The sequence below is a fragment of the Bubalus bubalis genome, chromosome 3 (assembly GCF_019923935.1).
Source record: "Bubalus bubalis isolate 160015118507 breed Murrah chromosome 3, NDDB_SH_1, whole genome shotgun sequence".
In the NCBI taxonomy this organism is placed as follows: domain Eukaryota; kingdom Metazoa; phylum Chordata; class Mammalia; order Artiodactyla; family Bovidae; genus Bubalus; species Bubalus bubalis.
The window spans coordinates 84,800,601-84,872,689 of NC_059159.1; the positions used below are offsets into that span (position 1 = coordinate 84,800,601).

Consider the following 72,089-nt stretch of genomic DNA (forward strand, 5'->3'; position numbering starts at 1 on the left):
ATGAATGACAGGATTCCTGCAGAGTTTACATTTTAGAGAAGGCAGTAGGGGGAGGGTATCAGCAAACAACAAAAACAAATAAGCAAACACAAATACTAGCATATGTTGGGAACATTGAGAGCTATGGAGAAAAAAGAAAAGTTGAGCCAGGAATGCTGGGGGTGTGTAGGGGAGTGAGGATCTTTGCTTTCTGTTAAGATATGATGGTTGAGGTTGACCTATCGAGGTTTATTTTGAGCAGAGAATTGAAGGAGCTGCAAGCCTGAGCCACATGTTTATCCAGGGTAACTTTTCAGGAAGAGGGACACAAAGCAAATACTTAAGGAGGAGAAGGCCTGGTGTGTTATAGGAAAAGTAAGATTGGTGGTATGGAGCAGAGTGAGTTTTGAGGATAGTTAGGAAGGAATTCAGAGAGATAAGGGAAAGGTACAGGTCTCATGGAGAAGAGTAGAAGCTGGAAGACCAGTTAGAAGATTATTTCAGTAGTCAGATAAAAATTAGAGTAGCTCAGATCAGGGTAGAAACAGTAGATGCTGTGAGGAATAGTTTCCAGATGTGTTTTGATGGCAGAGTGAATAAAGTTTTCCTGGTGTGAATATGGCTTTTGAAGTGGCACGGATGACTCCATGTTTTTGGTCTGAGTAACTGGAAGGAAGGAACTGCCAGCTCTGCAGGGAGGGCAGATTTGGGATGCAGATGAGAAATGGTCCCCAAAGTATGAGTGAAGATAGAAAAATCCGAAGATTGAGCCCTGAGGCAGGTAATGTTGAAAGATTAGGGAGGAGGAACAGCGGAGACTGAGTAGCAGCTATCGACATAGAAGAAAAATCAAGTGTGATGTCCCTGAAAGCCACGTGAAGAAAGTTTATCAAATAGCAGGAATGGATAAATGTATCAAATGCTGCTGATAGGAAAAGGATGAAGTTGGAGAGTTGACCTAGATTTACTAGAGATGACTTTGAGAATAATTTTCGTGGTATTGGAAGTGGGTTGCTGGCAAAATTTGATTCGGAGTGAGCTGAACAAAGAATGAAGACAAGTTGGAGACAGTGAAAATATATAACTCTTCAAGAGGTCATATTTCAATGAAAGTCAAAGCATTAAGACAATCAGTAAACAGAATTGTGGTCAAGAAGTATTTTTTTTTTTTTAATGGGAGAAAGAATAGCATATTTGTGCACTGAGGTGCAATGATCCAGTAATGAGAGATGGTTTGATTTTTAAAGAGGGTCAAGTGTCAGAGTGACATCTTTGACTAGGTAAGAGTTACAAGATCCAGTAAGTATGATAGCAGTTTTCAAACTGTGGCTTCAGTGTCACCTGGAACTTATATTAGAAATGTAAATTATCAGGCCCTATCTTAGACGTCTTGAATCAGAAACTCTGAACCCTATCTTATATCTATACTACTCACAAAAATTAAATTGAAATGAATTGAAGACCTAAATGTAAGACCTGAAACCATAAAACTCCTAGAAGAAAACTTGGGAAAAATACTTATTGACATGGGTCTTGGCAGTGATTTTTTGAATATGACACTGAAATCACAAGCAACAATACAACGGTAAACAGATGGAACTATGCCCAATTTAAAAGCTTCTGAATGCCAAAAAGAAACAGTCAACAAAATGTAAGAGCAGTTTACAGAATGGCAGAAGATATTTGCAAATCATGTATCTGACAAGAGGTTAACATTCAAAATATATAAAAAACCCCATACAACTGAATAGCAAAATAATCATCATCTAATTGAAAAATTGGCAATGGACCTGAATAGACATTTTTCTAAGATATTCAGATGACCAAAAGGTCATGAAAAGGTGCTCAACATTAGGGTAGTGCAATCAAGACCACAGTGAGATTACGTGTCAGCCATTCCATCAGAATGTCTATCCTCCAAAAAAAAAAAAAAAAAAAAACAGATAACAGATGCTTGTCAGGATGTAGAGAAAAGAGAACCTTTGTGCAAGGCTGGTGGGAATGTAGATTGGTACAGTCATTATGGGAAACACTGGATGTTTGCAAGAATAAACAAAATCACTATGTTGAAGAGATCTCTGCACCCCCATGTCCTTTTTTTTGCAGCATTATTCACAACAGCTGAGATATGGAAACAAACTGTGTACTCACTGAGAGATGAACAAAGAAAATGTGGTATATATAGAAACAATGGAATATGCTACAGCCGTAAAGCGAAGGAAATTCTGCCATTTGTAACAACACTGATGGACCTTGAGGGAATTATGCTAAGTGAAATAAGTCAGAGAAAGACATATACTGTTTGGTCTCATTTATATGTGGGATCTAAAATAGAACACTAAACTCATAGAAACAGATCAGATTTGAGGTTGCCAGAAGTAGGGTGTAGAGGATAGGGGAATTATGTGGATGTGGTTAAATGTATAAACTCCCAGTTATAAAATAAATAAGTACTGGAGATGTAATGTATAACATGATAACTATAGTTAATAGTGCTTTATGATGTATTTGAAAGATGCTATGGGTGCCAAAATCACTGCAGATGGTGACTGCAGCCATGAAATTAAAAGACGTTTAATCCTTGGAAGAAAAGTTACGACCAACCTAGATAGCATATTCAAAAGCAGAGACATTACTTTGCCAACAGAGGTCTGTCTAGTCAAGGTTATGGTTTTTCCAGTGGTCATGTATGGATGTAAGAGTTGGACTGTGAAGAAAGCTGAGCGCCGAAGATTTGATGCTTTTGAACTGTGGTGTTGGAGAAGACTCTTGAGAGTCCCTTGGACTGCAGGGAGATCCAACCAGTCCATTCTGAAGGAGATCGGCCCTGGGATTTCTTTGGAGGGAATGATGCCGAAGCTGAAACTCTAGTACTTTGGCCACCTCGTGCGAAGAGTTGACTCATTGGTAAAGACTCTGATGCTGGGAGGGATTGGGGGCAGGAGGAGAAGGGGATGCCAGAGGATGAGATGGCTGGATGGCATCACTAACTCGATGGACGTGAGTCTGAGTGAACTCCGGGAGTTGGTGATGGACATGGAGGCCTGGCATGCTGCGATTCATGGGGTCACAAAGAGTCGGACACGACTGAGCGACTGAACTGAACTGAACTGAGCTGAAGCGAGCAAGTCCTAAAAGTTCTCCTCACAAGGAAAAAAATTTTTTTCTGTAACTATGGTGATTTTCTGTAACTAAGGTGATTGATGCTGAAGCTAAAGCTCCAATACTTTGGCCACCTGATGCAAAGAACTGACTCATTGGGAAAGACCCTTATGCTGGGAAAGATTGAAGGCAGGAGAAGGGGATGACAGAGGATGAGATGGCTGGATGGCATCACCAACTCGATGGACATGAGTTTGAGCAAGCTCTGGTAGATGGTGAAGGACAGGGAATCTTGGCATGCTGCAGTCCATGGGGTCATAAAGAGTCGGACACAACTGACCGACTGAATGCAACTGAATTGATGAGGTGATGGATGCTAACTAAACTTAACTGCAGTACTGTTTGCAATATATACATATGCCATCGTGCTGTAGATTTAAACTTACAGTATCAAATGTAATTTTATTTCAGGAACACTGGAAAAGAAACTGAACTAAGGATGTTCAGGCAAAAGATCTCTTGGGAGGACAGATAGACTGCCATCAAATATTAGAACTGTGCTGTGTGGAAGAGATTAGATGATGCCTGAACAGTTCCAGAGAAGGATAAATGAAAGTTACAGGTAGATTAATTTCAAAATTTAAGAGAAAGAATTTTTTCTAAGTATCCTTTGTCCACCAGTGGAATGGGTTATGTTGGGAGCACCAGTCAACAAGCTCAGTAGAGGCTGGAAGACACAAAGATAGAAAGGGGGACTGAGACACCAGGACTGAAATGTGTGTATAATTTCAAGATGGCTGCAAACCCCAGATTACGATGTCCCAGACTGAGACTTTTAAAAAAGAAACTCTAGGGTGGCGCCATGTAGTCTGTTTTAAGAAGCCCTCCAGGTCCTGCTGATATGTATATTGTCAGAAATAACAAGAGAGGAGAAAAGAGTTTGGGGAATGGTAAAGGGGGGTATGCCTGGAAGTTCTCTGCTGAGGCTTCAGTTTTGTCAGTGAATAAGGAACTGAAGTTACCTGCTGAAAGTTGACATGGAGGGGAAGGTTCATGAAGAGCTGATGAAGGTTTTATGTAGAAAAAATAAGATCAGATTTTCACTTACACAAATATAGATTGATCTTGTGATAGTAAGTTCAAGGAACAAAGGATCTCATAAATAAAAAGATGTTTCATGATTTTATGGAGGCTTACTCAATAGTGAGATAGATTAGTCTATAACTGAATGACAGCCTTTTAAATATTTGAAATGCTCACATAAGATTTTCTCTTAAATGGTTAGACATACTCAGTTGCTTCCACCATTACATATGTGGGCATTGTTTTCCCAGTTCCTATACTCTTCTGTTGGTCCTTTTTGGTCAGAGTTCCCCTGAAAGTACTGTGCCCAGAACTGGACACACTGACCTGGACATGACCTAACAGAAATCAATGTCAGGCTAAACAGATTATTTTATATAAACTGCTACAAAGCAAGGTCTCTATTCTCCATTCCTCAAAACATATAAGCATCGACTAAGTAGATGCTTATGGTAAAAAGTCCAAACAGTACAGAAAGGTATGAGGTAGACAGTAGGTCTCTTGATTCATACCTCAGAGGTGGTCACTCAGCTTCTTTCCAGAAACTTTGTGGCCATAAAACATAAATATGCTATTCACAAACACAAACTGCTTCATTTCACATAATTTTCTGATTTCTACTTTTGTCATAGACATTGTTCTATACTGGTGTATAAAGACACTGACTTGAATTAATGCACCTTATTTAAACTTCCCCACACCACTGAGAATTTTAGCCGTTCTTAAGTTTTGACCTGTTATGAACAAATCCAGGATGCACTGAAGCTAATCTGCAAAGTATTTTCAGTTCTCAAATGTAACCCTACTATTCCAGCCTTCTCCACTCTTTGGTTAACACTCTGCCTATGAACTATTCTAGTTATCTACTCGTCAAAATCATGAAAAACAATGCAAAATAAAAATAAGCAGCTCACAATGCCAGTAAAATATTTTTATGTAGATGCGGATGTACTAATTAGTAATTCAGCACTCTTCTAAAGGGCTGAGTTGCTAAGCTAGAACTTTTCTAATATTCCTATCATTCTCTGGAGAAACTCTGACATACTCAGAGCTCATCACAGTGTTTACTTATTGTTGTAGCTAAGAAAAGGAGTGAAGAACCATGGAATTGAGAAGTATTCCAGGGAGAAATGGTCAGCAAAGTCCTCAAGGATGAGCTATGAGGAAAATTATATTGTTGGCTTTGCTTAAGGAGTGAATGATGGCAACAAAGTAAGTGAACTGTATACTTCATTTGAGAAGTTAAAAATGTTGAAATAAAACACCACTGAATCAAGAAAATAACTTCTATAATTTGGAAAGCAAAAGTAGGAAGTCAAGAAATACCTGGAGTAACAGGCAAATTTGGCCTTGGAGTACAGAATGAAGTATGGCAAAGGCTAAGAGAGTTTTGCCAAGGGAATGCATTGGTCATAGCAAACACCTTCTTCCAACAACACAAGAGACGACTCTATATATGGACATCACCAGATGGTCAATACTGAAATCGGATTGATTATATTCTTTGCAGCTGAAAATGGAGAAGCTATATACAGTCAGCAAAAACAAGACCGGGAGCTGACTGTGGCTCAGATCATGAACTCCTTATTGCCAAATTCAGACTTAAATTGAAGAAAGTAGAGAAAACCACTAGACCATTCAGGTATAACCTAAATCAAATCCCTTACGATTATACAGTGCAAGTGACAAATAGATTCAAGGGATTAGGTCTGATAAAGTGCCTGAAGAACTATGGACGGAGGTTCGTAACATTGTGCAGGAGGCGATGATCAAGACCATCCCCAAGAAAAAGAAATGCAAAAAGGCAAAATGGTTGTCTGACAAGGCCTTACAAATAGCTGAGAAAAAAAGTGAAAGGCAAAGAAGAAAAGGAAAGAAAGACTTACCCATATGAATGCAGAGTTCCAAAGAATAGCAAGGAGAGATAAGAAAGCCTTCTTCAGTGATCAATGTAAAGACATAGAGGAAAACAACAGAATGGGAAAGACTAGAGATCTCTTCAAGAAAATTAGAGATACCAAGGGAACATTTCATGCAAAGATGGGCTCGATAAACGACAGAAATGGTATGGACCTAACAGAAGCAGAAGACATTAAGAAGAGGTGGCAAGAATATACAGAAGAACTGTACAAAAAAGATCTTCATGACCCAGATAACCATTATGGTGTGATCACTCACCTAGACCCAGACATCCTGGAATGTGAAGTCAAGTGGGCCTTGGGAAGCATCACTACGAACAAAGCTAGTGGAGGTGATGGAATTCCAGTTGAGCTCTTTTTTTTTCAGCAATACATGAACTGTGAACCAGAGATCAATCACCAACATCCACTGGATCATCAAAAAAGCTAGAGAGTTCCAGAAATACATCTACTTCTGCTTTATTGACTATGCCAAAGCCTTTGACTATGTGGATCACAATAAACTCTGTAAAATTCTTAAATAGATGGGAATACCAGACCACCTGACCTGCTTCCTGAGAAATCTGTATGCAGGTCAAGAAGCAAGTTAGAACTGGACATGGAACAACAGACTGGTTCCAAATTGGGAAAGGAGTACGTCAAGGTTGTATATTGTCACCCTGTTTATTTAACTTATATGCAGAGTACATCATGAGAAATGCTGGGCTGGATGAAGCACAGGCTGGAATCAAGGTTGCTGGAAGAAATATCAACAACCTCAAATATGTAGATGACACCACCCTAATGGCAGAAAGCAAAGAACTAAAGATAGCCTCTTGATGAAAGTGAAAGAGGAGAGTGAAAAAGTTGGCTTAAAACTCAACATTTAGAAAACTGAGATCATGGCATCTGCTCCCATCACTTCATGGGAAATAGATGGGGAAGCAGTGGAAACAGTGTCAGACTTTATTTTGTTGGGCTCCAAAATCACTGCAGATGGTGACTGCAGCCATGAAATTAAAAGACGCTTGCTCCTTGGAAGGAAAGTTATGACCAACCTAGACAGCATATTCAAAAGCAGAGACATTACTTTACCAACAAAGGTTCATCTAGTCAAGGCTATGGTTTTTCCAGTAGTCATGTATGGATGTAACAGTTGGACTATAAAAAAAGCTGACTGTGGAAGAATTCATGTTTTGAACTGTAGTGTTGGAGAAGATTCTTGAGAGTCCCTTGGACTGCAAGAAGATCCAACCAGTCCATTCTAAAGGAAATCAGTCCTGAATATTCATTTGAAGGACTGGTGCTGAAGCTGGAACTCCAATCCTTTGTCCATGTGATGTAAAGAACTAACTCATTTGAAAAGACCCTGATGCTGGGAAAGATTTAAAGTGGGAGGAGAAGGGGATGACAGAGGATAAGATGGTTGGATGGCATCACTGACTCAATGGACATGAGTTTGAGTAAACTCTGGGAGTTGGTGATGGACAGGGAGACCCGGCGTGCTGCAGTCCATGGGGTCACAAAGAGTCGGACACAACTGAATGATTGAACTGAACTGAACTGAATTTGGAAACCACCGTACTTTTGAAGGAACAAGAAAAATGCCTACATTTCGGCCTTGACATCCTCAGATGTCTACCAAGAAAGAAGGATAGTAAGGCATAGCATATATTACAGGGTAGTGAAAACAATCATGGTGTACAGAGCCAGAGAACCCTGGGTTCAGATTCATCACATCCTCTGTGGCTGTCTCATGCACAGAGCTGAAATGCTGCATCAGAGTCCAAGAGCCATACTTACATGTAACCCAAACAGCTCTGTATTAATGCTGAAGGGTAACTGGTTTATTATTTACAGTTAGCAGCTCATTATCTTGAAGACAATTCCTTAGACATAAACACATTCTACCTTCTCTTTAAACAGGCAAGAGATATACATTACTAAAGGACTGACTAACAGACTACAGTGAGGAGTAATTCTGAGGGAAAAATGATCTCTCTCTGATAAGAAAACAAACCACATTCCTTTAAAATTAAGAATAAAAAACAGTAAGAAGCTTCCATTTTTTTATTTAAAAAAACTCAACTCATGTAAAATAATTCATCAAATCATGAAAAGGTGTAGAAACAAAAAGTCAAATATCAGTTTTAAAAATATCTCACACACTATAATGTATGTATATGGTCTCTTAAAGAATTTAAGATTAGCTCCATATTAAACACTCAGCTTTTCTCACATTGTTGCAAACCCAAATACTGTTCTAACCATACAGTCATTAATGGTCTTTTTAACAATATAAAGATGGAACTTAAACAGAACTCCTCTTAGCAGTGCCATTTTAACTTCTGCTGCATTACCAAAAACAGTGGGTTTTCAAGAACTGGATCTTTTTAAGCCCATTTTTATTTCTAAAACTTCACTATTCGATTATATTCATTGTAGAAAAATGTGAAGAAATGGAAAAAATAAAATAAAAAATTATCCAGTATCCCTCTTCGCAAATACAGTAACAGAAGAGTGCATATATTTCTTTCTATTCTTTGTACATAACTATGTAGAATTTTAAAACAAAATCAGTATTGTAAAATGCTTACATATCCTCATTCTATATTATACAGCAACAATGTCTTTTGTACATTATGTGAAGCTATGATGTTCAGTTGGCTGCTTCACAATCTAATTAAGAGCTTGACCATGATTTACCTCCATTTGTTAGATATTCAGATTGTTTTGAATATTTGCTATGATAACTATGTTATACATCCTTCTTTATTCATAATTATTTATATGTATCTCTGATAATTCCTTAAAGATAAATTCCTAGGAGTTTAACCAGCACAAAGAGTATTTTTTAAGCCTTTGATACATTTTACCAAACTGCCCTCAAAAAAGACTATACCAACTTACAGTCACACCAGTAAATAGTCTAAGAGCTTTTCTTCTTCAAATTCCTTGGCAGCATAGGAATATTACTGACTACCTTTATTGTTACAAATTTAATAGGGGAATGGTGAAAGGCGTCTTCTTTTTTTTTTTTCTTTTCTGGAAGTGTAATTTGCTTTCCTTCAATTATTTGAAGCAGTCCAAGTCTTTGAGAAGGCATCTCTGATGAGTGCAATGTCTTATCACTTCTTTCTTGGGCAGCAAGGGCATGAAAGCTGTATATCTTTTCTATGTTTTCTCAAGCAGGAATTCCCAAAAGGACTGGAATTTCAAAGTCTCCTGGGCAGCCATGCTGTTTTAATGTCTTGGTAACATAACAGAAAACTGGGCCATTTTCTGAAAGGAAGTAGGCACAGATTATGATTAATCAAACAATTAGTACAGGCAGGGATTCTCATGCTTGGGGGCATGATAATCACCTGGAGTGCTTATTTTCACTTTGATTTTTATAAAGTGAGGACTCATGGGATATATATACTTGATAAACTCTCCAGAAAAGTCTCATGTTCACTGAAAGTATAATAATCACTAACCACATATGGAGTTTTGAGCATAACTCTTTTTTAACTGTTCGTTCCTCATTCTCCTTTCATGTAAAGTGAGGTTTAGAATGTTTATCTCAGAGGACTGTTCTGATTCTCACTTATCTCCACCCCTGCCCCTTTACATCCACTGGGACATATTTTATACACCAACCCCTAGCCTTTGTCTTATTCTGCTGAAAAATGTCATTGAAATTTTAATATGCGAGTATCTCCAAATAGACTAGGAGCTTCTCCATAACAGCGTCTTACATATCTGTGTAAACCATAGCTTGACATATAGTTGGTGCTCACTAAGTGATTCTGAAATGAATTAGTGAATTAATGATACACACTTCAGTATTCAGAGAACCGAAAATACTGCCTTGGAATAAGGGATTATTAGTGTGGTATTCCTTATATGTTACAGAATGGAGGCCATGATTCTTAATTTTGTCTAGAGTAGCAATTCTTCATTTTCTCTCTTCTACACATATTAACCTGCTTAAAAAATGCCGTTTTACACACATTTTCAGAAGCTTCACAGAAGGAATAGAGAACACCAATCTGCTATCCAAATATTTTTACTTAAAAATGAAGCTGAAATAATAAATTTATTCTTTGACAAATTATCTTTGAAAGTTCAAGGGGCTATGGTCAAATTGGCTTAGTCAAATTCTGACCAAGGATCAGAAACCTTAAAAAAACAAAAAACCAAAAAAAACCCAAACCCCAAACCTCACCATCCCATCCAGCAGGTAACAGCCTCAGCAGTACCAAAAGAATGAATCACATTTCCTGCCAGTCAACACTGTGTTTGTTTTGATAAGCCAAAGTCATACTGTTCAGTCACATTACACTCATTACGTTTCACCAGATGTAACTGTTTCTAGTTTAAAGTGACATTCTCCAATTCCTAGAACTGATTTTCTGTTCCCCTTTTCTTCATCCATATAAAAAGAGTTGCCTATATTTCAATTACGATGAAATAATTCATGAGGGAAAGGACCTATCATTAAAGAACATTTATCTCCTGAGTAGATAGGCTGAAACCAACAGATGTGTTTCCTGTTCCTTATGGATTTAAAATCTAGTAGGGAAGACAGTACTCTTGCCTGGAAAATCCCATGGACGGAGGAGCCTGGTGGGCTGCAGTCCATGGGGTCGGACAAAGAGTCGGACACGACTGAGCGACTTCACTTTCACTTTTCACTTTCATGCATTGGAGAAGGAAATGGCAACCCACTCCAGTGTTCTTGCCTGGAGAATCCCAGGGACGGGGGAGCCTGGTGGGCTGCCGTCTATGGGGTCGCACAGAGTCGGACACAACTGAAGCGACTTAGCAGCAGCAGCAGGGAAGACAGAGTACAAAATGCCAGTATTCCTGGCTTTGCCAGTCCTCAAGGCTGAGAGACATTTTATTACACTGGTTTTCTGGAGCCTGCTTGTACCAGCTTTGTAAAAACTCATTATGTATATCACTTCCCAGCTTACCAGTGGCTTCATGTTGATAGCTTGAACTGGGCTGTGCAAGAGCATTTATACCATGGCAGTCAGCAAACTACAAATCATGGCTCCTCCACGCCCAGCAGTCGGCAGTCACTTACTACCACAGTACTGTCACCACACTAAAACAGTGGCTGTCATTCCAGGGTTCCTCGGTGGCTATTCAGGTTGAGAGGGGCTTTTATCAACTTTTCAAACCCTCTCTCAACTCTAAGACCTAAGAGTAGAGATGTATTCTAGGAAACCTTTGGATATGCTGGCTACCCTCTTTGGATACTAGGTGAATGTAACATCTGATCAATTTCAGCCAACCCATTATCTAAGGTGGTTAATCAAGAGACACAAGAGGTCCAGATAAAAACCACACATCTGAGCTCAGCAATCAGTTCAAATCATATTCTGGGAATTAATACTAGAGTTGAAAAGCTGCCAATCTGCAACCCTCCACATGTTTATTACTATCTTAATTTGTCTGATGCAACATTAACTATAAGTAGACAGTCCCTGGCACCATTTTGGTATTGTATGCCAGTGTTTTGGCTTTAAAGGCTGCCAGTGCTTAGCACAGATCTGCCCATGGATGGAGCAGCCTGGTGGGCTGCAGTCCATGGGGTCGCTAAGAGTCGAACACGACTGAGCGACTTCACTTTCACGTCTCACTTTCATGCACTGGAGAAGGAAATGGCGACCCACTCCAGTGTTCTTGCCTGGAGAATCCCAGGGACGGGGGAGCCTGGTGGGCTACCGTCTATGGGGTCGCACAGAGTCGGACACGACTGAAGTGACTTAGCAGCAGCAGCCAAAGAGAAAACAGCCTTGTCTGCAGTGTAATACGTGTACAGAGCAAACACTACCAATCTTCTGAAGTAAAATTTTTGGATACACTGCAAAGCAGGACAGTGTCAAGAACCTGATAGACTAGATAATAAAACTCCTTCACCTCAACTTTTAGTGCTCTTGCATTACCAGCCAGAATATATCTCTCTTCCATTTATGGTTAGTATGCTAGTAAATGACATGAAAACATGTAGAAAACATCTAGTCTAGTATAAAATGCATGAACAGATGGACCAAGGGTCCAATGCAAATTAGAGAAAAGGGCAGCTGAGAGTCTATGGAAGTGTCTGCTTGCAGATGGAGAGGATACTTACCTTCATGTTCTGGAGGGTTTCTGACCATTCCATGGATCCTATTTGAGGTATGGTAGTGAGAAGTAAGCTTTTGGCTTTATTGGCATTTTCTTTCAGGGTCTTTAAGACCCGGTCCACTGAAACCTAGAAAAACAACAGCACAGGACATTATCAGCAATTTAAAATTCCACTGCTTTTCACAGAACATTTTTTTCTGAGTTCCTACTTGATCTGTTGAAGTCAGTTTACTCCCAAGAACTTGAACCCAAGTTCTGCATTTATTAGGGGAGAGGTCATAGAGAAATCCAATGACATCTCTGAAAAGCACAACTAGTTTTCAACATGGTGTCTGAGAAACCTTTTCAGTTGTATAATGTGTTGGCATGGCTTAGAAAGCTTGTGGCTCTTCTCATGTCCACAGAATGGATTCCAGTTTTAAAACTGTTGCTATACTGGATAAATCAGAAGATAAGAACATTTCCCTTTAGAGAAGTCTTTAATAAAAATAATGGAATCAAAGTATCACCATTTTTATAGTCCCAGTGAATTAATGGATGGGCTGTTAACATCACAAAACCAGAAACCCAAACCAAACGAACAGTCCACTTTCATGAGCTTCCTTGTGGATTATGATGTCAGAATTAGATCAAAACTTTGGATCCTGCTGCCAATTTACAGAAAGTATAGAACACTGTGAAACTGGATAAACCATCCTAAGGAGATGATTTCAGTAATTCAGACTGTGGGAAACTCTATAGGACAAATGACCTGGTTTCTTTTAAGAACACCTGGAAGCAAAAAATCACTTATGCTACTTGAGATAACTAGAAAATTGAACTTTGCCTGGATATATTAAGGAATTATTGTTGGACTGTGATAACAGCAATGTGGTTATGTTAGATGTCTCCTAAAATGTTCACAGATAAGATCATGGATCAGCATGTAGATGAAACATGGTTGGCTTAAAATTGTTATGTTTATGACTGAAGTTGGATTCACGGAAGCTTACCCCATTGCTTCTGTGTATGACTGAAATTGCTTCCTAAGGAAGCTGAAGGAAGTTGAGTATAAGACAGATGATCAGAAAGAGTACTTGTCATGCTTAACTATGCTTAGAAGAAACCCAAGATTCAGGGGCACCATGATTATACCTTCATATTCCTTCCTAGACCCCTCCCACAATATGGAGATGTGTTTACAACAAAATGATAAGCACCGTAACAGAGAGGAGTGCCATCACTGTGGGAGGGATCACAGCAGAAGGAGGCGGCCAGCTGGGTGCCTGCCAGGTAGGAAACGTCAACTGCAGCATCGTGAAACAACCAAGAGATTTACCTTATATTTTACTCTTTTCCTCATACTTTGTGACTGCTATTTCTATATAGATTCTAACCTCCTTTTCCTCTGTGTTTTTGCTGCTGCGCTCCACCCAGAAAATCCTTTCTGCTTTCTCACAATAAATTCTCACTTGGTCAACATCCAGCTTAAATCTCAAAAGTTTTCTTCGGAAACTACATCCCTCCACCATTCCATCACACCTGTCATCTGACTACAACCCTCTTAGGGGCCAGTACTATACTGTGTGTGCTAAGTCACTTCAGTCGTGTCCAACTCTGTGCAACCCTACGGACTGTGGTCCACCAGGCTCCACTGTCCTTGGGATTCTCCAGGCAAGAATATTGGAGTGGGTTGCCATACCCTCCTCCAGGCGATATTCCTGACCGAGGAATCGAACCTGTGTCTCATATCTCGTGCATTGGCAGGCGGGTTCTTTACCATTAGTGCCACCTGGGAAGCCCTAGTACTATACTATTGGCTCCGTATTTATCATGTTTAATTCTTCCAGTAATCCTACAAGGTCAGAAATGTAATTAACACCCCCCACTCATGTGGAAGGGTTAAATAAGTCACCCAATATTACAAGTAAAAAGAACAATGGGAATTTGAAGAAGGGGTTAGGCAACTCTAGAACCTTTTTCCGTGCCAGGCTGCACATCTGGTTTAAAGCACAATGACACACATAGCTGACTGAGATGATGCCATCTTTGTCTATGCTTTCCTTGTGGCATTTAACATTATTTGCCTTCATGCCTTACCACTTACACAGAGCTTAGTTTTTTTGCTTTTAACTGAAGTAGCTCCAGTTGACTGTTTTCCAAACCTCATGTGGCCTACTAAATGAAAGCACCATTAGCTCTGCAAAGGAGACAAATGTTATGAGACCACGCAGAAAGCCACAGGCAGGAAGCAGTCTGTTCTCGGGGAGTGGCAGAGGCTGGAGTCTCCTATTAATTGGAAGCAGCTTCTCAACATCATGAGGCGGAGCTGCCCCTGAGGTGACCAAAGCGTTGGGTCAGGATTTGCAAATCTCTTAACTAACAAACGTCCTCAAAGAATCTGTGTTCATCCATGACCTAAACTCCATACCCATGGATGGAGAGGCAGCTAGAATATCTTAGCCTGTTTTACATGAAACTGGATGGTGAAACAAGCTGCTCTGAGATGGAGCTATGGTCCCCCTAGAGAAGATGTCACCTCCCCTAAATGTGTCCAGAACAGCCACTGCCATACTCCTCCTTCAAAATTTCTTGGCTGCAGTTTTGTCCTTTTCTCTTTTTAAGATGAGATAAATGACAAGACAAATGATCTGGTTTCTTCAAGTAAAATGCAAGGAATGAAAAGGGAGGAGAATATTAGATTAAAGATTTAAGAGGCTTATCATTCAAATACAATGTGTGGATTATAAGGGATCCTGATTTGAACAGTTAAAAATGATAAGACAGGAGGGAAAATGTGACAAGTCTGGACATTTGATTTTATTAAAGAATTAATATCACTAATTTTTTTGTACAACAGTGGTGGTGTGGTTTTAAAAAAATTATTTTTAAGAGAGAGGTCTTTTAGAAAAATTTACTTCAAAATCATAAGGGTAGTGGGGAGAAAACTGAATAGGGGCATATAAATAAGTCAAGAGTTGGCACGGCTGATGATTGTGGAAAGCTGGGTGATGGGCACCTGGGGTGTTCGTTACACTAAACTCTACTTTTGTAGATGTTTTGAAGTTTTCCATAAAGGAAATATTTGTTTTGGAAGCCTGACCTCAGTGGCCCATTATCCTCAAATACCAGCTGGATCTTGATGTTTTTTCTGCTTCAAAACCCTCACTGACCTCCCATCTGAAATCCTTACATAGTCTACATGGCCCTGCCTCCCTCTTCCCCGTCCTCACCTCTCCAGCATGGCCCTCTTTCCCATCACACTTAAGCCAGGCTTCCTGGATGTCAAGTATTTGGTTGGGCCCATTCGATACGTACTTCTGTATCCCACCACATTATTTCTATATAACCCCAAGCCTTCTCACACTGGTTTGTTTGACCTCTACCCAGTTCCTTCAAAACCCAGAATGTTAGCTCCTTATGGACTTGTCTGTCTGCTATTGTATTTTTATACCAAGCACAGTACCCATCCATGGCAGGTTAGACATGAATACAGAATCCTCTTACCAGGAAGAGGTACATTAATAGGTTTCCCCGCTACATAATAAACAGGAGCATAAAGAACTTATAACCAAGAGTCTTTATCTGTAATGTAAGGGCTGAGTCACAGTAAGATTCCCAACACACCTACATGTTTGCAATGTACTCTTCCCTGTTGATCCTTGCCTAAGTGTCCTTTCATTCTCTATGAAGATTTTGTTCTTCCAATGGGAACTACAGAAAAAAAATATGGTAACACCTAATGACAATATATACAAAGCTGACTTTAAAACTTTGTATAAAGGCACTTTCTGGAACTAATGTAATAGAAACAAAAAGTTAAGACACTCTGTCACTGGCTCTCATGGCACATGGAAACCCAGGCCATACATGTACCAAAGAGGATTCCACCTACCGCTTCCTCATGCTCCTTCCAGCAATCATAATCTGTTGCCATGGCGATACTTGCGTAGCAAATTCCCGCCTCCTTAGCAAGAACCACCTCTGGAACTGTGGTCATGTTGATAACATCTGCCCCCCAGGTCTGGAACATGATGCTTTCTGCCCGGGAGCTGAAACGAGGTCCCTCAATGGTGATCACTGTCCCTTTTGAGTGGCACCGGAGTCCTAGCTTTTTAGCAGTCTCTATGAGGACCTAGAACAGAAAGAACCAAACTCAAAACATACAAACAGAAGCTGAGCTTTATTTTTTATTCCCTGCTACTTTAAAAGATTCTTACTATAAATACCCAGTACCTGCAGGCCCTCAAAGAGAACCTGGGTGATTACAGAAGGGAGTTTCCTAGCTCCCTATCCATTTACATAATGCTCTGTCCCACCCAACCTCTAGCTCACAGCAATAAGAGCAAACACTGGGCTTTTTCTTTTCACCAGGCATTTGTTTACATGCTTTAATCTCACTTTTTAGCTGCTTTAATAGATTATCATGGACTGTGAATGTGGGCTTGAGTCTGAGCTCTTAAACTTCAAAGCTACACAAGGTGCCCTCCTCATCCACGTCTCAGAGATGTGCAGGGTAAAGTTTCCAAGCTCCTGAGAAACTCATTCTCATTGCTCTTCTATACAAAACCTGAGGGCTTTTGTGAAAGCTTTTTTGGGGTAGAAGGTGCTTTCATATCTCTTTGCCTGCTGCCTCTCTAAAGACATACAATAAAAAACAGAATGCAGCTATGCTGATTTCTTCTATCCAGAGATAAACTTATCTTGGCATCCCTTTAGAGGCAAGGCCATATATGAGTTTAGAAACATTATTTAAAAGTTTGATCACTTTTTCTAGTGTCTAATAATGTATATTTAATCTAATTTCATTTTTCTCTTACTCTGTGCTTAAACATTCCTGTTTAATTGAAAAAAGTTAGTCCTTTAAACTTAACTGTTAAAGTACTGACAAGAATTCACTTCCCTATGTCCTAGTTTTTTCATCAGTGATATGGGAGTAATAATGTAACTCAGAGATACTGTGAAGATTAAACGAGCTAAGGAATACACTTCCACTTCCCTGGTGACCCCGATAGTAAAGAATCTGCCTGCAATGCAGGAGAAGCAGGTTCAATCCCTGGCTTAGGAAGATCCCCTGGAGAAGGAAATGGCAACCCACTCCAGTATTCTTGTCTGAAGAATCCCATGGACAGAGGAGCCTGGTGGGCTACAGTCATTGGGACTGCAAAGAGCTGGACACGACTGGGCAACACTTCCAAGGAATAAATGGCAAGGAGTGCCCAACACAATATATAAGTGCTTAACTGGTCTTCTAATTATTTTTTTTTAATCATTTTGGCTGCACTGGGTCTGGGTTGCTGTGCACAGGCTTCCTCTAAATGCAGTGCCTGGGCTTCTCATTGAGGTGGGTTCTCTTGTTATGGCGCACAGGCTCTAGGACGTGCAGGCTTCGGTAGTTGCAGCTCACCGGCTCTAGAGCGTGGGCTCGCTCATTGTGGCGCAGAGCCTTAGTTGCACCGCGACACGTGGAATCCTCCCGGACCAGGGATCGAACCCATGTTCCCTGCATTGGCAGGTGGATTATTAACCACTGGACCACCACGGAAGTCCTCTTCAAATTATTAACACTGGCAGCTTTTACACATTTCCCAAGTAATTGGTCAAAGTTCCTAGGTTAATATATACAAAATGGAGTGACTCAAAGTCAATAGAAAGCTCCAATCTAGGCCAAAGTCTTGCCTGCACATGTCTGAAACACACAGGCAAATTAACCTATTTCCTTAAAAATAACATTGTGCTATGGCAATAGAAGAAAGAATTTTAGTAAGAGCCTTGGCAACTCTAAATTTAGAACCGTGACAAGCCCTAGCCAATGACTAGTTGATGCTCCATCATGTTTATTTGGAGAAGGCAATGGCACCCCACTCCAGTACTCTTGCCTGGAAAATCCCATGGACAGAGGAGCCTGGTAGGCTGCAGTCCATGGGGTCGCTAGGAGTCGGACACGACTGAGTGACTTCACTTTCACTTTTCACTTTCATGCATTGGAGCAGGAAATGGCAACCCACTCCAGTGTTCTTGCCTGGAGAATCCCAGGGACAGGGGAGCCTGGTGGGCTGCCGTCTCTGGGGTCGCACAGAGTCAGACACGACTGAAGCGACTTAGCAGCAGCAGCATGTTTATTTATCCTGTACATGCTGAAAATAAGACTATGCTAAATCAAAACTGTTTCCTAAGGAGCAGAAGTTATAAATAATAAGCTTTATTAAATCACTCCTTCCCCTGCTGTCCCCACCCCCTTTCAAAATTAAGGTATAACCAGCTCAGTCCTGTCTTCATTAAATGTCTTTAAAAGTCCCAAATAACTGAGCTGTCTGTCTTGGCCAAACTTCAGAGTGCTTCTAAAGATGTATGAAGGAAGATCACAAGTCTCGCAAGCCAGTGGCATATGGCATGTAAGTCTTCACCATCACCCTGGGGTGGGTGCCACACTGGGGAGGAGGAAGTGGAGGCTATGGGCATGGCCCAGCCAGTGGCAGACCCTGAGGGCTTGCCACCTGAAGCAGCACTTGGCACTCTCACACAAACAGATAATGCCACTGTAAGGTGCCAGAAATACAGCTCCAGCCTGAGAGGTCTTTTTAATGTGTCAGGACTTTTTGAAGAAATTTGTTTCAGATTACTTTTTGACTAGAAGTGACACTGTTTTCTGAATAGGTAATACTTGAACATGGTACAAAATGTAAACAGCACAAAGGTTCTTATTCTGTGACTTCTGCCGGTGTACGAGGGATTCAGTTTCCCCATGGGAAATCACTGTTCCTAGTTCTTTGGTCAGCTTTCCAGAAACACTCTACTGCTACTGCTAAGTCACTTCAGTCGTGTCCGACTCTGTGCGACCCCATAGACGGCAGCCCACACACATAAATATTTTCATATTTATCTCTTTTATATACACATGCATGAGCGCTCAGAGGCTCAGTCATGTCTGACTCTTTGCGACCCTATGAACTGTAGCCTGCCAGGCTCCTTTGTCCATGAGATTTCCCAGGCAAGAATACTAGATTGGGTTGCCATTTCCTCCTCCAGGGGATCTTCCTGACCCAGGAATTGAACCCATGTCTCCTGCATTGCAAGTGGATTCTCTACCACTGAGACACCAGGGAAGCCCCTTATATACACACACACACATATTTAACACAAATGATAAGATACAGTACAACCATTATGTACCTTGCTTGCCACTGGACAATTCATCTTACAATCTGTCGTCAGTACACAAAAGATCACAAGGATACTGCAAGTTTAAGTGATAATTACCGAGGGGCAACACCATCTACTCTTTACATTTTTGGATAGTATTTTTAAAATCCCTTTTAGGGTATATAAGAATAAAATAATATTGTGAAGGCCTCTCCCCGCCTCCCCATTTTCTTAAACTGCCTTCCCTAGCACTCTTAATCTTTATGTGAGGGTCCTTAGCTTGGCTAGACTAATAATAGCTGAATTAATTCAGTCTCAAAAGAGGCCAAACTGTATTTATTACTGGAAACTATCACTCAGCCACCACATTTACATGTACTCTGAATACCTCATTAGCACTTCCCTTACACACCTCTACTCCTAGTACCCAAATCTCTGGGGCAATACCTCAGATTTACTATTAACATGCATATTCTCTCACTAGTCTATTTCTTCCAAGCTTCTCCCAATCTGAAGTGGACAAAAATGTTATTATACACTTCTAAGTTCTCTTGGAGAGCACATTTATTTTGTGGACAGATCTGTGTTTCAGAGGTGAAGACCAACATCATTCTGATATATTCTGCTGATAACTACCCAGGAACATATACAGTTGAGCCCTGAACAACAGAGGTTTGAACTGTGTGGTGTACTCTTATATGTTTTTTCACAATAGATTCATGCCACAATGCTGTTCACTCTGTGGGTTGGCTGAATCCTTGGATGCAGAACTGCCAGATATGGAGGGCCAACTGTAAATTTATACTCAGATTTTCAACTGCATGATGGGTCAGTGCCTCTAACCACGCCCCATGTTGTTCAAGGCTCAAATGTATATCTAAACGCCTACTTAAAAATATGCTTTCACAGAAGTCACAAAGAATAAACATGCAGTGATATATCTGAAATAGCTCCCTTCAATGCCTGGCTTTGGACTCTGGATTTCTGAGACCAGGGTGCGGTTATTTAGGGCACTCTAGCTGCACCCCACTCCAGTACTCTTGCCTGGAGAATGCCATGGATGGAGGAGCCTGGTAGGCTGCAGTCCATGGGATCGCTAAGAGTCGGACACGACTGAGCGACTTCCCTTTCACTTTTCACTTTCATGCATTGGAGAAGGAAATGGCAACCCACTCCAGTGTTCTTGCCTGGAGAATCCCAGGGACAGGGGAGCCTGGTGGGCTGCCATCTCTGGGGTCGCACAGAGTCGGACACGACTGAAGCGACTTAGCAGCAGCAGCAGCTTTGCTTGTAAAGAAGCTAGTTTTACATGATTATGCAAGGTTGAACATAAATCTGTGTTTCACATCACATGTTAAAATTATCTGAATGAGTAACATGTTTAGTTATTTGTACTGTCTAAGTTAGTAAGATTTTACTAGGCAGTTTGCTTCTGACAGTACTTCCGACCTACTAGGTGGCATCTGACTTTCAAATTTTGGGGTTATAAGAAAAGTACCATGGATGGACTTGTGAATTGTGGTAGCCATTTTTATTCTCTGAAAGCTAAGGCTAGGATTTCTTTCTTTATACCACCACTGGCTTTTGTAAGGGTTGCCTCTACAGTCCTGAGATCTTACTATAATCCTGGAGAGGAGAGGAGGCTGGACAAGAAAAGTCAAACTCAGCTCAAAGGCAAATGATGCCAATCTATTTATAGATTATTAATAATTTAATTCATAAAAGCAGTTACCAGTCACTAGATGTCTTATAACTGACAGGCATCACTCAAAGCACTTTATAAGTTACTCTTTTATCCTTCACAGTCCTGTGAGGTATCAATATGTTATCATTACTTTATTTTATAAATGAGGAAACCAGAGTCCAAGGTTCTGATCCAGAAACAAGCAACAACTAAGTTGAAGAATAAAGACCTGATCCTAAGAAATCTGGTTCCAGAGTGTATACTCCATATTATGCTGTCTAAATTATTTTAAAAGGTATCCAGGTATCCTGACACTAAAATCAAAACTTACTAAAAAAAAAAAAAGGCAGGTTGCAAATTTGAGCAATTCAGCTTATAGATGACTGAGAGTAGTAGAGGGATTATTAACAAAGGGAAACAACTCTTCCTAAAGCCTTACGTAAGCATCAAACTAGAGAGGGGAAGAGAGACCACATGCTTGGCCAACTAATCTGTCTGTAGATGCCACCCCAAGCCCTCATGATTTATTCTGGCGCACCTTCCAGAAAGATTACGAACCTCTCTTGTTTTAGGGCAGAATGGCTCAGCCATTGGAATATGGCACACTCCTCTGGCACAGGAATGATTTCCATCATAGAAGGTCTGAAGCCTTGTGGTAGTCCTACAAAATAAAGTAAAAAAGGTTATTTTTTTAAAAAGTTACCTCTCCACCCTTTAGAGCTGGTAATCAGTTGTATCTAGGTCAGTATCTGGGTCCTCACTCTGCAATCAATAGTTCTGGATAAGCTGAAAGAAACTGTTTAAAAAAGAGAGAGCGCTTCTTGATAGTACTTGGCTTTTCTGGCTCTGGGTTGGTAGCAACGTGCTTCCCAACAGGAGTTCAAGTATCTGTGGTCTGGTGACTGTGACAGGATAACCACACTGAACAGTAGGGGAGAGTCAACTGTGGGCTCAGGAGGCCAGGTGAAACACTTAAGACATCAGCTATGAGCACTTTCCATCATCTCAGATACAGAGGGTTGTATAGTGAGCCCCTTATATATACTTAGATTCAACAATTTCCTAAATTTCGGCGGATTCATTTTGATATTTGGCAAAACTAATAGAGTTATGTAAAGTTTAAAAATAAAATAAAATTAAAAAAAAAAAAAACAAAAAAACAATTTCCTAAATTTCGTCAAACCTACTTCATTTATTGCAAATCCCAGACTTTGTCACTTTATCCCTACTTCAGATGGACCAAAATATATGGATTATTTTCCATGGCAATGTCATTATCACAATTGATAAAAATGACAATTCCCAAGTATTATCTAATATATAGACCATCTGCCAATTTCCCTGGTGTCCACAAAAAATAAAAAATCTTTTTTCTTTTTTTAAAAACTGTTGCTTGGTTAGTTTCATATTTCAAACAAGGTCCAAGGTCTAAATTTTGCACTTGACTGCCCTGTCACTAAATTGAGAGTAACTCCTGCCCTCCACCCTCAACCTTATTTTTTCATGCCTTTGATCCATTGAAGACAGCAGCCATTCATCCAGCTCTGTATTTCGAAGCATCTGTCTCTGCTGTCTTGCTTAAACTTGTGCATCTGCCTGCCAGAATTAATTCTAAAGTCTCATGAAAGTTCTAAAGTTAACGTTCTGATAAAACATTTTTGAGTCCATGAGACAGTCCAAAATTAACCCAGTGCCAAGTCACCCAGCTACTTCTCTCTCAAAGTTTTCAGAATAAAGCACTTTTTATATCCATTGCACTGTTCTAAACTTGAACTCATGAGTAATATAGGAAAGAGAGAGTCCTCATTTTCCTAGAGAGGGGAGAGCAGGGTAGCAACAGCGCATGGGAAAACCAACAGCCGAAGGAACATCACTTCATTTCTACTTCTACTGGGAAGGTAGAGAACAGCGTGGAGAAACATTCTGGTTCAGTTTACCCAGCTGGCATGTCCACCTCTCAAAGTTAACCTGTCACTTCCTCCCCATCACACATTAAACAGTGATACCAGCTGGCATCAAAGCCACCTCTCTCAGAGATTAGGCCTCAGAGCTTGGGAGGAATGAAATCAAAGTTCATGCTCCTCTCAACCCCCTTTATCACATGAGTCTTAAGGGAAAGGCTAAATTAACCCCAAGCAATTCCAGATGGGGTTGAAGAACAGTTCAAATGACTCTTCCAGCCTATATAAACAGAGGCTGTTTTCTTTTTGTAAAACTTACTAATAAAATGGTGCCACATATTCCAGCTTTGGCTTGGTTTCAGCCTTCAGTGAGTCAAATATTAGCAATAATCCTATTTACAACCATGATTAAGTGTGAAAACAGGGCCACAGAACCCATCAGGGGCTATGTCCCAGTAGACATCTATGCAGTAACACCCCATCTTATCTATTCTGTCCCTCTCTCTCTCTGTCCCTTCTTTGCCTAATTAGTCCTCTCTCTGTTCTAAACATTTACCTTAAGACATCATTACTGGGCTTCCCAGATGGCTCAGTGGTAAAGAATCTTTCTGCCAATGCAGAAGATGCATGAGATGCAGGTTCGATCCCTGGCTTGGCAAGATCCCCTGGAGAAGGAAATGGCAACCCACTCCAGTATTCTTGCCTGGGAAATACCATGGACAGAGGAGCCTGGCAGGCTACAGTCCATGGGGTCGCAAACGAGTCAGACCTGACTTGGTGACTAAGCAACAATAATGTATTATTCTTCAGCTCAGTTCACTTCAGTCACTCAGTCATGTCTGACTCTTTGCAACCCCATGACCACAGCACCCCAGGCCTCCCTATCCATCACCAACTCCCGGAGTCCACCCAAACCCATGTCCATCGAGTTGGTGATGCCATCCAACCATCTCATCCTCTGTCATCCCCTTCTCCTCCTGCCCTTAATCTTTCCCAGCATCAGGGTCTTTTCAAATGAGTCAGCTCTTCGCATCAAGGGTCTTTTCAAATGAGTCAGCTCTTCGCATCAGGTGGCCAAAGTATTGGAGTTTCAGCTTCAACATCAGTCCTTCCAATGAACACCCCAGGACTGATCTCCTTTAGGATGGACTGGTTGGATCTCCTTGCAGTCCAAGGGTCTCTCAAGAGTCTTCTCCAACACCATAGTTCAAAAGCATCAATTCTTTGGCTCTCAGCTTTCCTTATAGTCCAACTCTCACATCCTTACATGACTATTGGAACAACCATAGCCTTGACGAGATGGACCTTTGTTGGCAAAGTAATGTCTCTGCTTTTTAATACGCTGTTTAGGTTGGTTGTAACTTTCCTTCCAAGGAGTAATTCTTTATGTTATGCTATAAACACGTGATGTTAACTGCCTACAGTTTAACATTTTACATTTTTCTCTTTAAACAAAGCTCCCCAACTTCCACCTGTACAGTTTATAGCAAAACCACCATATCTTTTTGATTCTTCATTTTCCAGTTATAAAATGTATTGTTCACCACCCATTTGTAAGAGTGCTACGAGGATTAAGTCAGCCCTGAGGCCCAGCTACCTCACGGCAGCTCAGAACTGAGGTCTAAGCTGGAGGCTGAATCAGGAGTCAGCACCAAGGAGAAGCTGTAGTTGGCGCTCAGAACACCCAGCCTTGCAGGAAGGGTAGCCCCAGGAAGACCCGGGGACTTTAATACCCATGTGTCTAATAGTTTCAGAATTATACTGTTAAGATCCCAGGAAGGAAAATGCTGATAAGAAACATCTCTTCACACAGCCTGCCCACCTAGTCATAGTGTTCTACATAACTCAGATAGCAATACATTCAAGTAATGATCTGAATTTAAATTACTGTGAATACTCCGATACTGCATAAAATGAGGCATGATTATGCTGAGTGAAATTCAGATCAAGAACAATGAGGTATGCAATCACAAGTGAAGGTACTGAAGGACACACCCAAGGGAAATTCTAAAATGAAAATACATGTAATTTTAACATCTCCTATCCTCCTGAGAACTTTAAATAGAAGTCAGAGGTTCTACAAGTCTGCAAGAAGCAAGGGACTTCCCCGGGGGGACTGTTACCTGATTGAGCCTGTGTTGATGGGACTCCCCTGCCTGTTCACTCCTAATTTCTAGCCAAAAAAGAAAAGCTCTTCTGTAGACAGAATAGTGGCTCATCCTCAGTTTTGTACACGGATTTCAATCTTGTTACTGATTTTTCATGTGTCCTTGAGCAAATTACTTAACCTCTGTGAGTTCTTTCTTCATAAGGTATTAACAACATACACTTACACCCTTGTTTAAATATGAAAACAGGGTCACAGAAATCTCCAGTAGTGACATCCCAACAGGCAGATGCAATAACTCCTCCATTTTTTTATGTCAAGTGTGTGAGTTTGGGGATAAACAATAGTTGTTACAAAGCACTACTACTATTGCCCTGAGGATCAGTGAGGGAACAGACAAAGCATCCGGCACACAGATTCACACAAGTCACATTACAGATGGATGCAGGCGCAGCAGAAGCAAGCATATGGAGCCCATCAATGGAAGACACCTGCAGATATCTCTAGATCTGGAGCGGTGCCCACATGAGCATCTTTTCCTGATAAAGAGGGGCCTTAATGGGATATCTTTTTCCTTCCATCAAGAGATAGAACTGAAATACATTCCTGGGCCATAGGAAAAAAATTAGCCTTAGACCACGTCAGACTGGCTGGATCCATGGGGAAGCAGTGTTCTAGACTGTGGGTGAGAAGAACAGGAAGGATCACCCAGTTGCTAGAAGCAACCTAGACCAAGGATGACAGTTTGGGGGCAGTGGCTCCATCCTACCAACCTGTAACAGTGGCATGTGGTAGTAAGCAGAATAATGCCTCCCACCATACCCTCGAATATCCATACCCTAATGCCCAGAACATATTTTGTCTTCCATTGTAGATGGAAGGGGGCCGGGAGCCAAGAATGCAGGTGACAAAGAACAAGGAAAGGGATTCTCCTGAGCTTCCAGAAAGGAATTCAGCCTTTGCTTTCAGCCCACTGAGACCCATGTTATACTCATACCCTGCAGAATTAGCTAATAATGTTGTGTTGTTTAAGCCACTGCGTTTGTGGTAATTTGTTACAGCAGCAAAAGGAAGCTAATACATGTGCTTATATGGTTTAACCTGGTTAACACAGTGTAATTTCTCTGGTAGTAAAGATCTAATGCCAAAGGTCTTCGTCCAACTCTTGCTTCAACTGGTGGACCCTCCTAGCGGAGCAAAGGGACTGCTAATTATCACTCCCAACCCCACCATCATCCTGGGACACCCACTGGAAATACACTTCAGGGACTGCCCAACTGGCTGGCTTTACTACTCCTTGGCTAGCCGTATGCCTGCAGGAAAGTCACCCTGACCTCTGTCTACCTCAGTCTCTTATCGGTCTTCTCATATTTAAAATGGGGACATGAAGGGGAAATACGGTCAGTGTGAAGACAGAGAGCACATGAAGGAAGTGCTCAGCCCAAGTCATCACTGCCCGTCGAAATCTGCTTCTGCACTTCTCATCTGTCAACCTCTGAGGGTGACTTGTATGTGGGCCTCAAGTCAAGGGTACCCCCCAAAAAGGGATATGTGATAATAAAAGTTAGAAAACAAACAACAAACTGCCAAGGAGGAGTGAAGGAGACAAAATTACTGTGTGTATTGGCAAGGGAAATGAGTTCAAAGCCATCAAGGAGACAATACCGGGCACTTTCAGACACAGCAGGGAACAAAACGCAGAGAAAGAATGACTGGTAGGTTCTTTCAGGATCAAGACTCTTGAATCTGCATACAAAGATTGCTATCTGTTAATAGTTTTCCTTTGAAGAAACGCTGAGTTGCAGACAAATTGAGAGAATACACTTGTCCCACAGCAGAAACACCTGTCACACACCTGCACTCTTCCAAGTAGTTCTGGAGCATAGGATGTGTCCATAAGCCTCAGCACACAGGGATCCTAGGCAGTTAATTTACCAGCAAAGCGGTGCCAAGGCCTCCTTATGAGGAGCTTGGTTTCAGGGAAATGATTGCACCCACATCTCTTAAGGTCTATCCAAACAGTCTATCTCAGGAGAACCCCTAATTGAAAAACGCATCCTTTGGTGCAGTTATTCGTAAGATTACAAACTGCAAAAGGGGGAAGGCTGGTTGGAAAGGCATGCATATTTAAAACTTTAGTCATGTGGCAGACTGCCTTTTATGATTCGAACCACCTCTACCAGTAATACATACGTGTATGTTAATTACCGAGGACCTAACATTTCATAGATGGGAAGAACTCAGTATTCCACTCCCCTTCATAAATATCCAGAAGTAACTTCATGTTCCAAAAACCAGAGATGACCAGATAATAAACATTAATCCTTCACTGGGGAAAGGAACATGAGCAAGGATGCAAAGTACAAAAGCAGTGAAGAAACCACCACAAACGTGACGGGACAGTTTTCAGTTTACGTCAAAGATCATTTTACCATCAGTGACAAAAGGAACAAGGAAAAATTACATCAAATTACAGTAACAGATTTCAGGGCAAGCCCTCCCAGAGGCAGCATATATTTGGGCTTGGTTTGCAGCTCTCTTGTGACTGTGTCTTTCTTTCTGTTTCCAGGGAGTAGTAATGGAAACCAGGGAGTCAAGCTGAGAGAAGCAAAAATGTTAAGAAACATTACTAACCCAGATGAGGGCAGTGGTGACGGACAACAGGGTGGATTCAGGGCACATATGGGCATGGCTTGGAGACCAACTGGATATAGGGGTGACAGATGCTCAGCAATGACCACGCGCTGGACGGCAGTGCCATGGTATTACCAACGCAGCAACTTACCAAGTGGAGAGGAGGGAGCTCGGGATGGGGGGAGGTGTGGCTTAGAAGACAACCAAGGGGGATAATTCAGTCTTAAAAACAGCTTTTTATTGGAGTATAGTTGCTTTACCATGTTGTGTTAGTTTGGCTGTACAGCGAAGTGCTGAGTTATACATACATCCCCTCTGTTTTGGACTTCCTTCCCATTCAGGTTGCCACAGAGGACCAAGTTAAGAGCTACCAGCGCTGTACAGCAGGTTCTCACTAGTTACCTGGTTTACGCAGAGTAGTGGACATATGTCAATCCCAACTTCCCAGTTCATCCCACTTCTTCTTTCCCACCTTGGTATCCATACCTTTTTTCTCTGTGTCTCTATTTCTGCTTTGTAAATAGGTTCATCTGTACCATATTTCTAGAGTCCATATATGTATTAATATACAATATTATACACGTGATCTGATAACAGACACTTGAATTACAAAGTGTGAGATGTCTTTGGGACCTTGTCCTGTATCTGGGAGCCAGTGTGGATCTCAAGGGGGAGGACAGATCTGGGAAGTCCACAGATCAGGAGTGGCTGAGGTCAGTCTTTGGAAATGAACCCAAATTCAGATCCCATAGGCCCCACTTATTAGAAAATGACCAGTATTTCTAAACTTAAGTAACATCAATTTAAGCTGAAGAAGTGATCCTTATATGCAGTGGTGGTTTAGTTGCTAAGTCGTGTCTGACTCTTGCGACCCCATGGACTGTAGCCCACCAGGCTCCTCTGTCCATGGGATTTTCCAGGCAAAAATACTGGAGTGGATTGCCATTTCCTTCTCCAGGGGATCTTCCTGACCCAGGAATCGAACCCAGGTCTCCTGCATTGCAGGCAGATTCTTTATCGACTGAGCTATAAACAGGGTTAATTGATTTGTGGCACTTGGTGGGAACTCAAACACTGGGAGCTTATTAGCATTTTTAAACAAGAGTAAGGATAGAAGGTGAGAAGGTAGGTTGCAGTACAAGGAAAAGAGTTAACTTCACACAGGGAATAATGGCCCCCACTTCAAGGACAATATCATGATGACAAACAGGGATGCAAGTAACTGGTGAAAGGGAGGGTGAAGGAAGATGACGTGTTTGTGTCTAATAACATCTGTTTTCTTGTAAAGACGCAACCGTTTCAACCAAGAGCGAAGGATATGAGCAGGAAGCTGTGAGAGAACAGAAAGGTTTTAAAATAACTGCTGACAGGAATGGGAGAAAGAGCTTGCTGAGCAAAGGTTTCCCGTATAATTCTTTATCATAAACCTCCATTTCTATTGGTAAGAACCCACCCCCTGCCCAAGAGGCGGAAGGATTAATGAACTGACATCAGTACACATCTTAACCTCCCCAGGCTGACCTCCCAAGGGTGGGGAAGAACTGTGCAGTGTGACATGGTGGGGGAAGCCCAAGGCTGGGCTGTGTCTTTGGGAGAGGGAAATAAACTGACATAATCCCTTACCACTGTTACAGCGGGACTTTCCTGATGAGTAAGTCTGCATCACCAGCCAACGCTTATCCCAACCCCCAACCTCTCCTGACTCGAGCGAGAAAAGAATTCTCTTAAGAGGGTGGACATAAGAACTCTTAGGAATCAATCCAGCACCCTCACTTAGCAGATGAGGACACTAAGTGACACAGGAATTTGGGGGCAGAGCCAGGAAACAATTTTGGATGTCCTCACTTCCAAGCCAGGACTTCTACTGCATTCTTTTAATAGAACCTAACCGGGGGCCGCAGGCCAGTGTGTTAACAGCATTTTGCAAAAAACACCTGGCATTAGGAATTACTTCCTGCCTTTTTTAATCTTAATTTTTTGGTCATACTTTTCTCATTATTAAAAAAACAAACAAAAAACACCCCTTAAGAGGCCACTATTAAAAAGAAAGAATCTTATTCTTACCCTTATGGATGTTACCCAGCCTCACCTTGAGATATTTCTGGTAGAAACAGAAGCAACTTAAGAGATCCAACTAGTTTGCATTTTTTTAAAACCTAATATAATGTGGGCATCTTTCCAAACACTCTTCAGAGCCAATTGTTCCTTTAATAAATGTGTAAGTTGAATTCCCTTCAATGATAATAATCAGGATTGATGGTGAAGAGGAGAAAGGTCACTTGTGGAAACTTCTAGAATCCCCTGCCCATGTGCGTCTTCCATGGCATGGACAGTTACTAGTTTGGAGTGAAAGGCCATATAATCAGCTCACCCCTCACCCCAAAGACAAATGAATTTGTAGAAGTACCTAACTGGTCCACAATGGCAGGGATGGGCAACAGAAGGAAAACAGGAAGAGACAACAAAATGCCTCATGCTTTGAAAAAAGCACCTAGTGGGGAAACAGTGTTGCTTGCTCTGTAATGGCAAAAATCTCATCAGAGATCAGCTCTACACTCCATTTATAACTTATTATTAAAGTCAGGCTTTAAAAGTGGGGTAGGATGTGAGGGATGGTTATGTCTACCTGCAAGGCTGAAAAGCAAAAACGAAACAAAAGCCAAGTAAATGCATAGTCATGCCTCTAAATTTCTAAGTCTCATCTCAGAATTTGGTTAGTCTTATATGGAGCCATCACCAAACCTCAGGCAGGGAGGACCCAGCTCCATAGAACAAGTATCACTGATCCTGCTGGGCTCAAAGGAGGGGAGCGCTTCTATCAGCAGGAAGGGAGGCAAGCAGAACCAATGAACAAACAAAGCCAGCTGACTGTCCCAACTGCTTGCTGGATGGTGGCAAATAGACATGGGGGAGCCGCAGACCATAAGGATGCAGGCAGGTATAAAGCACAACAGAGAAACAATGTGAAAGCCTAGTGAAAACCTGAGAGTAGCTGAGCTTTTAGACTGCTGTCTCAGTTTCCTGAGCAAAGCCAGATTCTGGGAGAGGAATGGACTAGGATTTCCTATGAAATCTTTTCTCTCCCTCGCTCAGAGAGTCCTGCTTCCCCAGCAGTGATACTGTGAGAACCAGGTGTGCCCTGCTCAGGCACAGACTTGTACCACAGAAGTACCCCAGATTATGAATCTTGGGAGTGTGTCGCTTATAAGATCCTTTTAAAGTAGAAATAGCCTCACAGCTTTCTCTTAAGACAGATGAAAGGTCAGCCACATTCTCTCCACAGTTCATACGGACTGTTAAATGATGATCAAGAAGCAGAACAAGCTCCATGCTTAACCATGTTTTATCCTGAACTGCCAAATGACTCATGACTCTGTTAGTGGAGGCCTCCACCAAGCAGAAGAAAGGGATTAACCAAACCAGTGTATCAGGAGGCCCAAGGTGCTGAGGACATTTACTGTGGGTGGGCCTCTTACAGGTCCCTGGAATGAGTTACTATTTTTGGTTTGTGAAGAATATTGCACATGTGAGCCAGGATGAGGGAAGAGTCACTGGGAAACCTGTCACTGTGTAATACACATGGGAAAATGACAAAAGGACTCCTCTTTTCAGCTTTAAGTGCTAGATCCCTGTCCATTTTCCTTTATGCAGCAGCCCTAATCACAAATGAATGATTACTTTCACTTTGTGCCTTAGCAAAGGTTATTTCCTTGCATGTCTGAGAAACAGAAGGACTAAGAGGACACACCCCAAAATACTGGAACCACTCCTCTTCCCACCTGTCTGCTGTTCTGATTTCTCCAGGTCAGCCACACCCAGGATTCCCCTTTTCTCATGCCCAGGCTTTCAAGTTTTCACAGGCTGGAAGGTAGCATGAGCAATCCCAATGATTTTCAGAAGAGAATGATCTTATTTTCTTAAAAGAGCCTTCAGCCTGTCAAGGATATTTTTCATTTTTAGCTTATAAAAATCTGATGATCTTAAAAAACAACCATAAAAATCAAAGCTGCCTGTCACTCTTAAATGTTAATGACCTCTAAGGTATGCATAGCATAGCTGAGAGGCCAGGTTGATGTCTTTTTTCACTATGCTAAGCACCAAGGGCAGAGAAAGCAAGAGGTTCCAGTTCTGTCATCTATTAAAAAAAGAATAGCCACACTCTTCCCTTTTGATTCTTTATCATGAATGTATGTCAGAGATTAAAACAATCCTTCTAGCCTTTGAATACACGTTAGGACGAGGACATTGTTTCTTAGATGATGTGCTGGCAAAGTTATAGCAATAGGCAAATATGTGTTTCCAGATCAATCCCTGGAGAAGAGCCCATGGATCGTTCAAGGAAAAGGAGCTTAAGTGATAGAATTCAACTTGTAATTCCGAAGAGAGGACCAAAGCCCACATGGGTAAAATGATCTGCCTGAGGCCAAACAGAGCCAGGATGAATCCTTCTAGTCCAGGGCTCCTGCCCCCACAGCGCTAATCCACTGTGCAGCTTGGCAGGATGTTGCAATTCTACTCAACATGTTGAGGCTGTGGTTATAGCTGTGGGCACTCAGTCTACAAACAGTACAGCCTCCAGCTCACCATCATCCCTGATGACAGGAGTAAGTGGAGGTGCCTGCCTCAACACACCAGGATTTACTCCGTTAAAATAATAAAGTACTATCAGTACAACACATATAGGCCATTTCTCACAAGGCAAAAAGTTCTGATTCTCCTATCCTATAAGACATTCTCAAGCCTGGTTAATAGAAACCACACAGCTCAGCCAGCAGCAGTAATACTTATAAGATGCTCTCCAAGAGCAATATAATGCAAGTCACATATGTAATTTAAAATTTTCTAGCAGTCACATTAAAAAAGTATAAGAGAAATAGGTAAAATTAGCTTTATATCTTATGTAACTTAATATATAAAAAGTGTTACTGTATATAATCAATATAAAATTTGAGATTGCATTCTAAATGATTCTTAGGGGATTCTTCCTTTTAACAGATCTTTTCTTCTGTCTTTACCAAGTGATGTTAACTAGTAGACATACTCCAGCCCAGACTCACAGTAAAGGTGTTTATGGGCAGGTAACACAAACTTGATTCCATTAAAGGCACTCTCCAAGTCGAGAGTAAGGAGGCAGGTTAATGGACATGGCACACAGAAGCAGATACCAGAAGATTTTAAGGTCACACAGCTAAGTGCCAAGACAGGAAGAAACCAGGTCTGATGGCGACACTCTTTCTATTCTCTTTGTGTCCCAAATGCTCTCATGGGAGCCAGTATGTGAAACATCTACATTTACTACGTGAGAAAAAGGTCTGGGAAATACAACAGTGTACAGTTACACCACTTAAGTAACAAATTAATCCCAGGCTTAGTAACCAAGCCAAACTTTTCTTTCCAGTATCATATATAATACTTTATAAATCCGCATCATTCTAGAGTTTTGTGTATTGCATTATTAAAAAACCACATTACACCCATTTTCTTAAGTCATTACCCCCAAACACTCGTCTTTGACAGCCATAGAGATTTTTATCAAGATATCCCCTAAACACAGACTCCAGCCTCCATCTCCCTTCGAACAATCATGTTCACGCAATCACTCAAGAACTACTGACTGAACAACCACAGGCCACGTAGTGTGGTGGGTGCTGGGCATAAAGTGGCAAACAGGAGATATGGGGTCTGTAACCTTCACAGTTTACATTCTAGAGGGGAAATTGTAAAACATGTAGTGTCAGATGCAGAAAAATGACTGGAAAAAATGAAAGGGGCAGGTAATGATTTTACTCTGTCCTCACATTGAACCACATGAAACTGCTGGTATTCAGCCATTTCTAACTTACAGAACAAGCAGTTGTATTTGGTTCAAGCTAGGAGCCTCATTTCATCAGGAAACATTTGAGAATGTTCCTGATGGACTGGGGATCATTTTAAATCCGTGAAAACAGAAGACACAGAATAGGATTGAATAAACTTTCCTCCTCCTGTAACAGATGCGGTAGGAGAGGCGTTGGGTATAGCGAGCAGGAAGAGCAGGACAGACTGAGGTGACGGTCTGGGTGACTGGGTGGGGGACTCCAATAGGAGCTACCGGGCGGTTTACTCTCTGTGGTACTTCTCCCCATCTCAAGTAGCAGAGTGCACTTACCCATCTCCATCGAGTGCATTCCAGGAGGTGGTTACTCCCACCAGGAATGGGAGGTGAAGGCAGTGTGTGGATGGGATCCCTAGGAGACCATCCACTCTCTCTCGTCATTTCTTCTCCTACTTCTAAATGCAAAGCCCAGGATCTTGGCAGTCCATCCTCGTTTAATATTTTAGTAAAGGAACATTATATATTCCTTGTGCAATTCAGTAACAAAAAAATCCCCTAGTTCATGAACAAACTATTGATCTTAACATCAGAAAAAGACAAGCAGACATTACGTGCCTCCTGATGACACACACAGATTCTTGCCAAGAATTCGAACCTGGTTCTGATCAGGCCTCCAGAATTAAGCACTGTTTTAGAAGGTAAATGCATGGGACAGAGGAACACACTAACGGACACTTGAGGATGCAATCAGTAAGATCTAGCATGTGGGGAAGACTAAAGGACAAAAAAACGGAAAAACAGGCTTCTTTGGATCGTCATTTGAACAAATCAACTATAAAAAAGTTTGTGAGACAACAGGGAAAAAAATATTGCCTAGACACCTAATTCTAAAGAAATATGAAGTAATTTGTTTTTCAAAGAATTCTTATCTTTAAAAGTTACAAACTGATAAATGTTGAAGCTGGGAATTAGGAACTTGAGAGTTCACGAGGATTATTCTGTTTTGTTTCTATAGGCCTGTGCCACCTCTCCCCCAAGTCCCTACACTATCCCCTGGGGCTGGGAATGACCTTACAGGAGCCCGAAGCATCTTAAGTGACTGCTCACCTGTCAATGAACTGATCAATAATGATGATGTCGCCAGGCTGAATCTCTTCCTTCAAGGAACCGCAAGCTGTGGTCACTATGACATGTGTGCAACCCTCCTCCTTCAGAGCCCAGATGTTCGCCTGATAGTTGACTTTCGAAGGCATGATGGTGTGCTGCTTCCCATGCCTAAGGAAGGAGAGTAGACACAGGAGAGGAGTGAGCAGGGCATTTTCACACTCCTGGAAAAGAAAACTCATTTCCAGCAGTGCCTTCCAGCCCTTTCCAGCAAAGTGCTTTCCTTGGCAGAGGAAGAACGCAAACAGGTCAGGCAATTACCGGCCGACTTTAAACTATCTGGTTTTAAAGTGCAGACTTACTTTACTCTCCACATTGACTTTCCTATTGAGAGTAGGTAACAGCTAACTTAGAATTCACTCCCCGGGAAGACATGCCATGTCTATCCTGTAGGGCACCAATACCCCAGAATCCGAGGCATCTGGTCTCCCCTAAGCCACAACACAGAAAACAAGAGGTGCCCATGAAGAAACAGACAGAAATAGAAACTCCAGTTTCCAGTTTAATCTCTCTATTCTTTTCTGCCCGATCACCCAAATAAATTTAAATTTTTAAACATTTAAAATGCCAGATTTCCCAGTTGTTTGACATCAGCAGGTATGGTCCAGGAAGGGGTCATCTCACACACCACCACTGTTATGGGCTGAATTATGTCCCCTCCAAATTCTTAGACTGTATTTGGAGACAGGCTGTTGAATGAGGTAATTAAGTTAAAATGAGGTCATTAGGGTGGGTTCTAATCCAACACAAATGGTGTTCTTATAAAAGGAAATCTGGACAGACACATACAGAGAAGAACATGTGAAGATTCCTGGAGAAGACAGACAGTCCTCTACAAGCAAAGAGAGGGCCCTGGAACAGAGCCTTCCCTCCTAACCTCAGAAGGAACCAATCCTGATGATCCCTTGGTCTCGGACCTCTGGCCTCCAGAACTGTAAGGAACAAACTCCCATTTCACTCAGCCTGTGGCTTCTTATTGTGGCAGCCCCAGGAAACTTCATACAGCCACTAATAATTTCCTGTCACACTTCACACAAAATCCAAACACCTCACCATGGCCCTCAGGTCATCTGGGCCCAGCCTGCAAACGGCCGCTTCAGCCCTCGCCTTTCTCCCGCCCCGCCTGCTTGGCCTTGCTGGCCTGGCTGCTCAGGCTTGGCCCCCATGTCACCTCCCCAGAGGCGTGCTTTCCACGACCACGGCATCTACAACACATCACTACCCATAACCTTATTTTTCTTCCTGGCACCTACTGGCCACTCAAACTATATATTTCCTTCTCAACACCCGTCTTCCCACTAGCATCAGTGCTGAGAGGGTGAGCCCCTTATCTGTATTCTCTGCTGGTACCTAGAACTGGACTGCCATGAGTAGTTCATTCATTGGACAAAAAACAGTACTCACACACACATTCTTTCCCCACTCTCTCTCTCTCACATCCACCCACACCCACCCACCCAATGTGCCAGGAAACAGCCAGTGAAGGGAACCCAATTTCTAAAATTATTTTTTAAAAACTCACACCTTAGAGGGTATATTTACAAGCAGTATTTCAGAGTTAAAATTATCCCGAGCTGCTTGAAAAACTACAGACATCACAGGTAATGTTCGACTATAACAAGGCTAAGTCTCAGGAGACCAGTGGTCTTCACACATAATAAATGCAATAAGCAGCCTCTCAAGGAAGTAACTGACACACAAAAATCTTACTGTGTACCACAATGATTTAAAGCTTGGGCTTTGAAGTAAAACTGCCTGGGTTTAAATCCTACCTCTGTCACTTACTAGCTGTGTGACCTCAAAGTCACTCAGCTCTCTCAGCCACGATTTTGGGGGGGGGGGGGGGAGGGGCAGGATTTGTTAAAACAGATGATAAAAACCAGTACCACAGGGTTGTTACTCAGTATCTCTTATATCATTCCATATTTATATTTTGAAATAACTTTATCTCTTCTGATCACTAACAACAGAATTAAGACTATCAAAATAATTTGTACGTTAACTGCAGATAAGCATATCAGGGTTTTTACCCCAAGGTCAAAAATGGCCTCTCAGAAGGTAGAAGTCCATGAATGCCCAGAAAGTACAGCTGCCCCTCCTTATCCACAGGAAATGCATTACAAGACCCCCTGTGGCTGCTATGCAGTTTTTTCCTACAACAGGTGGATACACTGGATAAAGAGTGATTCCTAGTCCAAGCAGACAGAGCAGGATGGCACAGAAATGAAAACTTATGAATTCTTTCTAGATTTTCCATTTAATATTTTTGGACCACAGCTGACCATGGGTAACTGAAATCTCCAATGAGAGTGGACTACTACTCTACATGCATTTTTCTAAGGCTGGTCTCCAAATCTCTGATTAGATTTTCAATAGAAGTTCAAACATCAGAAGGAGTTATGAACCACTACATAGAGTGGTTCACAATCCGACACACTTCAGTTCAGCTGGTAGGAGTATAAAACCTTCACCATGGGGCTACAACACCAACTATTTTCTCTTAAAAGTCTGGAAGAAATTAAGTGTTTCTCCAGCAATGACCACAGATTAACAACAAGGTTGCCTGAAACCAACCCTGTGTGACCATCTAAACTAAAGTTTAGTTTCACTGGTTTCAGCAAAGCCACTTCTGTTTCAAAAATGCAGTGTGGCACAGACCTTAGGGTGGGCTTCATTTTCATGCTGTGAATAATTCCTTCCTTCTCGACTGTGGGTGGACCTGAGATGCTTCTAGCCAATAGAACACAGCACACAGGAGCTGGAAGTCACTACCATGATCAGGCCCCTCCTTCCAGCATGCACCAGAGACCTCTCATTGGCTTTGCAGAAGCAAGTTACTGTCTCCTGAAATGGCCATGGGGAGGGCCACAATGCAGGGAACATGGACAGCCTCTAGGAGTGACAACCTCAGTCCTTCAACCCTGAGGAACTTAGTTCTGCCGATTACTATGTGAGCTTGAACATGGACCTGGAGCTCCGGATAAAAACAAGCACTTACATATACCCATGTGACCTTGTGTGACCCTGAAGAGGACACAGATGAGCTGTGGCCACACTCTGGTTACTTGGAAACTGTGATAATGTATGCTGTTTTAGACTGCTAAATCTATGGCCATTTGTTATGCAGCAATAGAAAGCTAATATATGTAGTCTCACTCATTTCTAATCATGAAAAATGACTTGTTCCTTTCTTTACGGAAGCGTATGAGCCTTGTCCAGGGAACAAGAGTATAGAGAACTCAACTTCAGGGACCTGAAACCCCGTCCCAAAGATCCAGAACTATTATTAAACAAAGGGTCACGAATAAAACAGTTTTTCTTGATCTTGATAAAAGACAAAAAAGAACAGAAGAAAACATTGCCTCTTGCTGCTAGAACTGAAAGCAGAGCTTCAAGTTTAATCAAATCATCACATCAGTTATTAGACTCTTCTAAGCATTTTCCCAACCTAAGTGTGTATGGGCAAGATCTTTAATCTCCTAAGTCAATAAAACCTACCCCCAAACCATAAGCGATAAAGAGGACTCAGATGCTATGGCTCCACCAACACATTAAAAACTCATATCTGCACCAATACTCTTTTCAGAATTTAAGTTAAACTGTCCTTTAGTAGTAACATTCAAAAGACTGAAATACTTTACCTTGCAAGGAGGACGCAATCAACATTCTTTATCTTCCCCAAAACTAAGGCATCAGAAGGCTGCACATAATGAAAAACGGTTACAGGTCAGTGATTTGAAAATACATACAGCAACCAAAAAAAGCTGCCTTTTCAATTGCTCGCCTACAGGATTCACAGAAACTTGAGGTCTGAAGATATATTTTAAAGACGTAAAAGAGTTAGATTTGATGGTTCAACTTAATCACTCGGTATTTACTGAGCCCTCTCTACTAGCACAGAGACATGTAAGACTTAGAAGGGTGTGTGGGTAGGTACCTTTTAGTAAGATCTATTTGTAGCAAGCACCCCTGGGGACTCTGATGCCAGACTGATCATACACAGATGTGTCAAGGGTTTTTGGCAGATTCAAGAACAGGTGTGTGAGAGTGAAATGCAAAAGGAGTAGGAGGCCACTCTCAGGCAATTTATGAGCTCAGCACTGGAAGCATTTGCTGTGTTAACTAGGTTTCAGATAAAGGTCTGAGAACCTAGGAGGTGAAGAAAACATGTCAGCGAGTTGACAGCAGGACTTGGGAGGATGAGAGATCAAATCTAAGGACCTGGCTGCAAAGAGGGATTTGGGTTGGGACTGCCAGATGCAGGGATCTTTGTAGGAGGATCAGAGGAACCACAGGTTTGGAAGTACCCCCATGGAATTAGGAGAAGACAGACACCCTCCCCCTGGCTGGATGACGCATGGTCTGGGAAAACTAAACAGCCTCCTTTTAATAGACAAGGAGGAATGTTTTACTTCCAATTCAGTTCTGCAGTTGTATTCTCAGTCCCCCCAAAATCTCCCCTTCAGCCAGGGTTTACTAAGAAAAGAGCATTTGATATTTCCTCTCATTTGTTAAAGACTGTGGCATGACCGACAGGCCCTAAATTAGAAGCTGATTTGAATGCATTGATCTAGAGGGTACAGTTCCTGTGTTTGAAATGAGCATCTGGCTTCTAGGGATATAATTAAGAAATTTTTTGTACGTATTTAAAAGCTATGTTCTTGGTAGTCAAGTACAAGGCATCCTTAGGGACCCCGTCTCAGTTGGCAGAACTCCTGGCCCCTCTCCGCCTGGGGCAGGCAGCCCTGTGCTGCCAAGACAAAAGCAATTAACATTTTTTTTTGTAACTTAAAAAAATCAAGCTAGCAAGGAAAAAGAAAAAAGCTAGTATGTCTCCATAAATGGATACCTTGCCAAATGGAGTATCCACATATTTTTCGGTTCTTCCCTCTAAGATTTCTGGATCATCCAGGCCTGTTCCACCAATTATTCCAATCTAAAGGAGACAATAAAAAGATACCACATTTGATCATTTTTCAATAGAAACAAATTCATCATTTTAAGCAAATTCATTTATCCATACTTATATGCTCTTCTCCATTCCTGCTAAGCCCTAAATTATTTTTAAAAATCTGAGCATTACTGAAAAGCAGTCATTTATTCAACAAGTATTCGAAAGCCTTCTGTATTTGAGAAATAACCAAAGCATGAGTCAGTTTTTGGGACTAAATCACATTTTTACTGACTATTTGAATAACAAATTAGCATAGAAAAGTACTTTAACTAGTTTAAGTTATAAAACCAAACATAAAGATAAGTAAATATGGTTGGAGAAAGTACTTTCTAACCAATTTTATTATCTTTATTGAATAAGTAATGGAATAAATGTTCAAAAGACAACTAGGATAGAAAATAGTTGGTATTTCCATTTGGTAAGGATTTCTCATTACCCCATTTGTAAAGAAATGAGAGATTTTCTTTCCTATGCCACTAAAATCAGAGCTGTAAGGGATCACAGAGGAATACAGAAATTTAAATTTAGCCTCATGTATATTTATGAAATCCAACTATCATTCATACATATGTAAATATAAGTAATTTGAAGGCCATAGTCCTAAATTATTTTTAAGTGTTATATTGCATGATTAACTTTATTGTGCTTATCCTCAGGGATTAATTTGAATTAAAAAAACCTGATATTACCCTCTAGAGTTAATCTAATTTGATGATTAAGACACACGAACAAAAACAATTACAAAGATAACTGATTAACTGTAAACTAAAAATTAAATAGCTAAAATCATTAGCAAGCTTTCCCTGGGCTGATACTTCCTAAAGGAAAAAAATTGTCAGCAATAAGCTACAGAGATGACTCATGACTAGAAACCTAATGAAAAGTCACCTGAGCATTTTTTTTTTTCAATGACTAGCTTTAAATCTGTTGTCACCTGAGTAAAATTTCTATTCAATGAAAGAAAGTAGCTCCTTGAGAAAAAAATTTTCCAAGTTAAGAATTAACTGAATATCTAAATAATTTTCAGATAGGGTTACACAAGTTGAATTATACTAATATGTGGCAAAGCATTTACCCCACTAGTTCTAGTCCCTAGAAAAAGACATTAGCACAGTAAGAAAAGGCACAATTGAGTAAGATTTTTACAAAGAACTTTAAAATTTTTACAGAATCAGGTTATATGACAGCACCTTGAAAGCATTCCCAATCAGGTGGCTAAACCAGTTTTTGAGGTTGCTGCCACCTTGTGGCACATTGTTGAAACCACAACAGGTTAAATACTGTATAGCAATTCAACATTTTCTGCTTTGTTAATCATAGGTGAAGACTAACCAGTACACTATTGCAGCTTTCAAATCAATGGAAGTGTTCATTCACTTAAGTCAGTGGGTTTAAATCATTCTAGTTCAGTAGAAAATTTTTAAATCACACTGTTTTATGAAATTCTAATCCTTCCTCCAGTTGGCACCTCCATTTTATCATTTTATGTACTGCCAAAGCATCGCAGATCATAGCTGGGATGGGTAGGGGATGCAATGAACTGTTCAGCCCATGTCATCACCTAGACCGCCAAATTCAGTTGATGACTCTGAAATCACTCTCAGCCTACTTTTGGGGATTCTACTACGGATGCAAACTTTGGGTGTTTTTTTTTTTTTGGTTTCTTTATAATTTTTAAAAAAATACTACCACTTTGACTTGACTCTTTCCTCGGGCCAAGGCATCTCCCATTCTGGATTTAACAGTGGACTCACTCGTACATACAAAACAAACCTGACTTGGCTGTGAAACCACTCTCTGTTTAGGCAAGCTAGCCTAGTACCACAGCAGTGAATAAGAAATGCCAGTTGGGGTCTTGCTCAAGTTCAGTGCCCTGGAGCCCACCCTCCGCTGCCCTAAGCTTCAGCCCATACCACTCTGGCTGCATAGTGACCATGCACTAGGTAGCTATTAACTCAGCCCCGGTGGGCATGATTTAGTTGCTGTTCAATTGCAAAGCTGTGTCCAAATATTTGCAACACCATGAACTACAGCACACCAGGCTCCTCTGTCCTCCACTGTCTCCTGGAGTTTGCTCAAATTCATGTCCATTGACTTGATGATGCCATCCAACCGTCTCATCCTCTGCCACCCCCTTCTCCTCCTGCCCTCAATCTTTCCCAGCATCAGGGTGTTTTCCAACAAGTTGGCTCTTTGCATCAGGTGGCCAAAGTATTGGAGCGTCAGTCCTTCCAGAGAATATTTAGTGTTGATTTCCTTTAGGATTGACTGGTTTGATATCCTTTCAGTCTAAGGGACTCTCAAGTCTTCTCCAGCATAATTTGAAAGCATCAATTCTTCGAAGCTTAGTCTTTTATGGGCTGTCATATCTGTACATGACTACTGGAAAAGCTATAGCTTTGACTATAGAGACCTTTGTCGGCAAAGTGATATCTTTGCTTTTTAATACACTGTCTAGGTTGGTCATAGCTTTCCTTTCAAGGAGCAAACGTCTTTTAATTTCATTTATTTTAGTATTGGATGTGAAAACAAGAGCTGTTACAGCTCAGAAAGGCCAGGATATGGTTTTTAGTACTGGAATTATCCGCAGGAGAGCCTGTCCAGTCAAAATGGCTTCAGTCAAAATGGGTTTATGAAAACCCATTATCTTATAAGGGATACAGAACAAGTGTGGCAACTGAGCCAAACCAGAGAACTGAATCACTCACCTTTTTCTTGCTGCCTATGGAGGCCAGCAGTGAAAAGATGTGGCAAAGTCGCCACCTGTTGGTTCCACGGTAAAGTACAACTAAGGGATGAAACTCCCAAGCACCAGTGGCATAACTCTATCAATCCCAATTCAGTTCAGTTCAGGCATGTCCTGTCCAGCTATTTGCGACCCCATGAACTGCAGCATGCCAGGCTTCCCTGTCCGTCACCAACTCCCGGAGCTTACTCAAACTCATGTCCATCAAGTCAGTGATGCCATCCAACCATCTCATCCTCTGTCATCCCCTTCTCCTGCCTTCAACTTTTTCCAACATCAGGGTCTTTTCAAATGAGTTGGTTCTTCACACCAGGTGGCCAAAGTATTGGAGTGTCAGCTTAAGCATTAGCCCTTCCAATGAATATTCAGAACTGATTTCCTTTAGTATTGACTGGTTGGATATCCTTGCAGTCCAAAGGACTCTCAAGAGTCTTCTCCAATACCACAGTTCAAAAGCATCAATTCTTCCGCATTCAGTATTCTTTATGGTCCAACTCTCACATCCAAACATGACTACTAAAAAAACCATGGCTTTGACTAGATGGACCTTTGTTGGTAAATGTCTCTTCTTTTTAATATGCTGTCTAGGTTGGTCATAACTTTCTTTCCAAGGAGTATGTATCTTTTAATTTCATGGCTGCAGTCACCATCTGCAGTGATTTTGGAGCCCAAAAAATTAAAGTCTGCCACTGTTTCCCCATCTATTTACCATGAAGTGATGGGACCAGATACCATGATTTTGTTTTCTGAATATTGAGCTTTAAGCCAACTTTTTCACTCTCCTCTTTCACTTTCATCAAGAGGCTCTTTAGTTCTTCTTTACTTTCTGCCATTAGGGTGATGTCATCTGCATATCTGAGGTTATTGATATTTCTCCCAGCAGTCTTGATCCCAGCTTGTGCTTCATCCAGCCCGGCATTTCTCATGATGTACTCTGCTTATAAGTTAAATAAGCAGGGTGACGATATACAACCTTAACATAATCCCTTCCCGATGTGGAACCAGTCTGTTGTTTCATATCCAGTTCTAACTGTTGCTTCTTGACCTGCATACAGATTTCTTAGGAGGAAGGTCAGGTGATCTGGTATTCCTGTCTCTTTCAGAATTTTCCAGTTTGTTGTGATCCACACAGTCAAAGACTTTGGCATAGTCAGTAAAGCAGACATGGATGTTTTTCTGGAACTCTCTTGCTTTTAAGAAGACACAGGGGATGTTGGCAATCTGATCTCTGGTTCCTCTGCCTTTTCTAAATCCAACTTGAACATCTGGAAGTTCACAGTTCACATACTGTTGAAGCCTGGCTTGGAGAATTTTTAGTATTACTTTGCTACCATGTGAGATGAGTGCAATTGTGCAGTAGTTTGAGCATTCTTTGGCATTGCCTTTCTTTGGGATTGGAATGAAAACTGACTTTTTCCTGTCCTGTGGCCACTGCTGAGTTTTCCCAATTTGCTAGCATATTGAGTGCAACACTTTCACAGCATCATCTTTCAGGATTTGAAATAGCTCAACTGGAATTCCATCACCTCCACTAGCTTTGTTCGCAGTGATGCTTCCTAAGGCCTACTTGACTTCACATTCCAGGATGTCTGGCTCTAGGTGAGTGATCACACCATCATGGTTATCTGGGTCATGAAGATCTTCTTCTATAGTTCTTCTGTGTATTCTTGCCACCTCTTAATCTCTTCTCTTAGGTCCATACCATTTCTGTCCTTTATTGTGCTCATCTTTGCATGAAATGTTCCCTTGGTTATCTCTCATTTTCTTAAAGAAATCTCTATCTTTCCCATTCTATTGTTTTTCTCTACTTATTTGCATTGATCCCTGAGGAAGGCTTTCTTATCTCTCCTTGGTATTCTTCAGAACTCTGCATTCAAATGGATGTATCCTTTCTTTTCTTCTTTGCCTTTCGCTTCTTTTCTCAGCTATTTGTAAGGCCTTGTCAGACAACCATTTTGCCTTTTTTCATTTCTTTTTTTTTGTGGATGGTCTTGATCACTGCCTCCTGTACAATGTCACAAACCTCCATCCATAGTTCTTCAGGCACATCTGTCTATCAGATCTAATCCCTTGAGTCTATTTGTCACTTCCACTGTATAATCATAAGGGATTTGATTTAGGTCATACCTGCATAGTCTACTGATTTTCCCTACTTTCTTCAATTTCAGTCTGAATTTGCTATAAGGAGTTCATGATCTGAGCCACAGTCAGCTCCCGGTCTTGTGTTTTGCTGACTGTATAGAGCTTCTCCATCTTTGGCTGCAAAGAATATAATCAACCTGATTTCAGTATTGACAATCTGGTGATGTCCATGTGTAGAGTCTTCTCTTGTGTTGTTGGAAGAGGGTGTTTGTCATTCCCCTCCAGTCTCTAAATTCAAATGGTCAACACAGTATCTGCCTTGATAAAGGAACTGTGTCTTCTCATTTACACATCATAGGCACTGTGCTAAGTGCTTCAGTGGCCTTACTTTATTTACTTTCCACGGTCATCCTGTAAAATAGGCTCTATTGTGTTAATACCCATTTTACCAAAGAGCAAACAGAAACACAAAAATTAAGAAATTTTTTCAAAGAGCAAATTATAAAGAGCAAAGCTGGGATAGGAACCCTGGTTTTCATACTCAACCACAATGATGTATTACCTCTCAATATACCCTGGAATCCATAATAACACCCTACCCTATTAGAACCGATGCAATGAACACGAACTTGAGCAAACTCTGGGAGATGGTAAGGGACAGGGAGGCCCAGTGTGCTGCAGTCCATGGGGTCGCAAAGAGTTGGACACGACTGCGACTGACAACAACAACAATTAGAAACCTGTCTTCATGTTAGGAAGAAACTGATGCTCGGTTCAAGTTCTGGACCACAGTCACAGAAGCATGGAAATGCAACTCTGGGCGCCTGAGTGAACCACCTCAGAATGGAGGGGGCAGTCCATCCATGACCTCATGCATATTTATCAGGTCTTCAAGGTATGGCATGCATCCAAGCAACCCTAGAATGCTCAGGAGAAGCGTTCAAGGTCTGAGATGGAATTTCTGGGCCAGTTCTGCCCAGCCAGGATTTCTTCACTACACAAGATAAAGTTCGGAAATAAGAATCCCCTGGTCATTTAAGGCCACTGCTAGATTTTAACATTAAGTTGATTCTGCCCACATTTTTTTTCCACTTGCAGTCCAAGTCAGACTCTTCAAAAACAAGAGAGGGCTTGACTTCTTCTGAGACTGTGAAAGCATTCTATCTAAATGCTGGCAAGAATGGTTATCTCCAATGATGCCAGAGGGTTCATGCTAAGCCTTACTCTGTGTGCAACTCTACTGGCAACTGATTTCACATACCTCACTTGCTTTCAACAACCACTCACCATCCCTTTGAAGCCTGGAAATACTACATGGAGGAACCTAGAACTCCATGAAGGCACACTCAAAAATACCATAACCCTAAGCAGGTGAGATTAGCCCCTGCCAGGGAGATGGGCTGCCTCTGAGTTCGTCAAGCCCATGATGAGGAAAGAGCCAATGCTCCAGCTGGCGGCAACCCCTGCTCTGAGCACTGCAGTCCTTCAGCTTTGGTCACCACTGACAGGTCTGAAAGTACAGCAGACAAAAGTCCTCCTCTTAATGGGCTGACCTCGCTGTGAGGCCTTCAAGCCAGAGTCTTGCAAAATCTTGGAAGGTCAGCTGTATGGGGAGTGTGGCCAAATGTCTCACTCTGGGAGCGTGGCCAAATGTCTCAGTCTGGGAGCCTGTCCAGAACATGCAATATGGTCCATGGTGAGAGCCAGCGGCTCCATCTCTGACAGGAGGCCCTTCTCTGTAAGCCACCCTAGTAGGTGATGGTTATGGATGCCATTGTGTTTTACATCCATATGTTGAAGTTCTAACTCCTAACCCCTCAGAATTTGACTATTTAAAAAATTTCTGAAGTACAGTTATGCTACAATATTCATTTAGGTGTATAGCATTGTTGTTGTCCAGTCGCTAAGTCATGCCTGACTCTTTGCCACCTCATGGACTCCAGCACTCCAGGCTTTCCTGTCCTTCACTATTGCCTGAAGTTTACTCAGATTCATGTCCATCGAGTTGGTGAAGCTATCTAACCATCTCTTCCTCTGCTGCCTCCCTCTCCTTTTGTGTTCAGGCTTTTCCAGCATCAGGGTCTTTTCCAATGAGTTGGCTGTTCACATCAGGTGACCAAAGTGTTGGAGTTCCAGCTAAGTGATTCAGTTTTTGTAATGATACGCGGGCGGCTGCGACAGCGCACAAGCGTGGCCGAGAGGCGCTACCCCACGCCCGAGATCAGGGGCAGAAGCCGGGAGGACCCCATGCCCAAGGTCGGGGGGTGGCTGAGAGTGCCAGGCTGCGACGGCACAGGAACAGCCAAAAGGAGCTACCCCATGTCCAAGGTCAGGGGCGGCGGCTGAGAGTGCCAGGCTGCGACAGCGCTGGAGCAGCCAAGAGGAGCTACCCCCGGCCCGAGGCCAGGGGTGGCGGCTGGGAGGAGCAACCCCACGTCCTAGGAGCGGTGGCTGCGCAGGTGCACCTAAAGGAGCTCTTCCACATTCAAGGTCAGGAGGGGTGGCCGTGAGGAGCTACCCCTCGTCCAAGGTAAGGAGCAGCAGCTGTGCTTTGCTGGAGTAGCCATAAAGAGATACCCCACGTCCAACGTAAGAGAAACCCAAGTAAGACAGTAGGTGTTGCAAGAGGGCATCAGAGGGCAGACACACTGAAACCATAATCACAGAAAACTAGTCAATCCAATCACACTAGGACCACAGCCTTGTCTAACTCAGTGAAACTAACCCATGCCCTGTGGGGCCACCCAAGACTGGCGGGTCATGGTGGAGAGGTCTGACAGAATGTGGTCCACTGGAGAAGGGAATCGCAAACCACTTCAGTATTCTTGCCTTGAGAACCCCATGAACAGTATGAAAAGGCAAAATGATATGATACTGAAAGAGGAACTGCCCAGGTCGGTAGGTGCCCAATATGCTACTGGACATCAGTGGAGAAATAACTCCAGAAAGAGTGAAGGGATGGAGCCAAAGCAAAAACAATACCCAGCTGTGGATGTGACTGGTGATAGAAGCAAGGTCTGATGCTGTAAACAGCAATATTGCATAGGAACCTGGAATGTCAGATCCATGAATCAAGGCAAATTGGAAGTGGTCAAGCAGGAGATGGCAAGAGTGAACGTCGACATTCTAGGAATCAGCGAACTAAAATGGACTGGAATGGGTGAATTTAACTCAGATGACCATTATATCTACTACTGCGGGCAGGAATCCCTTAGAAGAAATGGAGTAGCCATCATGGTCAACAAAAGAGTCCGAAATGCAGTACTTGGATGTAATCTCAAAAATGACAGAATGATCTCTTTGTTTCCAAGGCAAACCATTCAATGTCACGGTTATCCAAGTCTATGCCCCAACCAGTAACGCTGAAGAAGCTGAAGTTGAACGGTTCTATGAAGACCTACAAGACCTTTTAGAACTAACACCCAAAAAAGATGTCCTTTTCCTTATAGGGGACTGGAATGTAAAAGTAGGAAGTCAAGAAACACCTGGAGTAACAGGCAAATTTGGCCTTGGAATACGGAATGAAGCAGGGCAAAGGCTAATAGAGTTTTGCCAAGTGAACGCACTGGTCATAGCAAACACCCTCTTCCAACAAAACAAGAGAAGACTCTACACATGGACATCACCAGATGGTCAACACTGAAATCAGATTGATTATATTCTTTGCAGCCAAAGATGGAGAAGCTCTATACAGTCAGCAAAAAAAAGACTAGGAGCTGACTGTGGCTCAGATCATGAACTCCTTATTGCCAAATTCAGACTAAAATTGAAGAAAGTAGGGAAAACCACTAGACCATTCAGGTATGACCTAAATCAAATCCCTTATGATTATACAGTGGAAGTGAGAAATAGATTTAAGGGACTACATCTGATAGATAGAGTGCCTGATGAACTATGAAATGAGGTTCGTGACATTGTACAGGAGACAGGGATCAAGACCATCCCCATGGATAAGAAATTCAAAAAAGCAAAATGGCTGTCTGAGGAGGCCTTACAAATAGCTGTGAAAAGAAGAGAAGTGAAAAGCAAAGGAGAAAAGGAAAGATACAAGCATCTGAATGCAGAGTTCCAAAGAATAGCAAGGAGAGATAAGAAAGCCTTCCTCAGCGATCAATGTAAAGAAACAGAGGAAAACAACAGAATGGGAAAGACTAGAAATCTCTTCAAGAAAATTAGAGATACCAAGGGAACATTTCATGCAAAGATGGGCTCGATAAAGGACAGAAATCATATGGACCTAACAGAAGCAGAAGATATTAAGAAGAGGTGCCAAGAATACACAGAACTGTACAAAAAAGATCTTCATGACCAAGATAATAACGATGGTATGATCACTCACCTAGAGCCAGACATCCTGGAATGTAAAGTCAAGTGGGCCTTAGAAAGCATCACTGCAAACAAAGCTAGTGGAGGTGATGGAATTCCAGTGGAGCTATTTCAAATCCTGAAAGATGATGCTGTGAAAGTGCTGCACTCAATATGCCAGCAAATTTGGAACACTCAGCAGTGGCCACAGGACTGGAAAAGGTCAGTTTTCATTCCAATCCCAAAGAAAGGCAATGCCAAAGAATGCTCAAACTACTACAATTGCACTCATCTCACACGCTAGTAAAGTAATGCTCAAAATTCTCCAAGCCAGGCTTCAGCAGTACGTGAACCGTGAACTTCCAGATGTTCAAGCTGGTTTTAGAAAAGGCAGAGGAACCGGAGATCAAATTGCCAACATCTGCTGGATCACTGAAAAAGCAAGAGAGTTCCAGAAAAACATCTATTTCTGCTTTATTGACTATGCCAAAGCCTTTGACTGTGTGGGTCACAATAAACTGTGGAAATTTATTCAAGAGATGGGAATACCAGACCACCTGACCTGCCTCTTGAGAAACCTATATGCAGGTCAGGAAGCAACAGTTAGAACTGGACATGGAACAACAGACTGGTTCCAAATAGGAAAAGAAGTAGGCCAAGGCTGTATATTGTCATCCTGCTTATTTAACTTCTATGCAGAGTACATCATGAGAAACGCTGGGCTGGAAGAAGTACAAGCTGGAATCAAGATTGCTGGGAGAAATATCAATAACCTCAGATATGCAGATGACACCACCCTTATGGAAGAAAGTGAAGAGGAACTAAAAAGCCTCTTGATGAAAGTGAAAGAGGAGAGTGAAAAAGTTGGCTTAAAGCTCAACATTCAGAAAATGAAGATCATGGCATCTGGTCCCATCACTTCATGGCAAATAGATGGGGAAACAGTGGAAACAGTTATTTTTCTGGCTCCAAAATCACTGCAGATGGTGACTGCAGCCATGAAATTAAAAGATGCTTACTCCTTGGAAGGAAATTTATGACCAACCTAGATAGCATTTTCAAAAGCAGAGACATTACTTTGCCAACAAAGGTCCGTCTAGTCAAGGCTATAGTTTTTCCAGTGGTCATGTATGGATGTGAGAGTTAGACTGTGAAGAAAGCTGAGCGCCGAAGAATTGATGCTTTTGAACTGTGGTGTTGGAGAAGACTCTTGAGAGTCCCTTGGACTGCAAGGAGATCCAACCAGTCCATTCTGAAGGAGATCAGCCCTGGGATTTCTTTGGAAGGAATGATGCTAAAGCTGAAACTCCAGTACTTTGGCCACCTCATGCGAAGAGTTGACTCATTGGAAAAGACTCTGATGTTGGGAGGGATTGGGGGCAGGAAGAGAAGAGGACAACAGAGGATGAGATGGCTGGATGGCATCACTGACTCGATGGACGTGGGTCTGAGTGAACTCCGGGAGTTGGTGATGGACAGGGAGGCCTGGCGTGCTGCAATTCATGGGGTCGCAAAGTGTCAAACAGGACTGAGCTACTGAACTGAACTGAACTGAATGATACTCTATTCAAAGTTAGTACAAAATATTGACTATATTTTCCCATGTTTATATCCTTTTTGGTTTTTAATTTTATACATAGTAGTCTGTATCTCTTAATTCTATACCCCTATCTTACCCCATCCCCTTCCTTCTCCCCATTGGTAACCACTAGCTTGTTCTCTGAGTCTGTTTTTTTGTTATAGACATTTGTTCATAGATTCCACATACAAGTGATAAAGAGTATTTGTCTTTGAGTTATTTCACTAAACCTAATACTTTCTAGGTCCATCAACACTGTTGCAAATGGCAGAATTTCATTCTTTTTTTTTAATGGCTAATATTCTATTGTGCATATACACACACACACACACAACCTCTTTATCCATTCATCTGTTGATGAGCACTTAGGTTGCTCCCATCAACATGATATTTGTAGACCCTTTATTTTTGGCTGTGTGAGTCTTCATTGTTGCATGTGGGCTTTTCTCTAGTTACGGTGAGCAGGGGCTACTACTTTTCACTGTGGTCTGTGGGCTTTACTGCAGTAGTTTCTCTTGTTGGGGAGCATGGGCTCTAGGCATGAAGGCTCAGTAGTCGTGGCTCTCGAGCTCTAGAGTGCAGGCTCAGCAACTGTGGTGCGGGTGCTTAGTTGCTGCACACGTGGAATCTTCCCAAACCAGGGATCAAACCCATGTCCCCTACATTGGTAGGCATGCTCTTAACCACTGGCCCACCAGGGAAGTCCTGTCGGCTTTTTGATGATAGCCATTTTGACAGGTATGAAGTGATCTCATTGTGGTTTTGATTTGTATTTCTTTGATGATTAGTGACATTGAGCAGAATTTGACTATTTTTGGAGAATGGGTCTTTGAACAAGTAACATTAACTAAGGTCTTGGGGTGGGGGCGCTAATCCAAAATAACTGCAGGTTCAGAGCATCATGGTTTTAATTTAACCCAGCTCTCCTTGCAAAGTCAAGGTATTATTCTAATGGGTCAAAGTGTTAATCACTCAGTCATGTCCAACTCTTTGTGACACCATGGACTATAGCCCGCCATGCTCCTCTGTCCATGGAGTTTTCCAGGCAAGGATACTGGAGTGGGTTGCCATTCCCTTCTCCAGGGGATCTTTCTAACCCAGAGATCAAACCTGGGTCTCCTGCATTGCAGGCAGATTCTTAGCTACCAGTTAAGCCCAGCCTTTCCTTAATCTGTACAACTATGAGAATCAAATGAAATAATGCATTTATATCTGTCACTGTTTCTATACACCTTCTCACCTCCAACTAAAGTAAAATTAAAAAAAAAGCTTTCCTTAATTCAACAACAAGCCCTTATCTCTGTCTTTCTCTGCTACTCAGAACACAACCCTGGCTGTGTCGTCTCCTCACCAGGCGGTCTCTGCCTCAGGGGTGCCCAACCAAGTACGGAGGCTCTCCTGGGAGGTGCCTAGGAACACACGGGGACATTTCTGGCCGTCACCATGACTGGGGGGATTGCTACCAGCATTTTGTGGGGAGAAGGGACCCAGGATGTGTTTGTTTATTGTCCAACAATGCTCAGGACAGTTCTACTAAGGGAGGAACCGTCCTGTCCTTGGGTCTCTAGGCAAAAAACAAAGGCTCATTGTCATCTGGTTTCCAGTTGGGGTCTGCGGGTTGTCTACCAGTTTTTAAGGTCACTCAAGGACTTTTCAGTGTAAGGTCTACACTCAGCCAGCAAAAAGGAGAGTTTCAAAGGTCTGTTCTCTACAGTCTACACTCCATAACTTGCCCATCATCCCCCTTACTACCATTTTGTTTACAGCCCACTACCCAACTATGATGGGACCACACCCCCTCCTTGTCATAGCGGTCATGTAAACAAGATTGATTTTTAATCTCTCAGAGTAAAAGCTGGGCAGCTGCCTAAGGGAGCCATGGCCCATTAAAGGAGCCCCTCAGAATGGCAAAGGCTGGTTCAAACCTTCTGCATGGTTAAGCATGCCACCCACCCATGCCTGGTGCTGTAGGATATGGTATCTCTGAGGTCCTCTCAGACAATGGCTGCTATTAATTCTGTGGGAGAGTGTCCAGAAGGCACTTGGGAGGCTGCTTGCTTATGGACACACTTTATAACCCCTCTTCCTTAAAGCTGCATGACCTTTCTCAACACAGTAAAACAGGGCACAGGGACCACACATGTCAGAGTTCAGAAATGGCTCACAGCATCTAACTGGTGGAATATCTACACCAGTTCAATCACTGTCTAGGTCCAACTGTGTAATTATGGACTCTTTAGGTGACCTTTCTGGGCCTCTGAAAAAAGAGATATGTGTGGTTATATGGTCTTAAGGGACACTCTAACTCTACATTTTATGATCTGGGGCTAGGATATGGTTTTCGTTTCATTGCTCAGGACATTAGCATCTCATGTTCTTTATATAGGATCTTGCCTCAACAGCCTGGCAGACATGGTGTAGGAATGAAGGAATTGCAACAGCAAAGTTTTCACCTGTTCTGACTCCAAAGAGAAGTCAGCAGGCAGGCCCAGCATTATTTGTACCTATTTATTTTATATTCAGCAGCTGGTCAAGAACAAATATATATCATTCAATATGTATATCAGAGTTCTAATCACAGTGCCCATTCTTCACTTAAATACACTGCACTGATTTTACAGGGAAACTGTGTGGTAGGGAGAATGCCAAACAAGGTTAAGTGAGACTGTTTTAAATATCACCCCTCTCTGTCTTTAACGTCACTTTAAGTGTATTCCTGTAAGAGAAAGGCAATAGTTTCTTGCTTGCCCACTGAAAGCTGCAACCTAATTTAATTTTTGGAAAAAAGACAATCAAAATTAATCTCAACTCCCTCACTTGGAAGCGCTACCACTGAATAAGTTTCAGCCATGTGCTAAAGACAATACAATTCTAATGTCCCAGCAAACCCTACAGTAAGGTTCTCATTTTACTGAAATGAAAAAGAGCTTCATAAAAATTCTGCTTTGTTCTCTATGACTGATAAGGAAGAGACAGTCTACAAATACTTGTTTAATGCAAGATTCTTTTCAAAATGGGAAAAGGAATTTAGTATCTTAAGTGTGACTGTAACTCTGTCCACCCCACCCCCTTTTCTCTAGCATCTCTGATAGCTACAAGGGCTACTAAGGAAATCACTCTGGCTGAGTACACACTGACCACAGATTTGCTTTCTCCTGCTGCTGCTATGTCGCTTTAGTCGTGTCCGACTCTGTGCGACCCCAGAGACAGCAGCCCACCAGGCTCCACCGTCCCTGGGATTCTCCAGGCAAGAACACTGGAGTGGGTTGCCATTTCCTTCTCCAATGCATGAAAGTGAAAAGTGAAAGTGAAGTTGCTCAGTCGTGTCCAACTCTAGCGACCCCATGGACTGCAGCCTACCAGGCTCCTCCGTCCATGGGATTTTCTAGGCAAAAGTACTGGAGTGGGGTGCCACTGCCTTCTCCGTTGCTTTCTCCAGGGGAACTGAAAACTGATTCCACAAAACGTGGAATCATGGACCTTCCTATCTCATCAGCCAAGAATGTCTAAAGCCAGACAAGTTAACTGACCTCTTAGCTGGTTAGGCCTGAAAGCGATGTTAACTTTGATCATTAATTTACTTCTGTGGACTGTAATTCTACATTCTCCCCCCGCAACCAGGACCAACAGGAAGAAGTGCTTAAAAGCCCCTGGGAAACTCGTTGCAAACCTCGGAACTAGGGCCTTCCTCTGGTCAAAGCTCCCACAGCACAATGATCCCTTATACGGAGACTTCTGAGGACCCAGGGCACAAGGAAACTGATCTCCACCTTTCAAGGTTCCCCACAAAGCAGTTTGGGCTTCCCTGGTGGCTCAATGGTGTAAGAATTCGCTGCCAAGCGGGAGTCGGGGGTTTTATCCCTGGGTCGGGAAGATCCCATGGAGAAGGAAATGGCAACCCACTCCAGTATTCTTGCCTGGGAAATCCCACGGATAGAAGAGCCTAGTGGGCTATGGTGGTCCATGCGGTCCCAAAGAGTCCCACACGACTTAGCGACTAAACAACAGCAAAGCAGGTTAAAGCCAGAAGTCTCCAAACAGGGAGCGGCCCAGTACTGCTATACTCCATTTCCGTGTTGTAAATACTCTGACGAGTCCCCAAAGCGGAGAAGGCCTACGTTTATAACACAAAAAGCCGGAAGCTTGCAAAAGAGCAAGTATGCAGTTTTCCCACGTGGGCCGCAGGCAGAGGGCCAAGTCAGAGCGGAAGCGTTTAAGTCGGGCAGGGCTCAGGGCTCGAGGAGACCCTCAGGGGTTGTAAGTGCCCACCCACGTGGTATAAGCAGCCCCAGCCTGACCCATCTGCTCAGAAAGGTACTTGCAGTACAGATTCGCGGCCCCTCTCCGAAGGGCGTGCCTTCGCCCTGCGTGAGCAGCTGAGACCAAAGGCAGGGCAATGGCAAACTCTGCAATGGTTTTCTGTCCCTCGCTCGCCGCTCCGGGCTAAACAGCCGCAGACCCTCCCCGCCGCGGCGGGGGCGCCCCGGCTAGGCGCACGGCCCAGAGGCGCTGTCCCCCCGGACGGGAGAGAGAACGTAAAGGTTAGGGAGGATCGCAACAGCCAGAACGACTAATCTCACCTTCACGGCAGCGGGAGTGGCACCTGAGGACATGTCTGACGAGGAAGGAGCGGAGGCCACGCTCGGAATGCAGGAGGGGAACAGAGCAGCTACGCGGGTGCAGGCGCGCGGAGCGGGACTGAGCAGGGAGGTCCCGGGGTCGGCGGTGGCTCCTCCTCTTCCTCCCGGGGACAGCTGGATTGGCTGCTGGCGTGGGCTCTCCCCCGCCTCCCCTTCTCAATTCCTGATGCCCGCCTCCCGCCTCTTTTGCAGACCTTTTCGGTTCTCTGTTGATTTCCCCGCACCCCGCCTTACCCCGAGTTGTAGCTAACGGGTTCATGATAGTGATAATAATGGGGACCGTTGATTGACAGCTTATGCTGTTCCAGACTTTGTGCTTTGCACTCTCATCGGCTCCGTTAACTTTCACAAGAACCCGACAAGGAAGAGCAGCGCTTCTGGCGCCGTCTCATATCCATGGCAAGCTCGGCCTCATCTGTAGAGCCAGGCCCATCTTGTTCCAAAAGTTCTCGGGGGCGGGGGAGGGAGAATCGTGGCGATGAGGGGACAGGCTCTTCGCTGAGGCTGCCTCCAGCTGCGAATGCGGGGCGGGGTGCGGTTGACTGGTCTCATCCCCGCGACTCAACCGGGGGTTTGCTCCTTTCTGTTAAGTCGTTGGAGACAGAGCAGAGGTGGGGTTGGCTGGCCCAAGACTCTGGGATGACAGAAAGAAAAAACAAAGTAACGTGCTGCTGGATAATGATAACCTTTCTGACCTACAAACTCTGGCTATGGGGCAGGTTTTCCAGGGGATAAAACATTCCTTAACTTCCAGCCTGGGTCCACGGGGCCAGGGCCAACTTCAACCCTAACTACCCCAATCAAAGTCCAATTCAACTAGATTCAGAATCCAGATTTCTGTCTTCATCACTCAACACTAGATGGGCACCCCCTACCCCCACCCGCCCTTTCACTTTGCACCAGCCCTCATTTGGGATAATCCAATTTAAACTCTCTGGATGGATTGAATTCTCTTCAACAAAATGCTGGGTGACAGTGATATTCTGATAGACAGAAATGTTGCAAAGATTTTACTCTGGGGGTGTGAGAATGGCTGTGGAGGGGTGAACTTCCTTTTTTCCCTACAGCAGTAAAACACTGAAACCCCACACCAGTATAATTTCATTCAAACATCACTGGGTGCTTCCCATATCCTGTTTACTTAAAACAGTAAAAAATTTCACTCATTATTTGCTCAAGATTTAAATTTTCTTGCAATGTAAAGTTTTCTTCTGTTTCTTTTAAATTATAAAATGAAATGGCAAAGTGAAAGACTGAAGTGCTCCTTTGAAAGGGCAGGAGGCTGGGAGTTCCTCCTGAATGTGGTTTCCTAGGAGCTTGTCTGCTGACTGTCCTGTTGATAGCTCACTACTCGGAGGGGAACCATTGCAGGGACACAGTGACCTTGGGTTATATGGTGCCTCACAGTTAGGGAATCTTGACCAACTTAGGTGCTCTGATGTAAGATAACTACCACCAGAGTTTGAACCCTTATCAATAAGAAACAATAAAACACAGTTACAACCCTTAGGTAAGAGGTCTGCAAACCTTGCCTACAAAGAGGCAAAAAGTAAGGCGTGTGTAAAGTTAAAAAACACAGACAATATCTAACTGAATGAGCCTGGCTATATTCCAGTACAACCTTATGGACACTTAAATTTGAATTTCATGTACTTTTCACCTGTGACAAAATATTCTTTAGATATTTCAGTTCAGTTCAGTTCAGTTCAGTCACTCAGTTGTGTCCGACTCTTTGCCACCCCATGAATTATTTACCCAGTCACTTAAGATTGTAAAAATTATCCTTAGTCTGAAGCTATGCAAAAACAGATGGAAAGCTGGGTCAGCGGTGGAGAACCTGTCCTGTTGCTGATAGCCCACTACTCATAGGGGAAAACCATAGATAATATCTAACTGAATGAACTTCTCTCCTCCCAGAAGCAGATGACCTTTGGGCTGACTTGTCAGACAATGCTTTGATAGGCAGGCAATGATCTTTTTGGCTTATTTCCAAGTTTGGATAATTTTTTTTTCTTAACAAGGCCCAGAATCAAGGTAGGCCAAAATTTCTGATAGTCAGTGGTCTCTGCCTTTATGATTGGTATAGAGAATCTGGAACAAGATAAGATGTCTATAACCTTTTTTGCCCTGCTGTTCTTGCCCTGTAAATTCCCTCTGTTTATTTGTACCTTGTCGTTCTGAAGACAATTCTGAAAAAGTACCCAGGCCACCTTATAACAGTTCTGATTAAGGTACTATATAGATATTTCAGTGGTTTAGTTGCTAAGTAGTATCTGACTCTTTTGCGACCACATGGACTGTAGCCCACCAGGCTTCTCTGTCCATAGGATTTCCCAGGCAAGATTACTGGAGAGTGTTGCCATTTCCTCCTCCAGGGGGTTTTCCCTACTCAGGGACTGAGCCTGAGTCTCCTGCATTGCAGGCAGATTGTTTTACTGCTGAGCCACTAGGGAAGGCCCAGAAATCCCATATTTAATAAAAGTGGAATGTCCAGCAATAACATGTAACTTGTATCTTTGATTGAGGGAGGTATCACATGATTTGAAATGAGATAATAAGGGTCAGTTTTGACCAGCTATTTTGAACCTGATGTGCTCGAGATAGTTGGAGATTCCCTTATTTAACTGTCTTATTTCATCCAATCAATTTCTACTTCTTTAGTTTTTTCCATTACTTATTTCTACCATGAGTTCATTTCGCCCTAAAATGCCTAGAAATAGCTTCCATTCAAGTCATCTTGTCTCTTCTTCCATGTTTACTTCAAATTGTGCCTGTCCTTTCATTTCTGGAGATCCCACCAAAGGTGAATCATTACGTATTATTTGGATTTGTTGACGGAAAATCTTGACCACTCTCCCTAGAGCAGTGCTGCACAGGAGGAATGTATTCAGGTTAACAGAATGGCTATCCATCCTGGAATTCCAAAATCCTCACATACTCTGAGGTAGTTATTATTGTTTCTATTGTAAGAAAAGGAATATCAAGATGAATTCCTAAAGCCTATTCACCTCCCCTGGTGAAGCAAAGAGTATTCAATCTTGTCATAAAGAGACATGGAACAGACTTAGAGAATGAACTTATGGTTACCAGCGGGGAAGGGTAGGGGAGAGAGGGAGTTTGGGATTGACATGTGCACTCTACTGTATTTTAAATACATAACTAAAAAGGACCTACTTTAAAAATAAATACATTTTAAACAAGATAAAAATGACATTACATGAAAATGCTTGAAAATAAAAATATATGCTATAGAGTATCTATGTAACTAAATCATTCTCTGTATCTCCTTCTTATTGTGAAACATAGGCATCACGAATTCTCAAAAAAGAAAAAAAAATAGAAGGAAAGAAAAGAGAAAGAGACACGGGCATTTCTGTGCTCTGGAAGAAAAAGGACCAGGATGTTTTAAGTGCTCAACTATATTTTAACATACAGTTGCCATGTAATATGCTCTGTTCAGTAAATCAGTATCTGAGCTATGACAAATGTTACATGCTGAATGTTTGTGTCCTTCCAATATTTGTATGTTGAAATCCTAACCCCTCCCCATGTGATGGTATTAAGAGGTGAGACCTTTGGGAGATGATTAGGTCATGGAGGAGGGTATCTCATGAATGGAATTCATTCTCTTGTAAAAGAGACCCCAGAGAGCTTCCTTACCTTTTCTGCCCGTAAGAGAACAATCACCTATGAACTAGGAAGCAGACCCTTACTAGACGCCAAATCTGTCAGAAGTTTGACCTTAGACTTGCCAGCCTCCCGAACTGTGAAATATGCTTGCTGTTTGAGCCCCCCAATGTGTGGTATTTTTTTGTAATAGCAACCTGTGGTATCTTCTTTTCATTCTGCTTTTGAAACATGAGGCACACCTGTGGGCAATGGAGAAAAATTAAAATATAGGAAATAACTTATAACGTTTCCTTATTTCCCTGCTAAATCCATGTGCTGTCTGGAAATAATATCTTAAAAGTAAATTGAGAATGGGGTCATGTTTTTCTTCTGCAAATCTTTATGAACAACAATAAGAACAGCTAATATTTCTTGAAAACTACAAATTCTTCATTTAACCCTTACAAACACCTTGGATGCTGTTATAATCCCCATTGTAGAGCTGAGGAGACTGAGAAAAGCTGACTCACCCTCACCCCTCTTTTTCTGCTTATTTACCTTTTTCAAAAGCTTCCTTGTCTATTTGGGCCTTCAGTCTTCTCTCTCCCACCCCCACCTGCCATCTAAAAGTCCATCAAATCTATCACTGTTGATAAATTTTAAATGTCCAGTGGCAGTTTTTAATGTTACTTTTCCTAGGGATCTGGGAATTTTACAGAGATTAAAACAAACTAAGATAATAAAATTCTAGGTGGAATGTGATGTTAGAGAAGGCACAAGGGTATGGTGTTATTATGCCAATTATCACATAAGGCTCAGTACATTTAAGAAGTTTTCTCAAATTTATATAACTAGGTAATTGGGATTCAGTCCTCAATCTAACTGCAAAGTCTAAATTCTTAACGACTGTATTATCCTTCCCACCATGTGCTGGGCCTTAAGCTAAGAGCTGAAGAGAGAAAGATGTATAACTTTATCCCCTCTCAGCCCTTAACGAACTGCCATCTGGTGATAGGAGTCAGAAAGAGAAGTCAGATATTATAATACACTGTGGTGAGGGTGAGGGTAGAGACTGCCACTAGGTACTATGAAAGGACAGAGCAGAGCACATTTCCTGGTCTTCCTGGAGAAAGTTAAAACATCAGACAGAAAACTTGTTCCAAAAGGAACATACTTGTGTTAAACTCATCTAGCTCCTTACTAAAAAGTTTTATGCTTGTAATGGATTAAAGAGGGTGCAGCAAGTTGTCATGACTGGATTTCCTCATGTTCACCATGCCTACCTACACTCTGCTTTTCCCTCTCCCGCTCCTTACCTGTCCTCCCTTTCCATTCTGTCTTTCTCATCCTCATATTATTACTAAGCCCAGGCATCACAGATTTTGTACAACTGATTTGATGAGTTCTCAGTTCAGTTTAGTTCAGTTGTTCAGTCGTGTCCGGACTCTTTGCGACCCCATGACCGCAGCACACCAGGCCTCCCTGTCCATCACCAACTCCCGGAGTTTACTTAAACTCATGTCCATTGAGTCGGTGAAGCCATCCAACCATCTCATCCTCTGTCGTCCCCTTCTCCTCCTGCCTTCAATCTTTTATGGGTTCTAGGGACGTGTAAAAACAGATTTCATGTAATTTTGCCTTGGAATTCTTCTTTGTTCTCTCCTCGTCACATTGGTCAGTTTTGTGTCTCAGTCACCTGCAGACAGCATGGTTTGTAGGTGCATAGGATGGCTTACGTTCTTTAATTTAATGAAAAACTGAGTGAACGGCTATGTGAGTGAATGAATAGAGGAACGAATGCGTTAATTATGTTTGGTTTCAGCGAGAATTAAAGTTCAGAAACGCTAAGGAATTTGAACAGCAGGGGGCAGCAAACGTTAGCTTTTTTGTTGTTGCTTTTAACCCTGCAAGTCAACATTGTCTAACGCTTGAGTCATATTAGCTTCATATGAGAAAGACAGTGTGATAATTTAAAGGTTAAACAACTGTCCTCAGCTCCCATTGCTTGTATAGAACAAGGAGCCTTTTTTTTTTCCCCCCAGAGTTCTTGCCTCAAAAATCTCAAAACTGTTCATATGGAGTTATATGTATCAGTGGCCAGCAGATGGCAGCACTTTTCATGGGTTAGGAATATAGAACACTATTTTGGGGGGGGGAAGGATACAGAGGGTATGAAAACTTTATTTTAAAAATTACCGAAGTAAAAATACTAACTAGAGGATTAGACCTTCTATGTCACAAATATCTAGATTAAAGGAAGGTGGAATTTTAACCATGAGTACATTGTTCATTTTGAAGCAAGGTGATAACAAAAATGTTTTAAAATGTCAAGTTTGAGCCTTACAAAAGGTGAGCTGTAATTGATGGCAATCATTTGGATTTTCCTGCATACTTCAACAATGTTCCCTTATCAGATTTTTCAATGATCACTTCACAGATGTTAGCCAAGAAAGAGACACTTGCACGCAGACACAATGCTTTTCGATTACTGATTAATAGCACTAAATGACTCCCTATGTTGTCCTTGGCTACATTATTTGAGTGTCAACAGAGTACCTCAAAGTCTCTTACATATTATCAGGTCTTCACCTTTTCTAAACATTTAACTGCTTTAGTTGGACATTTATAATCAGATTAAAAACAGTAACAACGTCTATAGTTTGAGTACTTGAGCTGCAAAGGAAAATGCAGACCTACTGGTTTTTGAGACTGACAGAACTTACCCTGAAACTCACACAGGCCTGCGAAACTTCCGTCTGGGTAAAAGAGCAGAGGCCAGTCTTGCACTTAGTTTCTTTTTAGATTTTCCATTCCTTAGCTGTGCAGAAAAATAATAACTGCTTGAATGGGAATACAAAGCATTTCATTGCGTTTTTGCATATAATGAAAAGTCCCTTTCTTTGGCTCTTTGATTTCCCACATGAAACTCAAACTTGGATTTTACTGTAATAACAAAGAGCACTAGAAAAAACAGAAGGGCATATTTGCTTAAATTGCTATTTGCACCAAATGAAACTCCCTAATGGGGTTATCACTAGGTCAAGCTGCACTCTGTTTTTCACCAAGGCTGAATCAAGGGCAGATGAATTCAGAAACCTGGGTAGGTTTAGATTCTTTAAACATTATTTTAGTGAAGTTTTGCCTTCTTGACAAAATAGTCTTTCAGCTTTTCTATTTGATTAGCAACTGAAAGATACATTAGAAAAGCATTAGGAGTACTAAAGAGTGATCCTGTATTAGAAAATGACCGTTAGATACAATTTTATTTCCAAAGAATAATGCTGCTCCATGTAGTCTAATGTGGTCTAACATCTAGACCATGCTTCTAGATTAGTATCTAGAAGTGTCTAGATTAGTGTCCAATTCCAGACTATTTGGTGTTGAATCTTCTTGCACTCTGTGCTTCAGTTTCCTCATCTGTCAAATGAGGAGGATATTACTAGTCTGGTGTGAAAGTTCAAGTTAATACTTGCAAGGCATCAGGAACACGGTTAAATACTGTGTGTGCTAGTGATGATGGTGAGGTACCAGGCCCTGCATTGAGAGAGAAATTGATAAAATACTGCTCCTGTCTTTGGGGAGTTTAGAGTCTCTTAGGAGGAGTCAGATAAATAAAAAAGAGCAATGAATTACAGATGTAAGGGAGAAGATACATGGAATTTGGAGAGAAGGGTACAAGGGACAGTGTGGTGAATATGGTCTGAGTCAGGGTCAAAGGGTGTCTTGAGGAAAGGCCCTTGAGCTGAATCATGAAATATGACTTATGTGTTCACAGGCAAGAAGGGGCTGGTGAACATGGGACTGAAGGCAGGGCATTTACAGAGCTGCCTTTCTTAGAACGTGACCTGGGCACAGGGTATGCGCTTAAGGGGTGAGTGAGAGGTGATGCCCTACAGGCAGCAGATGTCAGAGTCCAGCCTTGCAAAGAGGGCCGTGTGGCCTGAATTTGAAATTAGATTGATTTTGTTTGGCTCATTCAGTATTTTCCTTAAATCAGGGACATTTAAAATTTAGCATGTTTTACATGGGAAAATAGGGACTCCAGGCTTTCCAGAAAATCTAGAGGATCTGGCAATACTGCTGAAGTTCCAGCACAGCAACATGGGTGACAAGTGCCCTGCCCAGTTTGCGCCGGGTCTCTCCTGCTTCAGCACGGCCATCAACCTCCTGTCCATCAGCAGTTGCGTCTTTGATCTCTATGTTATATACACTAAGAAGTTCTGACTCTCTTCTGGAGGGCGTGCAGAGCATTACAGTGTTTTAAGTAGGAGATTCTGTGTGATCTAATTGCATTTTCATGTGGAGGATAAAGCAAATGTTTTATCAGGAGAAGCGGCTGGATACACAGCAGGGCAATGGAATATCATTGGCTTTTACTATATGATTTTATTAGTAAATCAATTCCATTCTTTGAAAAGCATAACTTTTAATCTTGTTATGGAGGAGTGATCAATCTTCCAGTCACCTCTGTGTTATTTTAATTTTTAAAGGTAGGCCGGAAGTCCAGGATTTTAAGACGAGAACTCAATCTAGTTTGACAGCTCCTTTAAGGATCAATAGACGGTCCCCTCAGAATTGATAGTGAGATAAAATCATATCTTAGGACATCTGGAAAGGGCTAAAGGGAATGCATACATTTCAGCAGGGGAGGTGGATGGTACAAAACAACAGTTATGGAGAAGCAGCAAAGTATTTCTAGCAGAGGGGTTTTGCTATCTAAAAGGCACTCTTACTATAAAGACAACTTCTCATCTTCAAATAATCCATGATTTTCTGGGGGAAAGACACCTGAGTTAAATTGAGGTGATCAGATCAGATCAGATCAGTCGCTCAGTCGTGTCTGACTCTTTGCGACCCCATGAATCGCAGCACGCCAGGCCTCCCTGTCCATCACCAACTCCCGGAGTTCACTCAAACTCATGTCCATCGAGTCAGTGATGCCATCCAGCCATCTCATCCTCTGTCGTCCCCTTCTCCTCTCCATTGAGTTGGACCGATGTGATGGACATGAGTTTGAGTAGGCTCCAAGAGTTGGTGATGGACAGGGAGGGCTGGCGTGCTGCAGTCCATGGGGTGGCAAAGAGTCGGACACGACTGAGCGACCCAAGTGAACTGAACTGATGAGTCCCCTATGAGAAGCAATCTCAGACTCATTCTGTTTACAGGTTCCCCCCCCTTTCTTTCATTGAGAGATGCCCCTGGGATAGTCTTTGAAATCTAACTGGACTGAAGATTGGTGAACATATCTAGGTCCAAAGATACCTTCTTCCTTTTCAGGCCCTAATCGGCAGTCACACTGATTGCTGCTTAACAGGCCCAGTCTGTGGCAGACTGAATTTATGATTCATATGTTCTGGAGGCAGGAGGTGAAGAAGTAGGGTGAGCCTTCCAAAGTTGAAAAGAGTAGGGAGGTGAGGGGGCCATAAATGATGGTTAGCTGAGAGTACTAGGTGTTGTAACACAAATCTCTTTAAGTATCCGTGGCTTAAATCAATAAGAAATGAAGTCATTTATTTCAAAGTGATCTAAGAGGGAGATCATTAAGAAAGTAGAGCTTACATGTGTCCACCCCTGACACAACATGAACTTTGGATCCAGGCCTCTGGAGACCACCTAGAATTCCTTATTCCTTAGAGATCACAGCCTAGCAACCTATCTGCTGCCAGCGAGTGACTGAATGCCTGCCAGCACCAATCATAGCTCTGTAAAGATAACCTGTGTAATTTCTCTTTGTTGCCTTTTAAGCTCCCATTGTTTTCTTCCCCCACCAGAGCACATTGGAGCTGCCATTCAAATTGGTGCCTCCTGTAATGCCATTTTTAGGATTGTAAAGAAACTCTTTTTCTTATTTGTAGATAAAAATAATGAACATTTGAAAAGAATATTGATTCTTAGGAGTGTGCTAGAGAACAGGGCTAGTTTGGAGTGATGAATCAGTATTCCGGGCCTGCTGAAAATGTTTCCACAACCCCGTAGTCTCGTGCTATGCCAGAGACACCAGCAGACTGTTCCTCTAAAATGAATCTAAACTGCACGTGTGTGTTGGAGGACACTCAGATTACCTTTGTTTTTGAGGGAAAGCAAAAGAAGATTGCTTGATATTGGGCAAAAATGCTCAAGGCGAGATTTCCTACAGGCTTTTTATTTTTGAAAGAGGAAAAATAAATCCAATTGTTTTAATATAATCTTAAAAAATTTTATTGAAGTATAGTTGATTTACAATGTTGTATTAATTTCTGTACAGCAAAGTGACTCAGTGATACATATATATGTATATTTGTATTGTTTTTCACTATGATTTGTCACAGGACATTAAATATAGTCCCTGGTGCCATACAGTAGGACCTTGCTTGTTTATCCATCCTATATGTAATAGGAACTCGCATTCCTTCCCTCTCCTACCCTCCTCCACCACTGGCAACAAGTCTCTTCTCTCTATCTGTGAGTCTGTTTCTGTTCCATAGATATGTTGATTTGTACCGTATTTTAGATTCCACGTATAAGTGATATCATATGGTATTGTATCTTTTTTTCTAGCCTGTGCCTTTGCATTTCTTCATGTGCCCCCAGGAAGCATGATTTTCTATGATTTGATTGTAGTTTTTTCAGCAGCTGGATGGTAACAGTACTCACCAGGTGGATGAGTACCTATCAGCATTATCTTTATCTCAGTATGGAGATAGGGCTGATTGTCCCCTAGAGCTGCTAAGTTGCTTCAGTCGTGTCCGACTCTGTGCGACCCCATAGACGTCAGCCCACCAGGCCCCGCCGTCCCTGGGATTCTCCAGGCAAGAACACTGGAGTGGGTTGCCATTTCCTCCTCCAATGCGTGAAAGTGAAAAGTGAAAGTGAAGTTGCTCAGTCGTGTCCAACTCTAGCGACCCCATGGACTGCAGCCTACCAGGCTCCTCTGTCCATGGGATTTTCCAGGCAAGAGTACTGGAGTGGGGTGCCATTGCCTTCTCCCCCCTAGAGCTGATGGTATTAACTCTCCCTGAATCAGTTATAGTGAAGACTAGTTTATTAGGAATGATAGCAGAAATGGAGAAACAAGGAATGCTCCTTGTTTTCCAAGTTCCTTTTAAATAAATAATTCTTAGGAGTTAGAGAAATCCCCATGGCAAAGAATTAAAGAGATCTATATTCCATACCTTTAGCTTTATCTGAGTAGAATAGTTCGCATAAAAATCCTTGTTAATCATTTAAGCAATATCTCAACCATAGTATAAAGCAGCTTGAAAAAGAAAATAGTTCATTGTCATGTCATCAAGAGGCCAGATTGGCAGGGGTTGAATTCTGACTCTCTGCCTTCTGACCTCATGGTAGCTGAGTGACCATGAAAAAAGTTATTAAACATTAAACCTCTTTGGACTCCCATTTCCTCATCTGTAAAATGGAGATATTAATAATACCTACTTAATTGGGAGGTTTGAGGATTACATTAGATAAAACACGTAGCGTACTTAGAGCAGATCTTAGCTCAAGTAAGTGCTTAGTAAATATTAGCTACTACTATTATTCATTTTGAAATAGTTATATTAAAAATGTTAGTTCCTTTTAATCTTAATCCAAATTCCACATATTTTATTGAGTGTAATCTCAGGGCATATATAAGTTTAAACTTCTCATTTTTTGTTGATCTACAGAAGTATTTTTTCATGTGGCTAAATAGACTTTGTAAGCTTAATTATAATAATTATTAATTATAATTACTATAATAATAATGAATATAACTCCATGACATTGTTCCACTGTCATATACTACTGCAGTCCCTTATGTGAGGTGCATTCCAACATCCTCATTGAATTCCTGAAACCGTGGACAGTACTGAACTCTACATATACTATGTTTTTTTCTCTGCTGCAGCTGCTGCTGCTAAGTCGCTTCAGTTCTGTCTGACTCTGTGCGACCCCATAGACGGCAGCCCACCAGGCTCTCCCGTCCCTGGGATTCTCCAGGCAAGAATACTGGAGAGGGTTGCCATTTCCTTCTCCAATGCATGAAAGTGAAAAGTGAAAGTGAAGTCGTGTCCGACTCTTAGCGACCCCATGGACTGCAGCCCACCAGGCTCCTCTGTCCATGGGATTTTTCCAGGCAAGAGTACTGGAGTGGGGTGCCATTGCCTTCTCCGGTTTTTTCTCTATATATGTATATATTGTATGATCAAGTTTAGTTTATAAACTTGGCACAGTAAGAGATTAACAATACTAATAATAAACTAGAACAATGATAACAATATACTATAATGGATGTTATGTGAATGTGGTCTCTCTCTCTCTCTTAAAAATATCTTACAATATAAACTTAATGTCTTTTCCATCCTGTGGTGCATGCCTGCATGCTGAGTCACATCTGACTCTTTGTGACCCCATGGGCTGTAGCCCACCAGGCTCCTCTGTCCATGGAATTTCCCAGGCAAGAATACCGGATCAAGTTGCCATTTCCTTCTCCAGAGGATCTTCCTGACCCAGGGATTAAACCTACATCTATCTCCTAGCATCTCCTGCATTGGCAGGCAGATTCCTTACCACTGAGTCACCAGCATTTTCTATCCTAACTAAGCATTTATCACACAATGTGACCATAACTTTTGTAATCTGAGGTACAACAGCAAAACCAGCATGAATTTCTTTTTCTTTCTTAAAATTTCACAGAGAGATTAGTTCTGACTTAGATTTTAGCAACCTCTGCATAACATTTTTTTTTTCTTTCCTTAGTAAGTCAAGAACTTTTACCTTTTCACTTACGGTAATCTTCCTACAGCTTCTCTTTGGCATATTCGAATTGCCAGCATCACTACTCCTGTGCTTTGGTGTCATTATTAAGTAAAATAAGGGTGACTTAAGCATGAGCACTGTGACAGTGTGATAGTTGATCTGATAACTGAGACGGCTGCTAGGTGAGTAAGAGGCAGGATAGCTGGACGAAGGGGTGACGCACATCCTGGATGGGACAGTGAGATGGCGCAACCTTTCTTCTTGCTACTCAGAATGGTGTGCAATTTAAAAACTTATGAATTATTTCTGAAATTTTCCATTTAATACTTTTCAACTACGGTTGACCATAGGTAACTGAAAGTGAAACCATAAATAAGACGGGTTTTTCTGTAGAGCAGTCAGTCTACGGATTTCATATAACTTGCATAGTACTCTAACTATAACTATCCCTTTATTATAATTTATATGGATTGTTCCTATTATGATTTTACAATTGAAAATATTCAGTGGACAGCTTGGAAAATTTTGTATCCACTCTATTGATTTCTTTTTTTAACTGAAGAGCTAGAATTATTAAATATAAAGGTAGGAATGTTAAAACAATAACACTTCAATATAAGTTTTTAAAATGGTTACCCTAAATTACAATATTACAAGTTCTGTACAAACATTTTATACCACACTTTCACTAGCATTTGTATTTTTATTAATCTAGTTTGGCTCATTTGTTAAGTATAAACTAGCATTTTGATTGTTATCTTAAGTTTATTTCCTTTACAATTTATATCTCTTTGTGAAGTTGTCATTCATATCTTTTGATTATTTAACTATTGAGGTTATTTTTCTTATTAACCCTTTTTCCTATTTAATGAAAATACTTTTCCTTTCAATTGTTTTGTGATTTGCATATTTATGATTTTATAAATTTTTGTATATTTGAATATTTTCCTTTGTATTGTTTTTTTGCACTTGGGCTGCATAAATTTAGGATGGTCTTGTTCTATTTTCCTTATTTTTTTCCTCTCATAATAAATCTTTATTTTAATATATAGCATAAAAAAGATTTTTTTTAAATAATATACTAGCAAATCACATATTAGATTAAACACTTGGTACCTGGATTTTTGAAATACATCATTATAAATGAGAAAGAAATACAACAGGGTTCTACCACAAGAGACTGAGATCAGACGGCAGATTTTTTGAGCAGAGGTTCTCTCCTCTTTGCTTTTGCTTTGTGTTAGAGTGCCCAGAGTCCAAACAACAAATTCCAAAGAAAGGGAAAACCTGTGCCCCAAATAGAACAAAAAGTTTGGAGCTAAAGACTATGTTGAGGTCTCATTTTCTCCTTGGGTTAGCTGATCTAATTTATCTTTTCGTGAAATGAATCTTAAGCTCACACACTGTTCACGCTTCTAAATTAAGGGATGCTAATGTACTTAGTGCAAGCTAGAAATATTGATTTCTTAATGTAATACTTAACCACATATATTGTGGCACCAGTTCCTGGCAGAAAGTATTTTAATTTAATTATTTTAACAAGTGAAAAATAAAAGTGCTCTTTGTGGTTAGGAATGTAAGTGTACTTAGCAGTAGTTCCAGCCTGGTAAGATTACAATCTAGAATTGCTAACAAAATATTGTGCCTCACTTGGTTACTTAACTCTAGATGCAATAAAATCTCGTCTTTAGCTTTTTAAGCAGTTCATTTCAGTGCATCAAACATTTATTAAGCACTTCCTTTGTAGCCAGCACTGTGCTAGGTGCTGAGGGCAAAAAGTTAATAAAAAAAAAAAGATTCTGCTAGGGCAATTTAAAGCCTAGTTGTAAACAGACACATAAATAGATAATACAACAGGACTCATTAAGTTCTGAGATTCAGGCCATTTGACTGCTCATGTCAAAGATTTTAAGGAAAGCTCATAGCTTACACTTGCGGGCCTATTCTGCAGCTTTTGACACTGCTCTCAGTCCAACTTCAGAGGGTTTGAGGTTCACAGATTCCCACTCCACCTACCCAGTTCCTCCACTTGCTTCATCACCACATGCTACCTAAGCAACCTATCCCAAGAAGGAAGTGATCCTTAGAATTAATTTTCCACGTTTCCCTGAGAGACCGTGGGACTAAGCACTACAATTCAAGCCTCTCAGATTAACATAGGGACTCCCATCCATACATTTCTGAATATCCCTTTACCTGACCTACTCTCTCATTCCATCCCAAACTGCAGTCTTTGCCAGGCAGCCTTTGGAACTCAGGGCTTGAACCTCTTTTACCTTCACACTCTTCTCTAAATTGTTTTTCCTGAGTTCTTGTCTCAGACTATTCTCTGGATACATCACCTTCTAAGACCTGACTCTCCCAGTTACATCCAGCTTACCTGCTGCCCTTTTAAAGGATGGTTGTTTTGCTTCCATGCCCCACATTTCCAGATCAGAGGGAGGAATAGAATAATAGTTATTCTCCTTGTTTCTCATCATTGCTTCTCTTTCAGAAACCCCAGTTCCCTTGAGATTACGTTAGAGTGCTTTCATTTCCTATCTACTCAGTCATTCTGCTTCATGCATGAAAGATTTAGCAGCTGGCTTACTGTGTTTCCCTTCACCATGACTCCTGAAATTGAGTTCCCTAAAACCAAGTTCCCCTGCCAAGTTTATGATTAACATCTCTATTGGAAACTTTATTCCCTTTCTTGTCTCACCCCTGTTCCCCTCTGGATTGAAGAGTATCAAAGAGAAGTGGGGGTTAAAGCCAAGCAGGACCCTATGAAGTTGTCTCAGGTAAAAATGCCCCCCATGTTCTCCATTTCTTGTTTGTAGAGAAAGGCATTACTCTTCTAGATTTTCCCTGAGGTTGCAAAGAACAGACTCAAGCAGTTACCAATTATGGAAGACAGGGATTGCAGAAAGGAAAAGCAGTCAAGCAAGAAAAGTAATGACAATGGTTCAGATAAAATATTCCTTCTCAAGGAATAGATGTAACAATCTGTCACGTACCTTTGAGTTGTTCAACTAAGACCTTCTGGGGGAGGATGCTGACTACATGCTGACCACAAGAAGGCAGACCCCAGACTGATTAGAACCAGAAGGCGGATGATTAAGATTCCTAAGTCATTACCCTGTTACCTCACCATTAGCCAATCAGAAGAAGGTCCACAGGCTGCAACACTCACCCCAAGTGATGCCTTTAAAATCCTCCTTTGAAATCCACCAGGGAGTTTGGATCTCCTGAGCATGAACTACCTTGTTTTTGTTGCTTGGCATGCTGTAAATGAACACTGTACTTTCCTTTATTACAACCAGTGCAGTAGATTAATTAGTCAAGATGGAATTCAAGTATTCAAGGTTTTTTTTTGTTTGTTTTTAACTCTCAGGTTGATCTGAATGAACAGAAATGATTCAGAACCACTTACTTGAGAGATCAATTCTAGTTCTTTGACCTCGTCACTCCAATATCTCTTCCTGCCTTCCACCCCCACCCCCGACTGTGTTCACCTACTCCCACAGTCATAGCCTAGATTTTACGATTATCAGTAACCTCCAAATTCTTCTTTTCCATCATCCCACTTTCTGATATCCAGAGCATCTCTTCCTGTCTCCTCAAGAACCCTACCACTCCAATAATTCATGGGTCCACCCCATACCTCTTCTCTGTCCAGTTCTCCCCTTTGTCCTTCTTTAATTACCCATCTTAGATTCCACAGATGTCACCATAACTCCCTTTCATGTACTGTCAATTCTTTTGTTCTTCCCTGTCTCCATTGTGCTTCTTTGGCAAAACCCAAACCCAAACTCTGCTTACTTGACACTTTCATTTAAGCAGCTAAGTAAAATGGAGGAAAAACACATTTGCTTTTTGGGTATTGCCACAGATCTCAAAACTGTAGGACAGATAATTTTGCTAGAATCCTCTCATCAGTTTCCTGTCCACTTTTTCAAATGAGCGCTTTATATCTTCTCATTTGTCAAAGCTCCAACATTCCTTCCCAGTCCTCACTCTCAGGTGATAATCTTGACTTTTAAAAATTTCACTAAGAAAATAAAAACAAGAACAAGAGAATTGCTTCCTTTCCCCTTTACCAAATCTACCAGCCTCCTTGATCCTACCCTTATGCTCTTCCCTCTAGATACCAAGGACGAGCAGATCCAGCTCTTCTGAAGGACAGTCCCTCCACCCTTTGCTGTACCCTGTGAACATCCATCCCCACCCCCCTAGTATTGGCTCATTCTCATCATCATACAAATAGACCTCCCACCTCAATAAAATAAAATGACCCTCCTAGACTTATTATCACACTGTGGTTCCAGCAGCTTTTCTGGGCTTTGCTTTATGACAAGACTTCTCAAGAGGTTTCTGTATTTAGCACACACATCAGTTCAGTTCAGTTGCTCAGTCCTGTCCGACTCTTTGCGACCCCATGAATTGCAGCACGCCAGGCCTCCCTGTCCATCACCAACTCCTGGAGTTCACCCAGACTCACATCCATCGAGTCAGTGATGCCATCCAGACATCTCATCCACTGTCGTCCTCTTCTCCTCCTGCCCCCAATCCCTCCCAGCATCAGAGTCTTTTCAATGAGTCAACTCTTTGCATGAGGTGGCCAAAGTACTGGAGTTTCACACATCAAGTTACATAATTACTGAATTACACAATCAAATACCTGGTTTATTCTCTCAAACATTACTTCTCTTCTATCAACAAGTCTGGTCTGCTGTACTTTCAAACATACCTTGAATCTGACAATTCTCATCATATTCATCTGTCATGTTGGTCCAAGTTATTATTATAACTGGCTGTGACATCAATTAAATTCCTAATTTGCCTTCCTATTTTTGTTACTGCATTCC

At 41.8% G+C, this 72,089-nt stretch overlaps 1 protein-coding gene across 1 annotated transcript; it reads right to left on the minus strand.

The window, feature by feature from the left end:
* Positions 1 to 8,117: 8,117 nt before the first annotated feature.
* Positions 8,118 to 55,069, minus strand: LOC102405993 (methylthioadenosine phosphorylase). The gene is made up of 8 exons (XM_006067054.4): positions 54,856 to 55,069; positions 39,459 to 39,545; positions 38,251 to 38,309; positions 34,553 to 34,720; positions 21,547 to 21,649; positions 16,057 to 16,296; positions 12,187 to 12,309; positions 8,118 to 9,344 (listed from the first exon to the last, which is right to left on the minus strand). Exons 1-8 carry the CDS (start codon positions 54,886 to 54,888, stop codon positions 9,306 to 9,308), a joined length of 852 nt encoding a protein of 283 aa, XP_006067116.1. The 5' UTR covers positions 54,889 to 55,069; the 3' UTR covers positions 8,118 to 9,305.
* Positions 55,070 to 72,089: the final 17,020 nt, after the last annotated feature.

What these genes read in the sequence shown, in the direction of transcription:
- LOC102405993 (XM_006067054.4), bottom strand. Translation starts at nt 54,888, where the DNA reads ATGTCCTCAGGTGCCACTCCCGCTGCCGTGAAG. An exon ending in ATTGATCAGTTCATTGACAG is followed by an intron (nt 21,650 to 34,552) that starts GTGAGCAGTCAC and finishes TTTATTTTGTAG; the next exon opens with GACTACCACAAGGCTTCAGA. An exon ending in AAACCCTCCAGAACATGAAG is followed by an intron (nt 9,345 to 12,186) that starts GTAAGTATCCTC and finishes ACTTCCTTTCAG; the next exon opens with AAAATGGCCCAGTTTTCTGT.